The sequence below is a fragment of the Delphinus delphis genome, chromosome 7 (assembly GCF_949987515.2).
Source record: "Delphinus delphis chromosome 7, mDelDel1.2, whole genome shotgun sequence".
In the NCBI taxonomy this organism is placed as follows: Eukaryota; Metazoa; Chordata; class Mammalia; order Artiodactyla; family Delphinidae; genus Delphinus; species Delphinus delphis.
Genome location: NC_082689.1, coordinates 6,605,934 through 6,666,458, shown reverse-complemented (window position 1 = coordinate 6,666,458; position 60,525 = coordinate 6,605,934). Strand labels below are relative to the sequence as shown.

The following is a 60,525-nucleotide window of genomic DNA, read 5'->3' as shown; positions in this document are numbered from 1 at the left end:
GTTTTTTTTTTTTTTTTGCGGTACGCGGGCCTCTCACTGCTGTGGCTTCTGCCGTTGCGGAGCACAGGCTCCAGACGCGCAGGCTCAGTGGCCATGGCTCACGGGCCCAGCCGCTCTACGGATGTGGGATCTTCCCAGACCTGGGCATGAACCCACGTCCACTGCATTGGCAGGCGGACTCTCAACCACTGCGCCACCAGGGAAGCCCCATGTTCCGAGTTTTTAGACCCTCTTGTTTACAAGTAAGAGAACCCAACTTGGGATATCTTAAGCAAAAAAAGAGGTCATTTTGTAAGGAGACGTGCTTCCTAAGGGTGAGAGGCTCACGGCCAAGCCTCCAGAGGAGCTGAGCTGAGCGGAGCCTCTCTGGCCCCCTCCCGTCCCTGCATGCTCTGGGCGCCGGCTTTAGGGCTCCCACTCCTCTCGGCCTTCCCTGCTCCTCATTCCCGGGAACCGACATCCCCAAGACCCCACAGGGGACTGACGGCATTCTCTCTTGCCCAGAGTTCCGAATTCCTGTTAGAAAGAACCTGATTGGCCCAGCTGGATCACGTGTCCACTCAGGACTTGTCCAATCAGGAGTGGCGGGGGAGGGATTATAGACGGAAAACCGCGGCCGCCAGGACCCCGTAACTGTGACTCTGTGGGTCAGGGAAGCGGGAGCCTTGAGAGCCGGTAAGGTGCCCCCAAATGTGTTCACTGTATACATACTCTATTTCCATTTTTTCCACTTTCTTACAGGGCCTTCCATGCACTTAAGCTCACAGGTTTCTACGAATACCGTGTTTTCTTTTTTTCAGTTTGGTTCCCATAGAAGCAGACGTGGGAAGCTCAGTTGAGTGACAGCACTAAGAGGGGCTGAGTTTATGAGTGCATTGTATGTGAGTCCTATATTACTGTCATACTCAGAAAAAAACTATTTTCATTTGGAAAACCAAGCAGAACCCACTTCATTCTCCTGGATCTCATCCTCTTAGCATCCTCTCTAGATAACGTGTTTGGGGCACCTCACTTCTGGCCACGGCTTACACTCACCATATATGTAATAATAATACAAAAGGACCCCTTCCTCCACCCCTTCTGATAGCCATGTTCTTCACAACGTCACATTGCAGCTCTTCCTATCAAGAGGGAAATCTATATCCCCACCCCTTAAGGCCTGACTGGCCTGTGACCTCCCTTGGCTGTTAGAAGGTGGCAGAGGTGAAAGGTACAGTTCAAGTCTAGGCCCTGAGATGCCTTGGTGTGTCTGCCCGTTCTCCTGGAAACCTGCCCAGATGCTCTGAGAACAACCTGGGCCAGCCCTGTTGCATGATGGGAGCCATGGTTCCTGATCACCCTAGTCACTTCAGCCAATAGGAAGCCAACCGCTAGGCATGTGTGTGAGGCCATCTTAGACTAGCCAACCCTCATCTAACCCACTGGCTACCACAGAGGCATGAGTGACTCCAGTTATGCTTGACTGGACACAGCCCAGATCAACGGAACCACCTGGCTGACCCATAGACTTGTGAACAATAATAAACTGTTGTTTTCGGTCATTCAATTTTGAGGTAGTTTGTTACACAGCAACGGCTAACTGATACATTCACTTCTGGCTCTGAGTCCACAATCTTTCATGTGTTGTGTCTTCAGACTCTCAGAGGGCAATGATGTGTCCTACCCACCTCTGTATCCACCACAACAAGGAGAGCCAAGCTTAGCTGCATGGTTCAGGCACACAGTCAGAGCCTGTGGGATGGAATTGCAGCCATTTCACTGAGTAATCTTTGAAGCAGAAAAGAAGGCCCAGAAGGGAGTGGGAGGTAGGGCCAACGGGACTGTGAAAGAAGGGGCATGTTATAACTGCCTTCTGGCGTCTGTTCCATCATGGTTTACATGTCTCCAAAGGGCCGACTGAGGAAAAATGCGTGAATTTTGCGAGGATGAGTGTTTGGCAGTACATAGAGGAAGTTCGTTTTCTAACCACCGGGATTCAGTGAAGTAGAAATGGGCTACTGAGGGTCATGAGCTCTGGGGTATGAGAGGTGACAAACAGAGGCTGAGGAGCTCCCTCTTGGCAGTGTGGGCAATGGGAAATTAAGTGGGAATTTTAATTAAGCAGTCTTAGACCTAGGTGGCTCTGGGTCTTGATCTGTTGTCCTGTAATGCCTAGAAATTCATTGTTTTGTTGCTCAGACTGTTGATCGGGACTGTCTTTCACAGCTACAACTGACAGAAAAATCCTTTGAGCCCCACTTTTGGTTCAGGGAAACAGTGTCACTGCCCTGTCTTTCTTTGAAATTCTTTATCTTCAGGAGGAAAAAGGATCTGGGAGCTTTTATCCCTCAGTGTTGACATCTGTGTTGATGTTTGTCAGCCCTTAAGAAGTTGCTGATGTCGAGAGAGCCCCTTGAGAGGAGCGATGAGACCTGCCGAGGGGGATCTCTCATAAATCATTAGTTTTCAGTGTCCAGAAGAGAGGGAGAAAAGGCCCTTCCTAACCAAGTGTAGCTATCGATCACTGTGTGGCAAATTACCTAAATGTAGTGGCTGTCAGTAGGGCCACACTGCCCCATCCCGCAAGCTGTCCAGTCCTTGGGGAAGAGAAATCCTCTTCTCAGGACCTCTCTGTCACCCCCATCTCCTCCAGCTGCCCAGTTCACACCTCCCTACCCTGGGCTCCTATCACTACATCCCCAGGGGACTTGGCTGTGAATCCCCCCCTCTATTTCCTTTCCCCAAACAGGCCACCGTACCTCACCCCACATATGGGTGACAGAAATGTTGATTAACAAAATAATGTGGGTTTTTTAAATCCCAGGGCTCTGTGCACTCCTCAAAGCCCTGGGTTCAGAGCTCAGGGAGACAGTTGGATCTGAGAGTTCCAAGGGTCTGGGACCCAACGGTGATGATTCTAGTGAAACCCTCCCACCCTGTCAGGGGACCTGTTCCCTGTCTGAGTTACGACTGAGGAGCCCGAAGGTCTCACTCCTTTGTCAACCCAACCTGCCATTGTCCATGTTACCATTGATGTGTATCAGGCAGAGAATGGAGCTTTTTGTTGTGGTGTATTTTTGTTCCATCCAGGAGAGAACTCTGAGAAAAGGTCAGTGTTTAGGTCCCAGACTTGTTCCTTAAAGGATTCCCAGGAGGAAGGGAACACAGGATGGTGAAGGGCCCTGGGATGGAGTTTGAGGAACTTGGGACAGGAGGAAAAAGGATCTGGGAGCTTTTATCCCTCAGTGTTGATGTCTGTGTTGGTGTTTGTCAGCCCTTGAGAAGCTGCCGATGTGGAGAGAGCCCCTTGAGAGGAGCGATGAGACCTGCCGAGGGGCATTTCTCATTAATCATTAGTTTTCAGTGTCCAGAAAAGAGGGAGGAAAGGCCCTTCCTAACCAAGTGTAGCTACCGATCACTGTGTGACTAATTACCTAAAGGTAGTTGCTTAAAATAGCACCTGTTTATTATGCCACAGTTTGCGTGGTCAGGAGTCTAGGCTTAGCTTAGCGGGGTCATTTATTTAGGGTTTCACAGGCTGCACTCAAGATGTTGTCTGAGCTGCGTCCTTTCTGGAGCTTGGTCCTCTTCCAAGCTCATGTGGCTGTTGGCAGAATCCAGTTCCTTGTAGTTGTAGGACTGAGGCCCTCAGTTCCTTGTGACATGGCCCCCTCCATAGGCAGTTTATATCACCACTGTTTACTTTTCAAGGCCAGCATGAGAATCTCTCTCCAGTCTGCTAAGATGTAGTCTTATATGACATAATGTAATCATGGCGGTGATCGCATCATGGGAGGTTCCCATTGCTTTTGCCATATTCTATTGGCTAGAATATGGGTCTAACCAAGTCATGGGTTCCTCCCACACTCTAGGGAAGGGGGTTATGCAGGGTGTGACTCATGGGGGGTCGTCTTATGGTGGGATGACACACCAAGCATTTTACAAATCTTATTATCTCAAAAGAGCTTGGGGAAGAGACTGGCAGAAGCATCAACAGAGTCAAATGAGGACGTGTCAGAGGAGGCAGAGGACCTGGAACCTCTGGAACCAGACGACAGTGGTAAGAAAGTCAGCCCCTCCCTGCACTCCTGCCTCATTTCGGCCACTAACTCCTGGAGGGCAAGTCTTGGTCAAGATCTCAGGTTCTCCATCTGTACAGTGGATAGGAAGGTCCCTGCCCAATCATGCCCCAGGCAGAGCTAGAGCTGTGCAGGTGTCAGGGAGACCAGATCACAAGGAACAAGCCCTGTAATGGTCATCTCGGCATCACACCTGTGCCACCTTTGTCTCAGGTACCTTCCAACAAGTCACAAACCTCCTCAACATCATGGACAGCGAGTCAACCAAAACGGACGCTGCTGGGGCAGGTCCTGACATGCGGAAGATGCTGGCCTCAGTGATCATCAGGGAGAGGGCCGCCACTGAGCCCTCTGTGGTGATGGGCGCTCTCACCCGCTGCCTGCAGGTACCAGAGGTAGGACCTCCTGTCCCTCAGCCGTTCCCCTGAGCCTGGCCACCTGTTTGCGTGTCCGTCCGCTGCTCAGCACACATTTACTGATTGTTGTGGATGTAGGCTAGGTTCTGGGGTACAGACAATGACCAGACTATGAGGGTCTCAGCCCTTGAGGCCCAAGTGGGGCCTGGGCCACTCACAGGTGTTCAAAGCTCCTCAGTATTCTGACACAGTGGGTTTGGGAGTCACCGTTCTAGAGCAGGTGACCTGAGTTGCAAAGATGTTGAGCAGGGGTGAAGCAGGTAGATGTGGGGGAACAGAGACACACCAGATGCAGGGTGCAGGGGTGCTTGGCCAGTGGGCAGGCTGTTTACTGGGGCAGAGGCTGGGGTAGAGGATGCTGATGGGGGTGATGGAAAATGTAACCGAGATCATGGTGGGCTTTGTATGACAGGGTAGAGTTTGGACCAGAGCATCGGTATCCCCTGAGGACTTGTTAAAACTTCAGATTTCTGGGGCCCATCGTGAGAGTTTCTGATTCAGTAGGTACGGGGTGAAGCCCAAGAATCAGCATGTCTAGCAAGGTCCCAGGTGACACTGTTGCTGGTCTGGGGACCACACTTGGAGAGCTGTTGAATTTTAGACTATTCTTGAGCATTTGAGAGTGGGTAGCAGAGCAGGTCCTTATAGGAATTCTTAATAGCAAGTTTTATTTTATAGAAAGAAGATACGTAGCAGCCTTGAGGGAGGTCGGGGTCCAGGAGCATAGGCAAAGAATTTGCAAAAGTCTTTTTAAACATAGGTTTTATTATTATTCAGGTATAGTGAGACCAACAGCTCAGGAGATGATTGCCCTTGAAAAGATGGTCTGTTACTCACAGATCCCAAGAGGCAGGGGCACGCCATGCCATGCAGGCCCACAAGGAAGAACCAGAGTCAGGCAGGAGGCAGAGGGAGCAAGGGGGAAATGTATGCAGGAGCATTTATTGTGGCTTCTGTAGGGGAAGATCCGGCGAGGCAGGATGAGCAGACGTCGGATTGGCTAGTGTGGATAATTTCAGTGAGGTCTGGGGTGTAGGGGCCGCCCTGAGTCGTCTGGTGCCTGGCCCTGGGGTGATTAGAGCAGGTGTATAGTGGTCCAGAGCGTGAGAGCCTGATAGGAGAGGTGGCCGGTACGTGGAGCCTGGATGGCTTGCTTGTATTTGACAAGCTTGCTCGTGAGTGGGTGAGCTGTTTGCCATCTCTAGCAGTTGACTAACCCTGGGCAGTCTCTCCAGGGCCCACAAGGCCCCAAGAAGTCAAAGCATCAGGAAATATAGAAAATTTTAAAAACCATGGTTAATACCCAGGCCATGATAAATGATCAGTGGCAATAAACAGATGATAAACAAGTAGGCATATTTTGTAACTTGACCTGTGTTCGAGATTTTAGTTATTCTTTAATTAGTGAAGGAACCAGTAAGATGTTAAAATCTGTTAAAATGACAATTTTACTTATAGAGATTTACATTCTTTACCAGACAAAATTCCTTTGCGTTGTCACGAACAGGAATCATTTTCAGCGTCAGTTTCCTAAAACTTACCTTCTATCTCCGTGGAGACGTAGCATAGCCTAGACTATCACAGGCGATCAAAGGCACACACTCCCACAGGCCGGATGATCCTGCAGGGGCAGCCAGACAGCACCAAGCCCGCCTCTGGGAAGCCACCCATGCCTGTTTTATGCCACTTTCCAAGTCTTTGACAATTTTTCTCTTGCGCCCGTAAATATTCTCCAAAGATTAATTTCGATCGCAGAAATTAGGCTGGGCGTATTATAATTTGCCTGGCTGCTTACATATCTGCAGCAACAGTGTTAACTACACATCTAGGCTTCCTTGAGTTTGCCTTGAAAATCTAGAGCGTGAATTCTCAACAGGGTGATACTGCTCCAAAGCAGGTAAAATTGGTTCTTGCGGCAGTGGGGGCGGGGGTTGGCGTGTGCGAAGGGTATTTTAGTTTTTGATGTACAAAGCACAGATATGTATACTCAGCTATATTATATCTTTGTGGTATTACATTTTCATGGTGGGGGGCAATTAGGAAAAAACGCTTAAGAAGGCTCCTTAGGGGACAATGAAAAAGAAAAAAAATGAAGAGGTTGAGAAAACAAGGGCCATCGGACTAGGCAGCGAAGGCCACACGGTTCTCTTCGGTCCAGGAGTTTTCATGAGGAATCTCTCACTGGAGTTTACAAGCCCCTATTACTTGCTATATCGAGACTGGGAAAGAAAGGCCAAGACTCTCTGTACTGGATGTCATTCATAGAACATATAAATTTCATCGACTTCCTCTTCTCTTGAGGTCCCCAAATTTGCTAAGGTCTTGACTGTTGGTAAGTGACCTCCTTACCAGCCAGGGTAGGGGGCCATCTTCCCAGAGCGTTTTGCAGGTAACAGTCCCCGTGGTGAGGAGTCCGCCCTTGTGACAAGAGCTATCTAAGAAGCAAAACGGATGATGTCCTCTTGGACTTGCAAGAGGGTCAGTGCCAAATCTGTGGAGGACCCTGTGTGCTGACCATTTGACACCTGCCTAGCTGAGTATGCTGGGCTGAAAACAGTGGAGAGAGGACAGGTTTGCAGGCCACACTGACAGGGCCAGTTGCATGAGCCTGATGGGAGGAAGGGAGCGGGTGGCGTGAGAGGTGGCGGAATCGGGGTCAGAGTCTTAGGCAGTTTCAGGATGGTGGGGTCATTGACCAGATGAGGCAATGATAATTCTGCATCCAAATTCAATGTGTGGGTGTTCCCCCCGCCACCAAATAATTCTCTGACACCAGCTAGGTGCGCTACAATTTAACTCAATTCTGACACTGTCTACCTGGAGATAGTGTCAGATCCCAGAGGTTAAGGGCTCAGTCCCATAAGACGACCCCACCCCCGCCCCTGCTTCAGATGCCAATTGTAAGTTTGGCCAACTGGCTATGGTTTGGAGGTTCCCATGACCTCCTCCTTGGGTTCAATTAATTTATGAGAGTGGCTCACAGAACTCAGAGAAACATTTTACCTACTAGATACTAGTTTATTTTAACAGGATATAACTCAGGACCAACCAGATGGAAGAGACATAGAGGGTGAGGGTTTGGGAAAGGGCGCGAAGTTTCCAGGGCCTCTCTGGGCATGCCACTCCCGCCAAATCTCTGTTTGTTCACCAGTCTAGAATCTCTCCGAACCTTGCCCTTTTGGGTTTTTATGGAGGCTTCATTATCTAGGCATGGTTGATGAAATCACTGGCCATTGGCGATCGATTCCACTTCCAAAGCCTCTCTCTTCTCCCCGGAGGTCAAGTGGGTGGGAATGAAAGTTCCAATCCTCTAATCAGATGATTGGTTCTCCTGCCAACCAGTCCCCATCCTTAGGTGTGGACCAAAAATCATCTCAATATAACAAAAGACACCTTTGTCACTCTCATCACTTAGGAAATTCCAAAGATTTTAGGGGCTCTGTGCCAGAAACTGGATGAAGACCAAACATAAATTTCTTATTATAAATCATAATCTCGCACTGTTTGGGAGGGGGACCCATAGGAGGGAGGACGTGTGACTTTGTGTGCTCTGGCAGGGCCAGGTCCCTCGCAGCCTCTACTGCCCCGTCCAGGACCTTCCCACCCTCCATACCTGTTCCCCAGATTTCCACTCAGGGCAAAGTCAACATCTACAGCGTCCTGCAGGAGGTTCTCCAGCAGCAGGGGGAGCTGGAGGAGTGCTGCGTCCAGAGGCTGGCCACCATCGCCTCCAAGGAGATGAGGGAGTTGCTGCAGGTAGTAGAGCCCTGCCTCCCACCGACCCAGGGGCTGGGCCTTGGTAGGTGCGGCCTGGGATGCCCGAGGCCCTTGTCCGGTTACCTCTTGGGGCAGGAGTACGCTGAGCAAGCCCAAGGGAGCCCAGCAGGGCTGGAGCAGGTGGTGACGCCACACATCCCTCTCCCGTCCCCTGGAGGTGGAGGGCTATGTGAGGGCAGAGGTGGCCAGCGACACCTTGGTGGCCCTGTCCCGAAACCACTTCAGCTTGGTTGTTTATGAACTACAGCACTGCCTCAGGCCCCTCAACCTCGCCGAAGAATTTGTCATCGTCACCCTGGCGAAGCTGGCCAATGGCAATGGTAGGGCCCGTGGGGCCTCAGCCCCAGTATCTGACCCCTTTAAGACCATCCCGTGTTCCTGCCGGGCCTCTGCCCTTGTCTCTGCCCCCACCCCCTTGCATTTCTTATTACCTTTCTCTGGCATTCCTCCTTTTCATCTCTGTGTGTCTCTCTGTCCCTCTCAGCCGCCAAGATTCTCTCTCTGGGTTTCCGCCTCTCATTTCTGTGTTTTTATTCCTGTCATCCCTTCTCTTCGAAATCTCTCTCTCCTCTCTCCCTCTCTGGCCCCGTTCTCTCACTTTCTGCTTCCCTCCCTCCCTTTCCATTCCACGAACATGTGCTGAGTGCTTCTCCATCCAGGCCTTGGGGTGGGTGCTGGGCCACAGGTAAGACACCGTGAACCGGTAAACAAGAAAACAGATAATCATAGTATGAGATGGCAGTTATGAAGACGACAGCCAGAGGGCTTTTTGAGATCAGGATGAGGGCAAGAGGACCTCATCTCTGTGAGGCCCTCATGAAGGTGGTGATGCTTCAACTGTGACCGGAAGACTCAGATGATGATTATCTGTGTGAAGAAGTAGATGAGGGAGCCATCCTGCACTGAATGTGCAAAGGCCCTGTGGTAGGAGAAAGCTTGGTTTCTCTGAAGAACTGAGAGGTCACTATGCCCGGAGCTAGAGAGAGGGGGGTGACGGGTGCAAAATGAGCTTGGAGAGTTAGGCAGGGCCTAGTGGGCGTGGCGAAGAGTCTGGACTCTATAAAGGCACTAGGAAGCTATTGAGGGATTTTAAGCTGCAGAGTTGCCTGATGAAACTTCCAGGAAGCGCATTCTTTTTTTTTTTCTGGTACACGGGACTGTCATTGCTATGGCCTCTCCCGTTGCGGAGCACAGGCTCCGGACGCGCAGGCTCAGCGGCCATGGCTCACGGGCCCAGCCACTCCGCGGCATGTGGGATCTTCCCGGATCAGGGCATGAACCCGCGTCCCCTGCATCGGCAGGCAGACTCTCAACCACTGCGCCCCCTGGGAAGCCCCCCCGGAAGCCCATTCTTGCTGTGGTGTGGACGCAGAGGGGGTGGAAGGTGTGTAACTGTGAGGTGTCTGTCGCTCAGGCTGGAACTCATTCGGCTAGTGGAGGACAGACGTGAGTAGTGGATGGGGTTCTGGTCAGCTGACTTGCCGATGGAGTGCGTGTGAGAGACAAAGGAACAGGAGGACCCAAGAATGACACTCAGGATGTCAAGAATGACATCCTGACCCAAGAATGACCCAAGAATGACCCAAGAATGACACACACTCCCCCTTTTCCTCCCCCTCCTCTCCCTCCTCCCCCTCCTTCCCCTCTTCCTCTCCCTCCTCCTCCCCCTCCTCCTCTCCCTCCTCCCCCTCCTCCTCCCCCTCCTCTCCCTCCTCCTCCTCCTCCTCTTCCTCTTCCTCCACCTCTCTCCCCTCCTCCTCTCTTTCCCACTTCCTTCCCCCTTCACCGGCTTCCATCTCTTCTTACCTCCCCTGCCTCCCACTCTCCCCTGTGGCCCAGCCTGCACAAAGCGGCCCCCTGGCTCTGCGCCGGGGCTGGAGGTGCAGCTGGCGGGGCTGTCTTCTCTGCTGACTCTCCTGCCCTGACTCCTCGTGACCTCTGCTCATGCCCCACAGTGTTTGAGTTCATGCCATACTTGGGCATCACCCTGGCTACCATATTCACCATGCTGAGGCTCGCCAAGGAAGTCAAGATATGCCAGGTGATCTGCAGTGGTACGTATCCCACCTGGGCCCGCAGGTCCGGCCCAGTCGGGGTGCTGGGGGCTGGGGAGGTGGAGTAAACAGGTAGAGATGGAAGGGTGATGGGATTCACAGGAGGGGGCGACCGGGGACGTGTTTCCAGGTTCGGCTTGACTTGGGCAGGTCTTTGATGCCATTTGTATCTGATCACATTGCCCCAGGTTTTGATAACTTAATGTTTCTGTGGACCCAAATCCCCAATACCTGAGAAAATTAGGGCAAAATGTGTTTGCCACCCTCTGCAGTGGAATCCCCAGGATGTGAGTAAAAAGAGGTTTATTCCAGGCCCCGGCCTTGACCTCGGCACATGGGCATCAAGGGCCGGTGCCGAGTCACACCTGCGCGCTCTACCCCCTCCGGGAAGTCTTTCACACACAGACATGCAGGGTAAACATTAGGGGGCTCTGAGGGAGTTGGAAGGGCAGAGAGGGAGGGACGCAGAAGAAGATTTTTCTAGCAGCGTCTGGCCATCTCAGTGACCTGCTAGTTATGGAAGTACATGAGGGCTCCCTCCTGAGAAGGTGGCCTGGGGAGACTTTGTCCTTCTTCCTGCCCCTCTGGGCTCGCTGCACATCCCCACGGACAGCCATGGAGACCTTCTGCGAGACCATGCAGTTTCACCTGAGGCACCTAGAGGACAGCGTGTACCCCGTGATGACTGAGGAGCAGTTTGCTGTGTATCGCTATTTTGTGACCGTGTGGCTTAGGGACAACAACCCCGAGGTGAGACTGCCCTGCTCGGGGGTGGGGGGCCCGCATGGTCCCTGGGTCACGGCTCCCCAGCCTGCGGTGCTGGTGGGGCTGAGATACCGCGTGGTCCAGAGAGATGGGGAGCTGATTAATGGTGGAGCCACTTGGGCCTGGAGCCTCAGAAGGCGGCTTGATAAAGGTCCCTGGAGGTGCTGGATGAGGGTCCCTTTCGCATGCCTGCCAGGCGCTCTCTGAGTGGTTTACCTATGGGAGCGATTTCCGTGCCAACTCTGTGCCATGGGATTGCTTTACAGCTGAGGAAAGTGAGGCATAGAGAGGTCAAGTGTCTGCCCAGTTACCTAAGTGACAGAGCCAGGACTTGGGGGAAAGTCTGGGTTCACTGCCCACCTCTGGGGCCCGGGGGAGGCCTGGACTCTACTTCCAAGGTCCCCTCTATCTTGTGGATGGGGCTGACATCTCTGGGCCTTGCTGAGTCCTGGGCCCAGGGGTCTGGAGACGCCGCTTCTGTGGTAGGTGAAGCTGGGGCTCACCAAGTCCCTGAAGCCTATGCTGAAGCTCATCCTGCCCAGCGACAACGTGCGTGAGCAGGTGTACGACTACATCGCCCTGTTGCTGGCAGAGTACCAGGCCCACCTGGAGGCACTCTTCATTACACAGGTGAGGGGCCGAGTGGGCAGCGGCCTAGGCTGGAGGCTTGAGTGTCCCGGGTGTCCCAAGAGTACCGGGTGGGGAGTGTCATCTGGGTGGGAGATAGAGCCATGGGGCCTGGCACCTGTAGGATTTCCAAGAAATGAACGCTGCCATTCCAGGTGGAAAGGATGAGATCCCAAAGGGTTTTGGAGGCCACAGTAAGGTCATGGCCTTTGTGTCAGTTTCTTAGGGCTGCTGTAACAAAGAACCGTGAGGTGGGTGGATTAAAACAACAGAAATTGATTCTCTCATTGTTCTGGAGGCCAGAAGTCCGAAATCAAGGTGTTGGCAGGCTGTGCTCCTTCTGAAGGCTCTAGGGGAGAATCTTGCACCTTCCAGCTTCTGGTGGCCCCAGGCACTGCATCACGGCAACCTCCTCCTCCATCTTCACATGGCCATCTTCTCTGTGTCTCTCTGTGTCCTCTCCACTCCTCGTAAGGACACCAGTCATTGGATTTAAGGCCCACCCGAAATTCAGGATGATCTCATCTCGAGATCCTTAACTAATTACAAGTACCCTATTTCCAAGGGAGGCCACATTCTGAGGTTCTGGGTGGACACAAATTCTGGCGGGAACACCATTCGACCCCTGCCAGCCTTGAACTCCTGTGAGATGGAGGCTTTGCAAGGTTCTGAGTGGAGGCGCGACCTGGGCTGATGTATATTGTGCAAGGTGTCACTCAGCTACAGACGAGGCGAGGCTCTGGGCTGTGAGAGCTGGAGCGGAAATGAATGGCATGGGTTTGGGGAGCCATGTGTAGATCATTCGGTCTAGAGATGGGCTTCACCTCCCAGTGACTAGGAGAGAAAGGGGAAGAAGGCCTTGAATGTCACGCTTGGTGGCCCTAGTGCAGCCCTGCCCAAGCTTTACCGTGCACGGGAATCACCGGGGGCTGGTTGAAACAGAGTTGGATTCAGAGGTCTGGGCAGGGCCTGAGACGTGGCATTTCTAACTAGCTCCCAGAGGAAGCTGATACATCCGGTTGACAGAAAACACAGAGTAGCAAAGGTCTGGAGTTTGACCCTGAGTCGGTAGAAGGTCACGTGCCACCACTTCCCACCTTTTGCAGGTCTTGAGGCAGATCCTGGAAATGTCAGTGACCACTAACACCCCTGTCCCCCAAATGCAGCTGCACACCATCTTCACGGAACTGCATGTCCAGGTGAGGCTGGCAGGCTGTGCTGGGCGTGGCCTTCTCAGGGTGGGCCCATGGGAACGGGGCCGCGGCAGGTGGCGTGGCCCACCAGGGCGAAGGGTGAGATGGTGGTGGGGCCCCCGTCCTGCTCACGTGTCTCCTACATCCCTCTGGGGGCGAGGCCGTGGTGCTCCTGCAGACTGCGTCCCTTGTCCGGCTGAGATCTCACCCACCCTCCCCGCGTGACCCCGCCCTAGGTGTGCTCCAAGGCCCCTGCCCAGCGGCAGTGCAGCAGCCAGAGCCTGACAGAGGTGGTGCACTGCTTCATAGCCCTTGGTGAGGCTCCCCCAGCTCCGCTGTGAGCCCACGGGAGTCCCGGCCCCTCTGAGCACTGGGCCTGGGGCTGCCTCGTCCCGCTGCTCTGGCTCAGGGGGCATGACTAAAGCGGTCCTTCCCCCTGCAGCCCGCTCCTACCCCAAGGAGCTGATGAAGTTCTTCCTCAGCCAGATGGAGGTGAGCAAGGAGGCCATCTGAGTGGGGACCCTGACCCTGATTAGGGCAGCGGTGAGCACACATGGTGAGCGAGGGCAGGAAGTGGGACAGGGGTTAGGGGCGATGGGTCTCAGCCACATCTGCACCTCCTTCATTTCCTCTTTTATAGACACTACTGGGTGGGCCAAGAAATCACAGCTCCGGGTTGCTTCACGTTTTCTATACTTGAACATAGCCCACTCTCCACACCCTCACCCCTTTCCTTAAATCCCGAATCCCAGCTTCCACCTGAGTCTGAATTTCAGGCTGTTTACCTGAATCCCCCAAAGCTAAGTCAAAGGCTGAATATAAAGCCTAGTTACACCATATAGACGTAGCCCTAAAGCTCTGTTGACCCAGTGCCGAACCTTAGTCTGAACCCCTGATTCTAAATCCCTAAGCCCAAATCCTAAACGTGGCCTTGATAAAGGGAAATACTGTCCCCAACAGCACCAGCTCAGAGAGCACCTTTGCATGAATTTGAACAAGGTGCCCCCTACTGGCAGCATGTGGTCTTGCATGACTCGAGAAGAGCATGGGTGGCTTCAGTTCAGTCCTTCAGCTGGGTGCTCTTGCACAGTGCGCAAACTGGGCAACTGTACGTGAACCACCTTCTGCTGCCAGTAAGCCCCTTTCTTAAAGAAATGCAAATTTAAGCAACAGTGAGACCCTTTTTACCCATCTGATGGGCAGAGATGATAAAGATAGTGACTAGTGTTGGCCTAGCCATTTTTCTGTAAAAGCCCAGATAACAAAAACATTTTCAGCTTTGCAGGCCACATGGTCTGTGACAATTATGCAACTGCATTGTACAGCAAAAGCATGGTCTGTATAGACTGCAGAGAGTGGTGGTGTTCCAATAAAACTTTATCCACAAAAACAGGCTTTGGGCTGGATTTAGCCTTAGGGCTGTACTTTGCTAATCCCTGGTCTAGAATACAAGAAACAAGGCTTCTATACTTCATTGATGGGGGTGTAGATTGATTAAACCTTTCTGGGTTCTCAATTGGATAGGGCCCAAAACTTGGGCTCAAAAATCTAACATTTTGTCAATTGTCTGAAGGAAATAATTGCCCAAAAGCAACTGGATAAAGATGTTCATTATAACATTGGGCATAAAAGCCAAACATTAAAAACAACCTACATGTTCTTCTATAAGGAATTTGTGGAATTAATGATAGTATAGCAACATGTGGAATATTATACAATCCACACTTTTTCATGGAAACGCTGCCCTTTATATATTAAGTATAATGATACAGTATGAGACAGTATATATAGCGTGACCTCGGTTATGTGAAAGAAGTCTAGGTGTTTATGCATAAATGAGTTTAGAAGGATACACCTAAACTGTTAAGGGCGGTTATCTTTTATTTTGATTTTACAATGAACAAATACTATTTTTTTTTTTTTTTTTTTTTTGCGGTACGTGGGCCTCTCACTGCTGTGGTCTCTCCCGTTGCGGAGCACAGGCTCCGGACGCGCAGGCTCAGCGGCCATGGCTCACGGGCCCAGCCGCTCCATGGCATGTGGGATCTTCCCGGACCAGGGCACGAACCCATGTCCCCTGCCTCGGCAGGCAGACTCTCAACCAGTGTGCCACCAGGGAAGCCCAACAAATACTATTTTTATAATCAGAAAAAAAGTTTTCCATTTTGGAGATAAAAACTTTAAATTGTAACATTCTCCCTTTCTTTTTTTCTTTTTTATAATTTTTATCGGGATGTAGTTGATTTGCAATGTTGTGTTAATTTCAGGTGTACAGCAAAATGAATCTGTTGTACGTATACATGTATCCACTCTTTTTTAGATTCTTTGGTGCCTGAACACCTGCCACCTTCTACCCCAACCTTATTTCCGTCTGGACCCTCGGCGGACATGGTGTGTGCACGTGTACACGGGTGTGTGTACATGTGTGCATGCATGTGTGTTTACCTGTGTGTGTGTGTGTGTGTATATGGGGGGTCCTCCCCGGCCCCCTGGCCCACCACCCTACCCTGCCTGGCCGGGTCTCCCTGCAGGGTGTGATTCTGTGCTTTGGCCTGTGTGTCCGGGGCCAGGTGAAGACGGTGCTGAACGTGCTCCACGACTTTGAGGAGAGGATCCAGGAGTCAGAGCAGTCCTGGCAGATCGGCGCTTGGCGGGTGAGGCACCCTTGCTCCATGGTCAGGTCTCCGGAGGCCTCTTGGAACAGTGTTCTCAGCCCCCAACCAAGGCTCTTACTAGATCTCAGTAAGAAATTGCCCTCTGTGTCTCCTTCACCAAAGTGAAGTGGGGAGTTGGGCCCAGGCAGCCAGTGGCCAGCCTCTGGAGGCTGCCCCTCCCAGCCACGGGGCACAGTGCCCTGGGCTGGCTGAGCCCCCAGTGGGCAACCACCTGGAGTCACCGATGCCTCCAAGGTTTTGGCCTTGACCTCGGACCCTTGCCCTGGGGGTCTGGTAGTTTGGAAGGAGAGAATCGGGAGTGTCCAGGCCTTTCTTCGGCTTCTCCACAGAGTGGGACCTGAGGCCTGGATTTCTTCCACTCAAGGCCTGGAGAGCATGGGCAACCCTGCCCCTCCTTCCACGGTGGGTTGGGCGGCCTCTAGCACCTCCTCCCAGGAGAGCACGGCTGAGGCTTTCTGTTCCCACTGGATCCCCAGCGACACAGGAACCCCTGGCCCAGAGTAGACGCTTGTCAGGTGAAGGTGTGAAGGAGGACACAACAGCCTCTGTTTAGGGGTTCCACACAAACCCCCTGCTAACGGGGGGTCATGGCCCTGGTCTGACTTGCTCATTACTGTACAGCCAGGACATAGCATATAGTAGGTGCTCAATAAAGATGTGTTGAATGAATGAATAAATGAGTGAGCATTTCAGGCACCCAGGAAAAAGATGAAGGAACAGACCCTCCCCCCCACCCCCGCCAACACTTGTTCTTCCCCTTCTCATTGGCCTCACAGAAGGACCATCCCTGGAGGCGGGAGACAGTGAAGGGTGCCCTCATGGTGATGTACAGCTGCGTGGCCTCGTACTGCCACCCGCAGATGCTTCTAACCCACGTGGACAACCCCATCACTGCTAAGATCATTCACCACGACTCCAGCAGCTGCCAGGTATAACCCCGGGACGCCATGGACCCACAGTGCCCAGGGGATGCTCCCTTTGAGCCAGGCTGGTGGAGAGGCACTCTGCATCGTTATCTGGGCACTGCCAGCCCCACCCAGGAGACAGCCAGGAGTCCTACCGGACACCCAGCATTTGGGAAGCCCATCGCCCCAATCTGTGCTGTTCTCTGCTGCAGTGGGAGGGGGGAGCAGCCCTCCCGCGAGCGCTGGGTGGGATGCTTGTGGGTCCCTGAAGACAAGCCCCCCACTCTTCCCAGCCCCTCGCACTCGCTCCCTCACCTCTGCCCTCCACCCTGACACCTGACCCAAGCCCTTTCATAAGGGACAAGAATGGGCTTGTCTTCAGAGATGCAAAGGGACTGGCTACTTTCTTGGAAAGGCAAGGAGGAGAAAACACAGAGAATAAAGGAGAAATGACTTTATTATTATTGTTTTGAAAACTGTGGTAAAGTACACATCACGTGAAATTTGCCATCATAACCATTTGTAAGCATGCAGTCGACTGGCGTTAGGCACGTTCAAACTGTTGTGCAACTATCGCCACCATTCATCTCCAGCACCCCTCGTCTTCCTGAACTGAGACTCTGTCCCGCTAACACCAGCTCCCCATTCCGCCTCCCCAGCCCCCGCCCCCGCCCTTCTGCTTCCTGTCTCTATAAATTTGACACCCCAGGTATCTGGTATAACTGGAATCACACAGTGTTCATCCTTTTGTGACTGGCTAATTTCACTGAACATAATGTCCTCAGGGTTCATTCCTGCCTTAAAAGCAAAAACGATTTGATGTCCATAACTTATTCTGCCTCTGTGGTGACGCACAGGGCTCAGAGCCCCTGGTCAGTGAAGGTGTCCCCTGACCGGCCTTGCTGTCCTCGGGCACAGCGTGGAGGGGTTCGGGGAGGCAGCACCTGCTGGGGGGCACTGGAGGGCTGTGCCCTGTCCAGCACCTGGCCCACGTCTCCGCCAGGTGGCTGAAAGGCAGAATGGGGCTAGCCATCTCTCAGAGCGCTCCTGGCACTGCCTCTTCTTTGGCATGGGGAAGGAGCATCCTATGCGGCTGCAGGGTCTGGGGCGCAGGCTGGGGCTTGGGGTCTTCGGGGCTCCCTCACAGCCTGTCCCTCGTCATGGTCTGGGCACAGGACATCCGCCTCAAAACGGCCTTCATGAAGAGTGTGGTGCAGGTCACCGACGCCGTCAAGACCATCAAGGACCTGGAGGACTTCCAATTTGCCCCAAAGGCGACCCTTACTGCATTATCATGGTAAGCTGGGTTGGGGGGCTTCCTCCATCCTGGGCGGTTTGGGGGTTCTCACTCTGCTGACCGGCTTCCCCCTGGTCAGAGGTCCTGAGAGCATCTGAGGCACAAGGCGGCAGGCAGGGGTCTCTGAAGCCCCCCCGTCTCAGTTCTGCTTTGATCCAACTGAAGGAGTTCTGGGTATGACATGCGTATGTCCGATAAAGGGTTTCACGGCCAGGAAACATTCCGGAAGCCAGAGCTGAAGACCCTTCCCCTCTTGGGCCCTGATTTGCCACCGAGGTGGCTGGTTCAGGGCTGGGAGACAGAGGCCCACGGGCTCAGCCCTGAGGTTTCTCCATAGGCGGGACCAGGGGACAGGGCTCTGCTGTAAGCAGGACAAAGCTATTTTTGCACAGAACTTTGTTAAGATCTAGAAAGTGTCAACTGTCCAAAGGCAAGAGGCGGTGGCAGGGGCCGATGAGACTGTGGGGTGACCACTGTCCCTCGTCCCCAGGCCTCCCCACTCCCTTGCAATGTCTTGGTCCCTGGAAATCGCTCCAGCTGCATTGGAAGCAGCGGGAACGGAAGAGAGATGCGGGTAGAACAGGAGGCGCTGAGAAGGAAACAAACATTCCTGCTCGGGGCTGAGCGCTACACGCACGTGTAATTTCACGCCAGCCTGGCCCAGCCCTGTGAACCAGGCCCCCAAGTCCTCATTTTACACGTCAGGGCTCAGGCGGGGGACGTGACCTGCCCAAGGGCACACGGCCAGTAAATGCCAGACCTGAGTGAGAAGCGGCGGCCCATCTTCGCCCCACTCCTTCCACGAGACTTTGCTGCCTCCGCTAAAATGTCAAAGACCAACTGATGGTAAAAAGAATGGAGGCGATATGGGGTGTTAGAGCCCGTCATACAATGTCAGGTTCTCCTGGCTCTAACCCTGGGAGTGCGGCTGCCATCGTGGTCACTGTTGGCCCAAGCCCCTCTCTTGCCCATCCCGGGACTCTGGATGGCTTGACGGCTCACTGCCCTGCTGTCTGGGCAGGTGATCATCAAGGCAGAACCAACTGGCAGACTGGTTTCTCCAGTGCGGACCATGGCCATGGATGCCCTCTCGTACTTGAGGTGAGCTGAGCCCCTAACGAGGCCCCAAGTGCCTCTCTGGGGTGGAGGTAAAGTCTGAGACAACCCCTCAGTGCTTTTATGGGGAGGTTGCACCTCCTTTGCCCTCCCTTTTTGCCTTTGTAGCTGGAGTCTTGGGTGGCAGCTCCTGGGGCAGAGTGGGTCTTCCTAGGAGATGGGGGTCTGCTTCCACCTGCTCTTTTTTTTTTTTATAATTCTCAGCCGTATTTCAAGTCGGGCCCTTCTCCTTGGATTGGGAGGTGAATGGCAGGTGGGTGGGTTGTCCTTTGGTCCATCAGGGGATGTTTTGAGCTAGAAATCACACAGTGACACAGACTAGCACAGCCAGGAGATGGCATCCTTCAGGCCGGGGTGGGCTCAGTCAGGAAGTCTGTTTGTTGATACGGTATTGATACAGTTAATACAAAGTAATAGGATGCCTGATGGTTGTCTTCCTGGAATTGTCCATCCATTGGTGGGGCAGGGGGAGTGGGAAGAAGTTAGGCGTTTGTAAAATGAGTACTTGAGGTGGCTGGGTCATTGCTAGGAATTCTTCTATTGGGGCAGATTCGTATTCATATTCGGCCCATAGCAGAACTATGTGTCGCTTTAAAAGGGTGTACATAGGCAGATTTTATTTTATTTATTTATTTTTGGCTGTGTTGGGTCTTCGTTGCTGTGCGCGGGCTTCCTCTAGTTGCGGTGAGCGGGGGCTTCTCTTGTTGCAGAGCATGAGCTCTAGGTGTGCGGGCTTCAGTACTTGTGGCACGTGGGCTCAGTAGTTGTGGCTTGTGGGTTCTAGAGCGCAGGCTCAGTAGTTGTGGTGCACGGGCTTAGTTGCTCCGTGGCATGTGGGATCTTCCCGGACCAGAGCTCGCACCCCTGTCCCCTGCATTGGCAGGCAGATTCTTAACCACTGCACCACCAGGGAAGCCCTAGGCAGATTTTAAATAAAATTCACATACATCCGTTTAGGGACTTGGAGATAAGAAATGCATACACAAGGAATTATAGGTCAGAGCTGAGTATTTGTAGGTGAACCACAAAGGAAAAAATCTAAGACCAAAAAGGGGGCTACTAACAAGATGTGATTCAGCTGATGGGCTGTCAAGGGGCTGAGCATGAGAGTTGGCTTTTGACTTTTGACCTGGGCTTACAAGAGATGACTGGATTTGGGAAGGAGCTGGAGGTCCCAGCAGGGTGAAATATAGGAGGCACAACAGAGCCAATGGGGAACCTGTGACAGTTCCGATACCCTGCCCCACTGCAGACCTTTAAATGATTCCTGGAGCCAGGCACGGCCCCTGGGCCCCTTAAAAAGCCCTCCTAGGAGTCTAACGTGCACGTAGGCTTGAGACCTATCTATGAAGGGGACAGAAAGCGAGAATGAGCTCGTGTGCATCAAGCAGCTAGCTACCGCCCCCGAAGGTTTATGAAGACACACGTGGCTGGGCTCCACGCCTGAGTTTTTGATTCAGTAGCTCTGAGGTGCAGCCGTAGAATTTGCGTTTCTAATAAAAGCTCCAAGGGGCTGCTGCTGGTGGTCCAGGAATTACAGTTGAAAACTCCCGGGCTGGGACCAGCCTGGCAGGCAGAGCCTATGGTTGTGGTTCAGTGAGGACCAATGGAATGGTTCTGAATAGGAGAGGCGGAGGCTCACAGCAGGCAACAAGGAGAGAGGTGGCCTTGGACCCCTGAGTCTCCCGCTCAGTCACAGACAGTCCCTGGCCACCGGTGGGTGGAGCCGGGGCCCTTGGGGAGAGACGGTTGCCTGAACCCCCAACCAGAGGAGCTGGCCTCTCCCTCATTCTGTGACATGCCTCTACACCCCAGACTGGGCAGCGGGTGGCAGGGTCTCACCTCTCCACCGACCACTCCTCTTGTCACCACTTTCCCTAGCAAACTGAAGCCTTTCTACTCCACAGAGGAAAACAGTGAGCTGGTGGAGATTAGTATACACGCTGTCATTTCTCTCCAGCCCCCAGGAGAGAACGATGAGTCCATTAAGGTGGGTCCCTCTGGGCCACCTCATCTGCTGGGTCAGGACTTAGAAGTTTACGTTAACAGGAGCAGTGCCGAGAGCCTACCATCCTGAACCTGTGAGTGGCCAGAGGCAGCGAAGTGCAGCAGGCTCTATCAGTAAGTGTAAGGTGATGCTAGCTGCTGTAACAGATAAACTCCGAAATCTTCATGGTTTTACGAGATGAAAGTGTATTTGTCACTCACGTGAAGTCCAGTTGGCAGCAGCAGTGGCGAGGGGGCTGCTTCGTGCAGTTCTTCAGGGACCTGGGCTGACAGAGGCCTCACCGTGTCTAGTGCGTGGCTCCAAAGGTCCCTGTGGGTAGGGATAGCCAGCTTGAGAGAGAGGGCCTGGAGGATTTATGAGCTGTGTTGCCTGCCTTCCATTGGCCAGAACTCAGTCACATAGCTCCACCTAGATGCAAGGGGTCCTGGGAAATGTAGTCCCTGACTGCATGGCTGCTTCCCAATAAGGCTGTGGAAAAGCAGGACAATCTTTTGTGGACAGGGAGCCATCTGTGTCTCAAGGTCCTGGCCCTGGATGAGGGGTCAGGAGAACTGGGCTCTAGGAATTCGGTTTCCTCCTTTGCAAAATAGGCTCCTCTTGAGGTTGTCTTATACGTCACATGAGAAGCTACGTATAAAGAACTCGATCTGAGCAGAAATCAAAGGGCGGTTATCAGGCCATCTCACACTCCCTGGTGTGGACCGGCACAGAGTCCTGGTGTGTGGCTGTGTGAGCCCCCATTGCCGCCCAGTTCTCCCCTCTCTTGGCCACAGACCCTGTATGTGAATGCCCTGTGTGCCCTGGAGCAGCTGATGGAGGGCCTTGTGCAGAGGCAGCTGGACCCCAAGGGGCTGCAGGAGATGGTGCACGTGAGTTGCCTGGCAGAGGGCGAGGAGCCAGGGATGGCCACCCCTCCCAGAACACTGGCCTGAGGGCCAGACTCTCAGTGGGAAACAGGGGTATGCATTAAAAATTGATTTGGTAATTTTATTTAGATAAAACTTCAAATTGGCTGAAAAGTTTTGAGAATACTACAAAGAACTCCTGTATACCTTTCACCCAGATCCACGATTCTTAAATATTTTTAATATTTATTTGTTTATTTATCTATCTGTTTGGCTGTGTTGGGTCTTAGTTGTGGCATGTGGGATCTTCACTGCCACATGTGGGATCTTCCTTGCGGCATGTGGGATCTTTAGTTGCGGCATGTGAACTCTTAGTTGCGACATGTGGGATCTAGTTCCCTGATCAGCGATCGGACTGGGCCCCCTGCACTGGGACCTTGGAGTCTTAGCCACTGGACCACTGGGGAAGTCCCCAGATCCATGATTCTTAATATTTTGTGACATTTTCTTTTTCTCTCTCTCTTTTTTTTCTCATTACACACACACACACACACACACACACACACACACACACCATTTTGAATCATGGAGAGTTAGCTGTAGACATCAACAACAAGAATGTTCTCATATAACAACACAATATTCAAAATCATGAACTTTAACCGTGATGCCATGCTATACTCTAATCTACGTTCTATATTCATATTTCACTAACTGTCCCAATTATGTCCTTTACAGTTATTTCCTCCCAGACCCAGGACCCTCTCTGGATTATGAACCACATTTCACCGTCATGTGTCTTTAGTCTTTCTCCGTCAGTCTGGAACAATTTCTCAGTCTTTGTCTTCATAATCTCGGTATGTTTGACGTGTGCTGGGTGGGTTTTTTTTTTTAAATTAGACTGTTTGCTTTCTTATTATCGATTTTTCAGAGGTTGTACCTATTCTGGAAACAAGCCCTTTATCATCTATATGATTTGCGGATATTTTCTCCTGGTCTGTGACGTGCCTTTTCATTAATTTCACAGTGTCTTTTGAAAAGCAGAAGTTTCTAATTTTGATGAAGTCGAATTTATCATTTTTTTCTTTTATGGATCATGCTTTTGGTGTCATGTCTAAGAAATCTTTGCCTAACCCAAGATTTTCTCCTAGTTTTCTCCTAGAACTTGGTATTTTCAGGTTTTACAATTACGTCTGTGATATATTTTGAGTTGGTTTTAAATATGGATCAAAGTTTATTTTACTTTAATTTTTTTTTTGCATATGGATAACCAGTTGTTTCAGCACCATTTGTTGGAAAGACTGTCTTTTCTCCATTGCAACCTTTGCATCTTTGTCAAAAATCAGTTGACCCTATATGTATGGGTCTATTTCTGGACACCTATTCTGCGCTACTGATGTTTTTGTCTGTCTTTATACCAATGTCATCCTGTCTTGATTACTACAATATTATATAATAAGTCTTGGAATCAAGAGCAGAGAGTATAAGCTCACCGACTTTGTTCTTTGCTGCTATACCCCACAAATATTGATATGTTGTGTTCTAATTTTATTTTAGTTCAAAATGCATGTCAATTTCTTTCACTTCTCCTTTGACTCATGGATTATCTAGAAATTTCTAAATATTGGAGAGTTTTCCAGAGATCTTTTTGGTTTTAATTCCTGATTTAACTCCATTGCAGTCTGAGGACATACTTTGTATAATTCGAATTCTTTTAAATCGACTAAGACTTATTTTGTTGCCCGGGTACGGCCTATTGGTGAATGTTCTGTGTGTACTTGGAAAGTATTCTGCTGCATTGGGTGGTGTGTTCCTAAATATCGGTTAGGCCAAGTTGGCTGGCAGTGTTGTCCAAGTTTTCTATATCCTTTCTGATTTTGTCTTCTTTTTTTAAAAAAATAAATTCATTTAATTAATTAATTTATTATTTTTGGCTGCGTTGGGTCTTCATTGCTGCACGCGGGCTTTCTCTAGTTGCGGCGAGCAGGGGCTACTCTTCGTTGTGGTGCGCGGGCTTCTCATTGCGGTGTCTTCTCTTGTTGCGGAGCACAGGCTCTAGGCGCGCGGGCTTCAGTAGTTGTGGCACGCGGGCTCAGTAGTTGTGGCTTGCGGGCTCTAGAGCGCAGGCTCAGTAGTTGTGGCGCATGGGCTTAGTTGACCCGCGGCATGTGGGATCTTCCCGGACCAGGACTCGAACCGGTGTCCCCTGCAGGTACTGCAGTCTCTATCATTGTGGATTTGTTTATTTCTCCTTTCGGTTCTATCAGTTTTTGCTTTGTGTTTTGTTAAGCTGTGCTATTAGGTGCATGAACATGTAGGCCCTGGGGTGCAGGGTGGGCTGTGCTCCTGGCCTTTTTACCTCCAGACAAACATTTGGAACAAAGCCAAACACATCAGCCAAGCAGCTTCTTGGTGAGGATGCTGGGGCTGCTCTCTCTTTGCTCACAGCCTCAGCTCCCTAGTGGGGCGGGGAGGTGGGGGTGGGCTGCGAAGAAATCAGAAGTATCTGGAACCTCCCAGAGCTTTGAAAGTCACACTCTGAGTGGGAAAGACAAGGAGAGCAGTGATGGCCAGGAAAGGGCTGGCCTCAGGATTTTAACGTCCCCTTCTGTGTTCCGGGCTCTCCCCATAGCTCCTGGAAAAGTTTATCTTGTCGGAGAAAGAATGGGAGCGGGAGAAGGCGGTCAACCTCCACCTCCATCTCGTGCACATCTACGTCCAAAGCGTCGGTGTCTGCGTGAGTCCAGGAGCCCCCGACCCCCCAGCCTGCCGCCCTGACACCCACAGGGAAATGCCTGTCTGTATCCCAGAAGAGGAAACACTTCGGAAATCAAGTTCTGCCCCCCGGAGAGTCCCTTGGGAAGAGGCTGCCTCACTTGGCAATGGCGAAAGAGACCCTGGGAGATGCTGGCCCTGGGGCTCGGGGGTGCTGAGGAAGAGGGTGGGCCGGGTTTGGTGTGGCTCCGGGTTCTGTGGGGCCTGAGGTTCACACGGGGTGAGGACTCTGTAAGGAAAAGGGGCACACAACTATGAATACCATACTGCTTAGGAAAGTGAGTATTTACTTAGAATGAGAAAATAAATCACTACAAAATCTCAAATTTCACAAAGCTTGACAAGTACCACTAACATCATGAAATCTAGACAAGCAACAAGGGTTTTGCTGATCGAGCACGTGGCGCAGCTCCACGAGACCTCTCTTCCTACATTTGCTGGCCTCGTACTCTGACCGTCTGGTCATCAGGGATGGCGTTGGCAGGAGGACGATGGTGTCCTGGAGCCGGGGTGTGGGGACAGGACTCGCATCTCGGGGCTGGTGAAGAGTGAGAGCAAGGTGGGCAGGCCTCCAGTCCTGGAGCACCATTGAGTGGGGACCCAGGCCCAGTAAAGCGAAGCTGGGGCCAAGACTAGCGCTAAGTGACATTTGAGGCCAGGTCCCGTGCTGAGTGCACCACCTGGATTCTCTGTCGCAATTCTCAGGGCATTCCCTGAAGGAAGGGGCACCGTCATCATCTCTGAAGATAAGGAACAAGAGGACCCGAGGCTAAGAACCTACCCACGTCACACAGCTAGTGAGCGGGGAAGTCCAGATTTGAAGCCAGGGCTCACTTATAGGAGCGAGGCAGGTGCCCAGACATAGCACCTGGCCCCAGCCTGACAGGGTGTGTCCTGGGCAGACGCCTCAGATCTTGGCTGCTCGGCCTCCCGGGGCCCAGCCGTGGGACCTGGGGATGGAAGCTCGGGCTTCCCAGACGGGTGCTTTCAGAGCAGGGTTCACCCTCTCTGGCCACTGGTCGCACTGCCCTTGGTGTGCTCGGCTGGACAGAGCGTGTGAGCCTTGAGGTCTCCCGTGCCTCAGATCCCTCTGCTGCTGGGGCAGTTTGGCACTCTGGTCGGACTCATCGCCCCAGGCACCTGTGACTCGCACAGAACCCGCCTGGCCTCCGTGGAAGCCCTTTCCAGCCTCCTGGATCTTCATGGTACGGAGAGGGCACCGACAGCAGGGGTGTCGGCTATGGGGCTGTCCTGGAGGGGAGTGTGGTCCCTCTGCATAGACAAACAAGTGTGACCAGCAGGGATGGCGGAGGGGGTTCACAGCTCACTGGGAAGCCATGGAAGCTTCTGGACGGAGAGCCTCCTTGGGTCACCTCGACTCACTGAGGGCATGTGCTGGGCACTGAGGGGCCCCAGTGGGACAGGGTCAGCTCACAGATACCAAGGATGCGGCAGAACTGGCCAGCGATGAGCTCAGAGGGGGATGCGGTGGGGAGACCTTCAGGCGGGGAGCGTTGACCTCTGCGGTGGCCGCTGGAAGTTGGCAGAGCACCCACCTGAGCTGTGCACAGAGGGGTGAGGCAATGCGTTAGGTTGCCCAGATGCTGGAGGGTAGTCCAGGCCTGTGGAACCAGGGCGCCCCGAGGGCTGGGGCAGGAGGCCCCCACGATGGGGACCCTTTGTCCTGACCGATGGTGTCTGAAATTGTATTCCCACCAGCAAGCCAGACCTGCCCCTCCTGGGGTGCTTCCAAGGAGTTGGAGCTTGTGAAATATAAGGCGGAGCTGCAGGGCTCGGACGTGGAGAAGGTTTTCAGCGCGTCTTCCAGAATCGCCAAGGTGACGAGGGGAAGGTTGTGTGGGCCGTAGTCTCTGGGGGCCTGGGCCACCTCTGGGGGCTGGGACCTTGCTCAGCCTGGCTGCTCAGCCCCCATCCTCTTCTGGGGGTCATGGCTTCCACGGCCCTTGGTCCACCTCACGCCATATGTATTTAAATGGCCTGTGATGTGTTAAGATCCCTACTGTGGCGCGTGGCATATGGTAGGTGCTTAAAGGACCCCAGCTGTGTTCTCGTTGTCCCTAGCATGTGCTACACTGAGGGGGCTCCAGAAAGGATTGAACACGAGACCCTGCCCGCAGGTGTCAGCACACGGGCAGGCTGCTGGCACACTGGTGACTGAAAGTGTCCAGAGCCATCCAAACTCTCAGGGTTGCAGAGCGATGAGGTCTCTTCTGCCTCAGGGGCCAGAGGGGGCTCTGTGCAGTGGGAGGCTTGTGCGTCGGCAGCGAGGCGCAGGGCACACCCCGAGGGAAGGCAGCGAGGATCTGGGGAGGAGCTTCCTGCGTGGAGTTCAGTGGGGTGGGGGCAGGGGACGAGGAAAGGGAGGCGTTGGCGTGCATCCCTGTGGCCTTGACGCTGAGTGACATCCAAGCAGGCCTGTGACTGAGACGCGAGAGGCTGGGGGGCTGGGCGGCGGGGAGGAGGCTGGAGCAGCGCTTTGAGAGAGGATGCGGCTGGGCTGGGGCTGTGACATGGAGCGGAAGAGCGGAGACTGGCGGGCAGGGGAGTCCTTGGGCTTGGTTGTCGGACCCCGGGAACAGCCTGCTCTGGTTGTAGGTGGCGTGCTTGCAGTTTAGCTGCGATGAGGTGGCCCCGCTCGTCCAGAAGCTCTGTGAGAACATCGGGGCCATGAACCTCCAGCATGACAAGGCCTCTGTCACCTGGATAGGCACCTTCCTCCAGATGCGGGCCAAGGAGCTGGAGGACACGGTGACAGGGCTGTGGCCGGGTCACCTGGGGCCTGCGGCTGCCTGGTGCACCCAACCTAGAGGGCCGGGCAGGGGCCCGGCCTCGTGTGCTGAGGATTCTCCAGCCCCGCCCCCAAGTCCATGGTTGTAAAGAGGAGGAGGAAGTAGGGTTCTAGAACAAGAAAGAATATGGTGAAGGTGACTCGGTCAGTAAGTGGACGACGGGCTGGAGGCCCGAGACTCGCTCTCCTGGAGCACAGCCCCTCCTGAAAATTGGATAAAATCCTGGAAGGGACCAGAGGATGCATTGGAAGGGATGCTGAAGGTTTAACCTACCCAGCGTCCGCTTGGGCAAGAGTAGGGGTGTGCGGTGGGGTGAGGGCAGGAGGTCCATGAGGGCCGGGCTGCCCGGTGATGCCCCACCCCTTCCCAGGTGGCGGAGATCCTGGGCGCCATCCTGGTCCACCTGCTGGTAGTGGATCACCCGGACGTGCGACACCCCCTCATCGAGGGCATCCTTCTGCTGGCGCACTACCACCAGGAGACCGTCCTCACGTCCCTCCTGCCGCAGCCCCTGCCCACGGAGAGGTGGGTGCCCTGGGTGTGGGGTCACCCAGACTGTGCCCGACTCGCCGCCGCCGGCGTGTCCCAGAAGACCGGGGCCCGTCCGACCCTGGGGTGGGTCAAACCCTCTCCTTGCTTCTCCGTGGGAGGTGCAGCCTCTGGGAACCTCGGACCCGGAGCCTCAGCATTACAGCTGCATCCTATCAAGCTGGAGTTCGGATCCCACAGTGTCTTACGTGTCCTGGCCACTGGCTCTGGGCTCTCCCTTCTGCAGCCCTTTCCTCCCTGAGGGGGACAGAGCTCCGGGCCGGATAGACCACAGGACATGGGCCCCAAGGCCCGAGCAGACCACTGGAGAAGCTCTGCTCTGTCTTTCCTCCTTTCCAAATGGGGCCCTGAGAGGGAAGTGACTAGTCCAGGTGCCCAAGGGATGAAATGACAGAGCCTCAGGCCCCTCAGGTGGCCTCACAGTAAAGCAGTGCAAACCCTCCTTCTTGCGTCATTTTGATGAACAGTGCCCAGTCCCTGTGTCTCTGTCACAGCACCGCACAGGCAGCTGGTAGGATCTCACCAGTCTAGGGAGTGAGTGTGCTGGGATGGAACTGGAATTCCTTGAGGAGGGCCCAGAAAGGGGTGGACAGGCGTCCCCAGAGCAGCAGAGACCAGGGAGCAAAGGGCAGCCTTGAGACTTGGTGGAGAGAGACGTGGCAGATGGCACAGAAGATGCTGTGAGCAGAGAAAAAAGTTTCGAGCACAGGTGTCAGATCCAGAATCTCCCGGGCTGCCCTGTGTGAAATGCAGGCCTGGCTCTGCCGTGGAGCTGCTTCTCATAAGGTCAGCCCTGCCCCGGGTCCGGGTAGGATGGCAGTGCAGCAGGTGGCTTGATGTAAGGAGAGTTAGCCCCTCTCAGCAGTGCTGAGTGGGGCCTCTGGCTGGCTGGCTTTCACTGTATTGGTTAGCTATCACTGTGTAACAAATTGCCACCAACTTGGGAGCTTGAAACTGTTAACTGGGGTGTTAACTGAAGAAATAAATGACGGATGAGTGTATTAATATAGGTCACACTCACCTAGGATTTCCCACGTATTTCCTCATCGGATCCTCACAGCGGCCCTATGAGGCAGGTACTGGTGTCGCCCTCTTTTTACAGATGGGGAAACTGAGGCTCAGAGGGGTTGAGGCACTTGCCAGGGCCCCACAGCTGGCAGGCGGAGGAGCCCAGAGCTGGTCCTGGGAGTTGGGGCTCAGAATCCTCTCCTGTTCACAGAGAGACAATTCCGCACACTGAATGTCATTACACGTCCTGTTTCGTGGCTGAGAAATGGGCCTCTCTGAGGGGTAATTGTAAGAAGTTCTCCTTTCCAGTTCATGAATGTCCCGATCCTGTACCAGGAGAAGCTGCTGAAGCCGGCAGTGCTGATGCTGGAGAAGGGCGTGGACCAGGACGAGGCCCTGCGGGTGCTTTCCCCGCGCGCCCTCGGCAACGTGGCCCTCCGTGCCCCCAAGAAGGTCTGAGGGGCCGATGCCGGTGTGTCCCGGGGAATCAGGCTCGGGCTGATGGCTCCCGTGCCCCCCAGGTGAGGCAGTACCAGAAGCTTTTACTGGAGAAGTGCCTGTGCCCCCTGAGGGGGCCTGTGAGCACCACCGCAACCTCCGAGGGCATGGAGACCCTGGCCAAGGTCCTGGCTGAGCTGCGGGAAGGGGACGTGGGGTCCGACTTCCATGCCGTCTCTGAACGGTGCAGAGCCTTCTTTGACCACATGAGTCCGCACTGGAGCCTTGCTCAGCCCTGGCCCTCATGGGGGCCCCTCAGAAATGGCTGCTGAGTGGACGAGTGGCCACTTCTAATCCCCTAAAGAAGAGACGCACCCTGGAACAAAAAGGGGTACAAGGTCTGACGTGTTGCTGATGTTTCGATTGGCTGATCATGGCATCCGATAAAAAATAAAATCTCTTGTTCTAGAGCCCATGGGATCCTTCTCCCCGATTTTAATTCCTCGCAGCCACAAATGCTCTTTGGACAGCTGTGGCATGCGAGATGGGGACTCCGCTAGGCGGCGGTGAGCAATCAGATGCAGCGCGGCCCTCATCTAGGGAAGAGAAGATCACAAACACCAGAATAACGCCCAGTCCCGAGAGCCCTGCAAGCGAAACTCCATCCTGATGGAATGACCCAGAAGGCTTCGCAGGGCCCGAGGCATTTAAGAGGGACCACCTCTTAATGGCTGTGGTTTTGTTGGGCTTCCTGCTTCCCAAGTTTCAGAAATTGTTTGTCCACCTCCGCTGCAGGAGAGCGAGCTACTGCGTTTAAAAGCCTTCGTCCTCTTCGGGAAGCTGGCAAAGGTGGTCAGGATTTCCAAGAAGCATTTCTTCAAAGAGGAAGTGAAGAAAGCCTGGGTCCCCCTCATGCTGCAGGATCCCTGCTCCAGTGCAGCCCAGGTGAGACACACCTGGGCTTTGTGTATAAAGTCCAGGGCCCGCTGTCCCCAAAAGGAACACACGCTTTGGGGCTGCCAGCCCGGCTAGCTGGGGTGTCCCCTTCCTCGCTCAGTCTTCCCGAGACCCCAAAGGCCATGATCTGCTGGTTCCTCGCACCAGGCTGGGAAAGGCACCAGTCGAGATGACCCACACACCGGCTTATTGAGGAATCTGGGCTCTGGGGCGGGGGGAAGAATGGTGGAGTTTCCTTCTTCTCCAGGGGCCTTCACCAGCCGCCCTTTCTTTTACCAGATTCTATAAGTTGCTTTCCCTTTTGGGAATTATGACTCGGTCAGGTTTAACACTCCCCTTAAATCTGTCCTCTCTGGCTCCCTGTGGGGCAGGCTCGTGCTGAGGTTGCCGGGAGGACTGGAGGGTGCCTAGCTTTCCCACCCCTTTTCTCCCCCTTCTCCGAGGCCTCGCTGCTCTGTTGCTTTGGGGTCGGGGGAGGCCCACACCCCCTCGCTTAGCTCCCGCCTCTCAGGCTAACACGGCTGCCTGGGGACACACGTGTACGGAGCCCCTCGCCCCCTGTGCCACCCATGACCCTGACCTCTGTCTTCCCTGCTCCCTGTCTCCATGTGTGGACTGGGGAGGGGATGGTGGCTGAGATGAGGGGTGGTCCTGCCGCCCCTCAGGAGCCGTGGGGATGCGGCTGGCCCCAAACGAGGCGTCCTCAACAGAGCGTGTTCAACTACCGTCTTAACCCCGCTTCTGGGGCCACAAGCTTAGTCCCCTCAATCTTGCTGCTGAGAGCTGAGGCTTCCACGTAGGGGTGGGGATCGAGGTAGGAAGTGACAGCACACCCAGAAAGGTGACCGAGAGGGTTTCATGAAGGGGCCACAGAGAGGAGAGACCAACATGGCTTGGGGCCCCAGCGGGTGCTGCCCGTCCTACTCCCGGGGGAATAGAAACCCCAGCCTCCCTCCCGGCCCTCCAATCAGCATCTTCCTGTGCCTAACCCCACCGGAGGCCGGAGACTGGGGGGCCTAATTGCTGCAGGGCACAGGCACAGGCAGAACCGGTGGAGGGGATCCGGGGGGATGAGAGAGCTCACTCCCATCGTGGCAATCGCAGCCAGGCCCCTGACCCCCAGTCTCCTGGAGGGGCAGGTCCCCGGCGGGGCTGCCGAGGGCACCAAGGTGCTGGCCAGTGGCTGAGGGGGCGAGTGTGGCTGCACCTGCTCCCAAGGGGTTTTAGTAACTGTGCACACAGGCGTGACATGGGCTGGGGGGCCTGGGTCCCAGGCATCCTCCCAGGGCCCACCAGCCCGCCCTTCTTTGGCTCTCTGAGGCTTTTGGGGGCCGCCCTCGAGTTTACTGACGGAACGCCAGTCCTGGCAGCCCCACCCCTTGTGTGAACGCCCTGGGTCTGCCTGGCACCTCCCCTGCTGTCCTGTCCTGTGTCCCTCTAGGCCTGTGTGGCTACCATGTTTCCGTGTGTGCACTTCTGGGGCTGGAAGGCCCTGGAGAGCTCCTCGGACCAAAGTGATGCCATTGCCCCCAAGGACATGACCAGTTTCCAGATAATCCTGTGCTCTGTCTTGGTGAGGAAGCTGAGGGGGGATGGCCCCATGGGAGGCGGCCCCCGGGGGCTTGGGGCTTCATCCTGTGACCTTGCGTTCACCTTCTGGACGTGCGGTGTTGAGACCAGCTCTGTCCAGCAGAAAGAGAATGCAAACCACATACATACCCATTTTTAAGATTTCTGTTAATGTGAAAAGAGGTGAAACCAAATTTAATAGATTTTATTTAACCCAGTAGATCCAAATCATCATCATTTCAACATGCAATCAATATAAAATTATAAATGTCATCGTTTACCTTCTTGGGGTAGTGTCTTCAACATCCGGGAGGCACTTTACACTTAATTCAGACTAGCCACATGTCAGGTGCTCAAGGACCAGGTGTGGTCAGTGGCTACCATATTGGACAGTGCAGGTTGTGGGCAAGTGTAATCTCTCTGGGTCAGAGAAGAATAACTGAAGACTGAAGGTCCTTAAGTTGCTCAGCTACAAATCTGCTGTGTGACTTTGATATGTGCACTTGCCCTCTCTGGGCAGACCCTTCAGCCTCAGACAGATGGGACTGTTCTTTGTGAGCAGCTGGTCTCCAGGACCTCATCCTCCATGGCTCTGGGTGCCACTTGTTTTTTGCAGACTCAGAGAAAGCCTCCCGTTCTCTACAGCTTCTTGCTAGAAACAATGACGTATGTTAAAAGTAACTTGTCAAGGATCAGAATCGCTGCATGTAACCTGGCAGGTGAGCAGGCAAGTGTTTCCTGATGCAGGAGGGAGCTTGAAGGCCATCAGGTCAGACCCAGACCTGGAGCAGGGGGACAGGCGTTGGGACCTGGGTTCAGGTGGAAGTCCCTGTCTGTGTGTCCCAAGGAGCTTCCTACATGCCCTATTCTCAACTAAGCATCCTCAACTAAACCCTCAACAGGGACCCTCCTAAGGTGAACCCAGATCTCTCACTGACCTAATATTCGTGTGATGAACATTTCCTGGCTATCATTTCAGGAATCATTATGAAGCAGATGTCTGCACGTTACCTTAAAAATCTGGACTTTCCTACATTACGGAATTGTAAGTAATGGAGACTCAAGTATGAGTCAAAAATGAGTCCACTAAGCTCATTTGGGAGCTTAGGGAAACTGCCTGAGGGGAGAGGCAGCTGACCCTGGTTGTCTTTGGGGGTAGGGGTGTAACCAGGGCACAGAGAGGTGGATGAGCGGGACGTGTGATGGGCTTTCCAGCAAGACAGCTCTGAGGGCTCCCTGTGCTCTCTGCCCGCTCCCTGCCACACGCTTTGATGAAATAACTCGCCCTGATTCATATGGCTGGTCCACACAGCAGTTGGGTCCTGTGGGTGGTCTTTCTGTCCCTATTGACGTAACGGAAGCCCCCAGAGATGGGAGTTGTGTGTGGAGACGTGGCTGCACCTGCCACCTTCTGAATTCACACACAGTGGGGTGAAGTCCACAGCCCCTGTGAGCCCCTCGCCCCACAGTCAGCTCCCCGGGCAGGGCTTTCATCAGCACCCACTGCCCAGGGCAGGCGGAGGGCGCGGGCCTGGCCTCGAGGGTCCCCATCCTCTCCTGATTAAGCTCGCTCTCAGCTCTCCAGGAGCTACAGCTGGACTCAGATCCTGGGGTCCGGAGGGCATCCCTGGAGACTCTCACAATCTTGGATACCTGTAGTCATCACTGGCTTTTGGCTTCACCCTAAGGAATTTCCTAGGTGGTCTGAATACAGAATGTACCTGCCTCTCCCCAGCGTGCCAACCCCACCACGGCGATGCAAACCACTTTTAATTTAGTTTGTAAGAAAAGCATTGTTCTTAAATAATCAGTGTCCCTTTCTTTCCTCCCATTGAAATAAACCTCCCTTGCCATTTGGAGAGCAGATTCCTGACTGTAAGGTGATGTCGCCCCAGAGCCAAGACAGTGGGACAAAGGGCAACTTCACTCCCGCTTCCCCCGAGTGTGTGTAGGTCCGGCAGCTCCTCTCAGCCCAGAGGATCTGGAGACCCCCTTGTGTCTTCACCGCATTTCAGCTCCACAGTTCCACCCATGTGGATGGTGTGTCCATTGCCAGGCACTGTGCTGGGGTAACCAGAGGAGCCCAGCTGCTGTCTGGACTCTGCTTCCAGGGACCCCGCTCTTAAAGGGACAGGAGGCATCTACCAGTGACCATGATACGCATCATGGTGAGGGAGGGTGGCCGCCAGTGGGGGCAGTGCTGGTGCCCGTGCAGCGCACAGGGAGTGTTCACAGCCAGGAGGTAATCCGGGGGGGTTCAGAGAGGAAGTGACACCACACCCTCTACCCTCACCCTTTCCACATCAGGGCCTGCTGGACCAGGATGGGGAGGGACCCAGCAAGGCCTGGCGCAGAGCCCAGCAGAGGGTCAAGAAGGAGGAATTATCTCCAAGCCCAAGAAACAAGCAGGCACCACCCTGGGCACCATGGGCGGAGGTGCTGAGCACCCAGAAATCAACCTGCACCAGAGGCTTCTGGGAAGCGTGCTCTCACACTGTTTGGCGGCTCCCGTGGAATAGACAGTGAAGTTATTTCCCGCCAAGTGATGAAGATCGTTGCTGCCGGAAGACTTGAGTCCCACTGACACAGTTGAAAGGGATGTGCCCTTCGGTACAGGTCCTGGGGGAAGCCATAGAATTGTAAAATCAGGTCTCTGATCAATTCCCTTAATGCCCCTGCGAAACATTTCCAGATGATTTATAGACCCAAACTCAGAAAGCAAAAATTTAAGACAACATAGTATTGTCTTAAACCTACCCTAGGTTTTCCTTTAAAAGTAATAGAAGCCAGCAAAAATAAAGCATCAACTTTTCTATGTTAAAATATATCTTCTGTACGATAAAATATCATAAAGTTAAGTCGCAGATGGAAGAAGTTACTTGCAATTTATATAAAACTAGATTGATTCATACAATTGGATTGGCATACAGCATATGCCCACATCAGTAACACAGCAAATTAAAAAGCAGTGTCATGAGAGTGCTTGAAAGGCCAGGCCCCCCAGGAAGGCATGCGAACTGCAATGCTGTGCATTTCACACCCACAACAGTGGCGCTGGCTAGTGGCAGCGGCGTGGGGAAATGGGACCTTTCATTATTGCTGGATGGAGTGCAAATGGGATTAGGCATTTGGGAGAGGACTTTGGCAATAATTATGGAAGTTGAAGACATGACCAAGTCACCTCTGGGTGGGGCTGCAGGTCGATCTGCACATGTGCACAAGGATGGTGGCTGAAGAGTATTCTTAGCAGCAAACACCCAGTGGGACAGTGGGACACACCAGCTACCTAAGGAACTCTACAATGAGACCCATGTTCATCAGTCAGCTCCTGTCAAATGCAAGCACCTCTTGGTGAGACAAAGTTGCTCAGTGCATACAGCCCCGAGTTATTTATGTGAGTTAAAAACATATACCATTCTGTATAGTTAATGGGGTCCTTTATTGGCAGATCCTATAAATTGGCTGAGAGGATCTAGCCAACTTCCTCTAGGCCCTTCTGCCACACCTTCCTCCCCTAGGCGATACAGCATCACAAACTCAGTTTTCCAGCCTCTGGCAGCTAGGCCTGGCCAGTGAGACTTCGCACGACTGCTAGGTATGGAGGGCGGGGGAGGGAGGCCAGGCACAAGCAGTTTTGGGCAAGGATGATAGCTTTCCTGTTGAAGGAGAAATGGGGGTTGTGCTCTCAGGAAGCCGCAGGCACGCGGGAAAGGTCTAGAATTGCAGGGCCATACCCATCCGGTCTGAGCCAGCAGTCCCCTGCCAGCCTGTACTGAGGGAAAATGAACATCCTGCAAGGTGTAAGGCTCTTGGCCAGGCTCTCGGCTCCAGGCAGTGCAGGCCCTCCCAGTTCACAGGGCTCTGGGCTGAACGTGGCCCCCCAGATTCACAAGTGGAAGCCCTAACCCCCAGTGTGATGGTAGCTGAGACAGGGCCTTTGGGAGGTAATTGGGTTTGGATGAGGTCACAAGGGTGGGGCCCCCATGACGGGATCAGTGCCCTCCTAAGAGACACCAGAGCTCCTCCTCTGTCCACATGACATGGCAAGAAGGTGGCTGTCTTCGGGCCGGGGGTCCTCCCAGAGCCCGACTGTGCTGGCTCCCTGATCTCAGTCTTCCAGCCTCCAGAAACAAACTTCTTTTGTTTAAGTACCCAGTCTTTGGTATTTTGTTACGGCAGCCAGAGCTGAGTAAAACACGCAGGTAATGTCCTAGTGAAACAAGATGTGGGTGGAAAGCGTACATCAATACAGGGAGAATGGTCACCTAGGGACGGAGGGTGGGAAGGAAAGGTGTGCAACTCAATCTCATCTCTAAACTTTTACTTAAAAAATCCATTACACACAGCAATATATTAACCATTTACTCAGGATGTTGGTACATGGGTTTTGTCACTGTGTTCTGAGTACCTGAAATATTTTATCTAAAAAAGTCACTGTCCAAGGCCAAGTTATAAGGGGGGAATTTATACTCGGAGATCATTGAAATCCCACCAGAGAGAGATGCGAGAACCAGTGAATTGCCAGAGCTCCCTGCGTTCCCGGCGTCTACCTTGGCCCATTCCAGTACAAGCCAATAAGCCCTCTGTACCTTATGGTGGCCCAGATGAGAAACTGTCTCTACAACTGAAAAAACAAAAACAAGAATTAAAAAATTTAAATGTTATGTGTATCAAAAATATAGACAAAATTAAAGGGCATAGAAATTAAAACAATCAATCAAAAAACCAAAAAAAAAAAAAAAAAGAAAGTCACTGTGATATCCTATTATAAACAGCTCCAATAAAAATCATGAGGTGTCATGGGTGCTGTGTCATGGGTGCTGAGTGACTACAAGTGTGTTTTGGGACCATCACAGGACTGTTTATGTTTTCATCTAAAAATACTAGGAATTACTTTCATGGGTTAAGTTGTACGATGGTTCAATTTGTTACCTCCTATTATGGAAGATACCAAGTCCCATGGGTCTGAATTTAAAAGACTAAGCAGCTGTATTTTCCTTCCAGGATCACTGTATCCAGGGCTGAAACTTAGGTTTCATAGCAAACGATTTCTCTAAGGAAATAGGAAATGTAAGGGAGGATTCTCTGGTCACATCTAAATGTAACAAAGAAAACATGAGAAAAATCAGCCTATAAAGAATAACATTAAAATTTTTAATTGGTCAACTTTATTCAAATAATTTCCAAGAACCCAGAGAGTCATCTCAACGGAACCAATTTCATAGAAATTTGCTTTGAAGGGCAGATAAGCAAAGCAAGTTGTCACATATTCTTGAGAATTTAAAAAAATACATAAAAATCAGAGAGGAAAGAGGGAATACTTCAGAATAACTTGGCAATAGATTTTCAGCTTTGAGGTTTTCTAACACGAAATCACTTTTCTCTTCCATCCTGAAAGATGTGTTGTTCTTTCCTCTAAAAAAAAAAAATGGATTTCAGTAGAATTCTATTTTAATTCCCATTGCCTGCCCTCAAAAGCTTAACTGTTGTATTCAACTCCATCGAATATATATAAATATTTGAGTCATTATAGAGAATGCTATGATGCTTAATAAATACCCAATGGAACGTAAAGGAAAAAAAGTAACGGTAACCCCTCAGGCAGGCAGTGCAAACTGGTGGTTAAGGCCACGGGCTTTCGAATCCTGGCCCAGCCACGCACTGCCTGTGTGGATTCATTTCCTTATTTATAAGAAGAAGAGCTAGCACTGCCTATTGGACAGAACCTATCTAATCAAAGTGTTCACATGGGGATTAAGGAAGGAAGGTGTGAAAAAGGGTTAACACGGCCTGGAGCACAGAGGTTAGCCCTTAAAATTCCTTGCGTTCACAGCTCATGCAGATTCGGTCCCTTTCCTCAAGAAATTTATAATGTTAAGTAGAGAAAGAAAAGAAAATACAGAAAAATGGTTAAGTATGTTTATATTGTAGTTCCAGAAGGAGCCGGCCAAACCAAACTCAGTCAGATCCCATCAGCCAGTGGACAAGTGACATGGACTCGGGATACATCGCCCAAATCCCTGCGTGCGACACGCTGAAATGCATGCTGGGAAAGCTGGCACCCACGTGAGAAAATTTAACCCCTCAGGGCGCCTTCCCTCTGGAGAAGATACAATGGTGCCTGCAGGGTAACGCTTCAGCTTAAGGCACCTGCACAAGCTAAACCGTGGCCAAGGCTGGGGAGCAGATGGGCTTCAGTGGGGAGGACAGGAGACCGTGGGCCGAGCAGCAGCGTGTGGTCCGGCCCCACACGTGTGTGGGATGCTGCTGGGCGTTCTCCAAGGGCTGACTCCTGCTCTGTCCCCAGGAGGGATCCAGAAGGGGTCAGAGTTGTCAATTCTAGATCAGTTTTGCCTGCAACAGCTACGTTCTGAGTGTGAGGTGAAGAGGCTGGAAGTGACAGTTTGACAAGGATGGCATAGTGTCTTAAGGGAAGCTTTTTAGAAACATCCCCTAAATGCATTCCAATAGAAAATGTGTAAAAATGCTGATTTTAGAGGAAGGGAAAGAATTTGGGAGAAAGTTCGGAAAATGAACACCTAAGGATCCTGTTGCAAAACACCCACATTCGACAAACAGAAACGTACCTTCTTCTCTTCCCAGGTGGCCTATACAGAGCCAGCCTCTTCCCCAGGCCTCGGGATGGCTCTGCCCACAGGTGAGAAATCCCAGGGTCCAGTCCACCGTCTGCACACCTGAGGGTCTGATAATCGGCGTCGCTTTGCGGGGACTTGGTGGCCCCAGCTGGCATCGAGAGCAAAACCTGTAGATGGAGGGGCCCGAATTGTGTTTGAGCCGAGGGGACTTTTAATGCTCTGCTGGGGTGATGATGACAAGCTTGGGGGGCCCTGGGAGCCAGAGTCTGGACGGAATTTTCCTGAGAAGTCTTCTTTTGGATACCGAACTCCCACACTTGCTTTATCTGGAGATGCTCTGGTACCTGAAGGCACCTGCGTCTGCTGAAGCGATTTTTGGCAATACTTTTGATGAAGCTTGTCAAATTTTTCTTTAATGTCATCGTAACGATCCCTGGCACAGCCTGGAGGCTGTACCCTGGGTACTGAAATGGCTTTGTTGAGTGATACCGACTTCCTAAATCCTCCCAGATCATTTCCTTGACAAGCAAGGTCAGAGGTCTGCTCCGAGCGGCCCGGGCTACATGTGGAGTTGGTCTTTGAAAGGGAAGGGAAGGAGTCACTCTTTGGTGGGCAGCTACCCTCTCTGATAGATCCTTTGCCCAGGCTTTCAAAAGCCTCACTCAACCTCTTAGCTTTTGCTCTGCGGAGAGGGCTACTCGGCCTGTGGGCTTCTATGCCCTGGGGGCTCCCAGGGCCTGCTGGACCACCTCTGTACACATCCACAGCCGAGGAGCTGGGAAGGTAAGTCAGGCAGGGCTGCTTCCTAAGATTCGAGCAATATTCCTGATGAAGCTTGTCAAATCTGATTTCGATCTCCCTATAACGATTCCCTCCCTCGCCCGGCGGTACTCTGGGTCTAGAACCTATTTTTACAGGAGAAATCAACCAGTTTAATGTCATGAATCTATTTTCCTGATCAAGATGATACACTGCATTGGAGTCTAAGTAAGTCAATGAAGAATGATGCTTCTGAGGCGTTCTCGGAAGCTCCTTCCAATGTGAAGCGAATGCGTGGATCTGGGGTTGGTTTACTTCAAGAAAAGCCCTTCCCAGTTTTAAACCCGTCTTATGGCCAGAAACATCGAGTACGTTCTCGCGATCTCTTAACACTGCCACGTCCTTCGCAGGTTCGGAGCCGGGCGGACGTCTCTCCCGGGGGCTCCTCCGAGAGCGCCCGCCTCCTCTGCAGCTCGTTCTGTCCATTCTGCTCTTACACCTGTGCCTCCGCTTGGAGCTCCAGTGCTGGCGGATGAACGTCTTGGTGGAGATGACGCAGGAGGGCCTCACACCCAGCAGGCAGCTCATGGAGTGCAGCATGCCCGCGTACAGATCGCTGAGCGTCGCGTTGCAGATGTCCTCAGCCTCAGAGCATGGGCCGCTCGAGAAGCTGCTGCCACCGGTCCCTCCCTGTAAGGAGATGCCATCACCCCTCGGCACCAGGGCCAGGTCTGCTGAGCTAGAGTGCAAAGCATCACCCTCTCTGGGCAATGAAGTTGGCTGAAATGGGCCACCGGGACTCTCTTCAGAGTTGCCACCGTAGTATCCTGGAGAAACACACACACAAGGCAAAGGCACGTTAACCATTTAAAACCGACCACATGCAGAGATCAGGGAACCGAAGGCTGGATGGGGACCAGGGTTTTTACTTTTTTTAAATTATTATTTTTAATTGAGATATAACATTATGTTAGTTTCAGGAGTATAACATAACATTGTGAGTTCTTTTTTTTTTTTTTTTTTTTTTTGTGGTACGTGGGCCTCTCACTGTTGTGGCCTCTCCCGTTGCAGAGCACAGGCTCCGGACGCGCAGGCTCAGCGGCCATGGCTCACGGGCCTAGCTGCTCCGCGGCATGTGGGATCTTCCCGGCCCGGGGCACGAACCTGCGTCCCCTGCATCGGCAGGCGGACTCTCAACCACCACGCCACCAGGGAAGCCCTGTGAGTTCTTTTTAAGCAATATGAAAAACAAAAGCAAAAGAAAAATTCAGAAATATTTGGGAATAGACTCTTCTCAGAGATTTCTTTCTAGCTACCAAAACAATTTACTCTCCACTGACCTTCCTAAAAGGAGTCTTCCTTCCCTGTGTGATGGTTTGGAAATCGGTTGCCTTGTCAAAGATTAATTAGAAACCAGAAAATAATGACCCTGTTTGCCTACAGGGCTGGGTGGGGAAGGGAGAAGCCTCCTGAACACACCTCTTCACACGGCTTTGACTTTTGCATCATGTTAAATGTTTTACATATTAGAAAAATAAAATTAAACCAACAAAGATGGGGATAACTCTAAAACTGAATACAGACAGGGAACATGACCGTGACTGTACGTCAGACTGACAACAACCGAAAGAGAAAACAGAATCCAAATAACTCTGAACGTGCTCCCTCAGTGGGATGTTATCTGAGGATGACAGTGCTGCTTGGAGATCTGGAACCTTCTTCAGCACATTGTTGAGCAGAGTGGTACCAGGTGCTGTGATTCTGAGGCCACTTTGTGCTGCACGACTGGCCAAATGAGCCTCGTTGTTAAGGAGGAGCCAGCGGGGGCTGGGGGAAAACGCTGGAATCAGGGTGGGGGAGGAAGAGCTCAAAACCCCACGGGGACAGGTCGGAGGACGCAGAAGCCAGCACGGAAGGGGCTCCTCCAGGCTTAACGGGTGATGAAAACTGACAACAGATTCTTATGTGAATTAAAAAAAAAAAAAGAGTCCATGAGTTCTTACTGATTCTGGAAAAGTTAAATAAAGAAAAAGCATGTTGGGGAGGATAAAGGAAGGGAAAAAAAGAAATGGAAGGGAGACAGCTCAGACTTCTTTATACAAGAATGCCAACGAATGCAGGCAGGGGGAAGGGCAGAACCAGAAAAGGCCTGTGTTCGGCCCCAGCTCAGGCAACGGTCATGGCGAGATGCTAAAAACCATGGGGTGCAAGGGTTCTGGGGAAAAGGCTACGAGGCAACTTCAAGGGGTCATCCACAGATGATTCCAAGGATAAGAGGCACTTCTGCAGTGAGAAAACTGGTGGGGCCTCCGCCTCAACTGTGCAACCAGACTCAAGTCACCAACAATGGGACAGGCTGACAGGACGTCCCGAGAGGACAAAAACGCCACCTGTGTAGTATTTTTGCGAAAAATGTTTAACATAAACTTAACCACATATAAGTCCAAATTGAAGGACATTCTGCAAATCTACTAGAGGCCAGGATTATTCAAGAAAGTCAGTGATGGCAAAGATGACGATGGCGACAACAGCAAGGCCGAGGGGCCCTTCTGGACTGAAGGAGACAGTCAGCACGACAGGTGGTGCCCCAGTGGGTCCTGAGCTGGCTCAACAAACAAAAAAGGCTGCTAATGACAACGATGGCACGACTGGGTGAAACCGTATCGTGTCACTGTGACATTTCAACGTGTGCCAAGTTTAATGTGGTTCTGAGGGGACTCAGCCTGTTCTTCGGAGACACTGGAGCATTTAGGGATGGTATATACACGAACGCAAATACATACGCACACATGTACGTGCGTGTATGTCGGGAGTGATGGAGCAAACGTGACACAATGTGAATTGCTAAATGTAGGGAAAGGATGTTTATTGTATGAGTCCTACATTTCTGGAGATTCAAAAATTTTCAAAATGCTAAGTTGGGATAAAGAGCTAATTAGCAATTAGCATGCGAGTCCCAGAAGGAAGGAGCACTTTGTTTCTTAACACGTAATAATTTACCTATGACGTGCACGTGTCTCTCACAGTTCGTGGTGATGAAACATGCCCAGCGCAGGGCGCCGTGGCTCTACCACAAGTGAATGGTCCGTGCAAAGTTTCTACATCACACTCACCTCGGGCAGGCCTGGCGGGCGAGGCCAATGAAGGGACCAGGGTCGTACGGGTGTCCTTTCCCTCTCCATAACTGGCACCCTGAAATCAAAGCAGATGACTTTAACAAAGGAGTTGTCAGGTGTCGGCTCGGGCTTCCTGCCCCAACTGCTCTCCCAACCACTGACGGCGCATCCGTTTGCGGCTGCAGTGGTGACACGTGCGACCATGATGACAGACAGCGGCCGGCTGGGCCTCCAGCAGTGGTGGGAAGAGCTGTCTTAGCAAGATCCAGGAGCTCTGCCCCCATGGCCTCCAGGTATCGCCCCCTGCCGCCCAAGGGCCACCACTGCCCCACGTCTGCCAGAATCTCTCTCGGGAGGTCTGGCGGCATTTCCTCCTCCACCGTTATCCTCTGACAGCAAGGACGGCCGGTCCAGGTGGATGGAGGGAAGGAGAACCTGTTGCTGGGACAACGGAGCTGGTCCCGGCCCTGGCCTCCTTCCCCGACTGGCAGGGCGACCAAAAGGCCACGCTTGCCGCTTCCAGACAAAGGAAAAAGGCGTTTCCCGGACATCCGCTCGTTCAGATACAGGCTTCTCACCGTCAGCAGCAGCGTAAGAAAACATCCATGCTCCTGTTAAGTTGGCTGCCTCTGAGATGAATTATTTATTCCAGAACACATACTTCCTAGTTATTTGGTATTAAAATGTCCTTTGGGGGCTTCCCTGGTGGCACAGTGGTTGAGAGTCTGCCTGCCAATGCAGAGGACACGGGTTCGAGCCCTGGTCTGGGAGGATCCCACATGCCACGGGGCAACTGGGCCCGTGAGCCACAACTACTGAGCCTGCGCGTCTGGAGCCTGTGCTCTGCAACAAGAGAGGCCGCGATAGTGAGAGGCCCGCGCACCGCCATGAAGCGTGGCCCCCGCTTGCCACAACTAGAGAAAGCCCTCGCACAGACACGAAGACCCATCACAGCCAAAACACAAATAAATTAATTTAAAAAAATGTCCTTTGTTTTAGGAGATGAGACTGACAGGACTTGGAAAACTAAAGAGTTGGCATCCTTGTGTGAACTCCATATTTAGCCTTCTGCTCTCCTTCAGGCAAAGCTCTAGGAAACTGTCTGCCAGGCCTGGGAGAGGGGCTGATGAGCTGCCCACCTCCCACGGGGTCCACCGCAGCCCCCGATCTCGCCAACATCACCGCCGAAGCAGGCAGAACAGGTGCCCTGTGGCCCGTGGCAGCCCCGGTCATGGCAGGGAAGGAGGGAGGTGGGCGCTACAGCTTCCCTAATTCTGCGGCTTAAAAGCCCTCTGCCTGAGGGTGGGGGCCCTACTAGAGCCTGTGAGCTGCCCAGAGCATAGCGGGCAGCCGATCCTGTTGCCCGAGGGTCCCAGAGTGTCTACTCAGGAAGAGCGGCAACTGGGGAGCCTGTGAGCGAAACGGTTTGGAAGCAGCCGTTGAAATGCTCTCTGCAGGCTCTGTAGCAAGTGAACAAGACGAGATGACACCTCAGTGTGTCTCTAGTTCATGGTTTACTTATATGAAAACACGCCCTAGGAAACATTACCTCCAAACACCCTTCATCCTGCAGCAGGATATCCACTTGTGTCAAGTACTTCCTCCTTAGCTCATTTTTCAATGGGCTCCAGGGCACTGCAGGCTGACACCAAAGAGAAGTCAGTATTCGTAAGAGCTGCTGGGTACGGCCGAGCTCTGGGATCCTGGGACACACTGGCAAGCCCGTTAGTGTACATGTCTTTAAATGAAGTTCCTTGAAGTCACTTCTTTACCTCCTACTGTTAGCAGCACAAAGTGGTCCAGCACCCTCTGAAAATCTACCTGACCCTGGAATCCGACTTTAGGGAACTGACCCAATGGTAACAATCCGAAAGAAAATAGAAAGACAAAACATACCAGTTTGGAGAGGTTTATGACAATATTACTAGAACAAGAGAAAAAAAGAAACAATATTCTTCGGCGAGTTTAGGACACAACTACTGGAATTGACCCCAGTTGGTATGTTTCTAAGAAAAGAAGTTCAGTGGCCAACTCAGGGGACAGGAACCCTTGCCTCTCCTATCCCTCACCTGCCATACACTGGAAATGGGGGGCCTCAGCCTCCACTGTGCACCCCGGTGGGGCTTAGTCAGGGCCTGGGGCTGCAGACTGGGGGGACACAGGAACACACCGGGGAATGGCCGACAACTTGGCCCTTTACTGTCAGGGCCGCCTGCTCCCCTTCACTGCCACCCCGACACAACACCTCACAACACACCCCTTTCCTCCCCCAGGGCCACCACCTAATTCTAGGTAGACACTACAAGTCACACACGGGTGTGTGGGCAAACCTCTGTACAAAAGTAGTGCTTTTAGAGGAAAACCACATGCCAGCTGTTCTGGCATCTGACCCAGGGGTGAGGTCAGAGGCTCGGGTGGATTCCGTCCTGTGTGTTCCCGTCCATCCCGAGTGCTGACCTGGAAACGCTCCCCAGAGCACCTCCCTTATGACACCGTCTCTATGGGGAAAGACCGACTCAGAACCCAACTTTCTACACCGTGAGGTCGGTCAAGGCCCAGGGCACACCGGGATTGTTCTATTTGCAGAGGGAACGTCACCCAACATTTACGTAAGTTCAGTAAATCAGGCTTGAACTGGGGCAGTACGTGCTGAACCGAGAAGGGGTGACTTGCTACCTTAGGGGATCTGAACGTGGGGACAGAGACTTGAGGGGTGATGTCAGCAAAGAGTGAGTCTCAGAAGGGCACTTACAGGAAGATGCAGGTCATGAGAATGTGTACTTGGTCCCCAAGCCTCAACTCTGTCCCTTCATTACAAAAGACAGGTCTTACCATCAAGTTACCAGCAACCACATCTTCTTGGAATAAAGTTGTATCAGTGTCACTGCTTACTGAATCTAAAAGCAAAGGAAATTTCCATCAGAATTTTTAAAGAAAGCTTGCATTTTTCTCTCGAGGATAGTTTTTGCACTGCTTGAGTACACCTTACAGTGAAAACTCCTATTGCTTCAAGTGGCCCCCTTTAATAGGACGTGGCCATCTGTCGCCATGCAGAGAAACCATCAGAACAGGAACACGCCCAGAGTCGGGGAGACGCGGGAAAGCAACTTCTGTATCACCTCTGGCTCTTTCCATGGCCTCCGATCCTGGAAGCTGAGTCCCTCTAGGCCAGCACTGTCCAGTAGAACCTTCTGTGATGGCGGAAGGTCCCCCAGCTGCTGTCCAGGATGTTAGCCACTAGCCACACGTGTCTGTTGAACACGTGGAATGCAGGTAGGGAGGCTAGGGAACTGAATTTTAAACTTCACTTAATTTTCAGTGAATCTGAATAGTCACAGGTGGCTAGTGGTTACCACACTGGACAGTTCAGCTCAAGAACTATTTCTACTGATTTCAAGCAGTGCAGGAAATTCACGGACCCAAGGCTTTATGGAGTTAAAATTCAGATTGATACAAATAACACCCATGAGTAAACATCTCCATCAAGTTCTTTCTAGTTCTGATCCGAAAGACCACCGGTTTCCCCTTTAGGACTCCACCCATATTTCTGACTGCCCAGTGCGGGCAAGGGCCTGGGCAGGGTGGCCAAAGGCTGCAGAAAGGCCAGTCCCACAGGACATGGGTGTTCAAGAACAATTACAGAGTCTGTAATTACTCAGCTGGTTAGCTGCCACAAGGGGAAGAGCCAGGTGTGGAGCACACAGGTAAAAGTGGGAGTCTGCTCCGATCTGGGTACCAGGGGGCTTCCAGGGGGCAGCGAAAAGACAGTGGGCAGGTCAGGCATGGTCTGAACTCTTTTCACTTTCAGAGGAATAGGCAGCCATTGCAGTGCTTTGAACAGAGAAGTCACGTGACCAGACTCGCACGTTTAAAAGTGTCAGCGGGGTGGAGGCCAGGTGGAGACAGGAGCTGGCACCGTGGGGGCATGGGGCAGAGCGGCAAGAGAGACGGTGGTGGCAAAGGCACGGGACAGCGCTGTCTCAGGTATGAGGAAGAGGGAGGGGCTGAGGCCAAGAGGATGCTGGGTTTCTGGCTCATTCTACAGGGAAGACGGTGGTGGCCTTGTCCTGAGGACAGGTCTGTTGGGTTGGCTTTTTGAGCTGAGATATGCAGAGTGCAGACAAGAGTTCAAGGAGAGAGGCCGCTGGCAATAAACACACCCAGAGGGGGTCTGGGCACGGGATTCCACTGGAGTGAGGGAAAAAGATGCCAACTCTCGGGAAAGGGCACCAGCGAAGGTGGGAGGTGGGACGATAGAGGGGCTGACAGGAGGGAGAAAGCCCGGGGAGCTCAGGGGCACTGAGGTCACAGCCAGACTTTCCAGAAGCTTTGAATGCTACTGAGAGGACAACAGGATAAAAATCAAAGAATGCCAACCGGATTCAGCCACGGGGCCGCCGGGAGCCTCACCACAAGGTGTGCTTTTGAACCGGAGCCAGAAGCCAGAAGGGGACCAGCTGAGGCGTGCACGGGGGCAAGAACACCAGAGGCGGTGAAACGGGCCACTGGTACAGACTGGGTTGTGAAGGGAAGGTGAACACAGGGAGGCAGCTAGAAAGGGGCCTGAGACGGGAGATACGAATTCTGTTCTGTGTGTTCAAGGTGAGAGCTGATGGGATGTACCCAGGGTAGAGGGAGAGGCTGGGACAGAAAGAAAGATGATGGGTGGATTTCTGAGAAAACAGACTGGGCCAGGGGCTCAGCAGCACGGCTAGCCTGAGGAAGGGAAAGGAGGCCCCACGGAAACAGGAAGCGGGAGAAAGGATGCCTGCAGGGCGCGTAGGAGTTAGTGGTCCATGACACCAGCCCGCAAGGGCACATCAAAGTCTTACTGTTAATAAATTCTTGAGATTAATCTTTTTTTTTTTTTTTTTTTTGGCAAAAGGTCAAAACAAAACAAAATGGGTGGGTGGGGGTGAGGGCTTTATTATTCTAGAATATTCGAGTACCGTTTATGTGTCAAGTACCACAATGTAACCGTGAGCGAGACAGCTCCTTAGAAGAGCTTAGAAAGAAGTAACAGGGTACTTTCAAATGTTTTAGTTTTTAAAATACACCTTGGAGAAAGTCAGAGTGAGGGATCTAGACTTGAAACGTTCTGACAAAAAAACCCATGTCCCTCCGGACCTGGCTTTCTAGTGCCAGGACACTCACCCTCAACTTGTGTGCAGGGCAAGGGAAGCTCATGACCTCCAGCTGGGACTCGCGTGGATCCATCTGTCCTGTCGTCCGTCTTCACCGGGGAGCCCTTGAAGTCGATAAGATACGCTTGATTCGGTCATAACACATTTCAAAGCCACTGTCAAGTAACACACCGACAATCCTTCCTCTTCCTTTAGCGTATGAGAGAACAGGAAGTTTCCTGGGGCTTCTCTTCTAGAATATTATGGTACAAAAGGCCTCAAAACTCCTAGCAGATAGAGAAGCTTTCCCTTGGAAAAAGAACAGAGCTTTCTTCCTCTGGCCGTGCCAAGAGCTGCTGCCTCAGAAACCACTTGGATGGTAAGTGATGGAGCAGGGAAAGTGGGGAAACAGGGGCACGGAGTGGACAGGCCCAGGACGCCCTGGTCTGGAGGCGAGCACAGGGCCAAGGCCAAAACGAAACAGAACACAACTGTCACCATATCCTCAGGTAGAATCCGGAAATTCCAGAGGCCCCTGGGGGACTTTCTGTGACTCTTTTATCTTAACAGTGAATTTATCTCCATGTCACGAGACCCACAATTCCTTTAAAAGCCTCAGCATGTGGTGGGACCCCGGCTTGGGGAGCCACTTTCAACCTGAGCTCTGGCCACGGGGCGGTCAGCTGTCCTGACCAGGGCTCAGCCCACAGGGCAGTCAGTGGGCCGCCCCCGAGGAGGCCGTGCTTCCCTCTCTAGAGCCTCAACTGCACAACTGGCCTCTCTAACAACCATAACGAATGCCATAGATGGGCTCTCATTAGGGAAACTGGAGAATTCAAGATGCCAGATTGGCTAAAATATTTTTAGGACCACCCCAGGCTTGCAAGAACAGGAGTGAGAACGTGGTGAGGCCTGTCCCTTTCGGGGCAGTGCCCAGGCATCATCTCCTAGGTGTCTGTGAATCCTGCCTGGGGGATGTCACCACCTTTGCCTGGGGGAGCTGGGATGGGGCAGAGTGTCCGGAGCTGTTTTGTGTCTGGAGGCATCACAGAACTTGGCCTGAGAATCACGGGGAAGCAGCCAATCGGCACCAGTGTCTAACTACAGGCAGCTCTGGGGTCGGAAAGAGAACCCAGGCCATGTGATAGGACAAACCCTTGAGTCAATGCACAGCCCACGGGGCCTACTGCCTCCACAGCCCCAGGGCAGGCAGCAGGTGGTGACCTGAGTGAGGCTGTACATCTGAGTTGTCATCACAGACCACGCCCAGTTTTCTAATCCCAGGAAAGGGGCTTAAAATTCCGTAGATTCCAGGGAGGGCTCCTCCTAATTTTAAGTAAAAACATTAAATAAATGTCCAGATGAGAACTCTTTGCCACCAAGACCATTCAAGCACTGGCTGATCAGTGGGTACCATTATTATGTATAATTTAAAGAATGCATATCCTTTGACATAATGATCCCACTTCTTGGCATTTACTGAACAGGGGTGACAGCACTGGGAAGAGATAAGAACGGTTCTCTGTCTCTGTATATAATAGGGGTCTAAATAAAGTTTTATTGGAACATAGCTGTACCTGTCTGTTCACCTATTGTCCTTGGCTGCTTTCCCCTTACGATGCAGAGCTGAGTGGCTGCAGCAGAGACCCCATGGGCAGCAAAGCCTAAAATATTTATCATGTAGACCGGCGGTCCCCGACCTTTTTGGCACCAGGGACCGGTTTCATGGAAGACAATTTTTCCATGGACTGGGGCAGGAGGGGTGGGGGGTGGGGGTGGGGGTATGGTTTGGGGATGATTCAAGTGTATTACATTTATCGTGCACTTTATTTCTATTATTACATTGCAATATACAATGAAATAATTATACAACTCACCATAATGCAGAATCAGTGGGAGCCCTGAGCTTGTTTTCCTGCAACTAGATGGTCCCATCTGGGGGTGATGGGAGACAGTGACACTTGAAGTGTGTTGCTTATGTCCAGTCTAGTCCATAAGATGCAGCTTAATTGTCACTTGTCACTCACTGATAGGGTTTTGATATGAGTCTGCAAGCAACTGATTTATTATGGTCTCTGTGCCGTCAAACCTCTCTGCTAATGAAAATTTGGATTTGCAGCCGCTCCCCAGCGCTAGCATGACCGCCTCAGCTCCACCTCAGATCATCAGGCATTAGATTCTCATGAGGAGCGTGCAACCTAGATCCTCACATGTGCAGTTCACAGTAGGGTGTGCGCTCCTATGAGAATCTAATGCCGCCGTTGATCTGACAGGAGGCAGAGCTCAGGCAGTAATGTGAGCAATGGGGAGCGGCTGTAAATACAGGTGAAGCTTCGCTGGCTGGCCTGCCGCTCACCTCCTGCTGTGCGGCTGGTAGGGTCCATGGCCCAGGGGTTGGGGACCCCTGATCTAGACTTTTGCAGGAAAAGAGTGCTGATCCTGACTTATAATAAAGGAAAGTGAAAATAGCTAAATGACTAGCAATGAGAGAGCAGGTTTACTTTTAAAAAGGAGATTGAATTATACAACAGATGACAAAGAGGAGTTTTCACAAGATGTATCAAGTGGAAAAAAGAGGGTAAAAAAAAGTGTATTTAAAAGAAAAAAGGGGATAAAGAAATGTGTATTTATAAATACATATACAGGTGTCACAGTATACTAAAATATTATTATTATTAGTGACTATCTCTTATCTCTGCATATACAAGTCAGGTTAATTTTCAGTAGTTATATGTATTTCTAACATTTCTATGACTAAATGTATTATGTGTTAAAATAACCAATCAGGAGGAAATTTGATTTCAGATTTGCTGTTAATTGTTATGTAACCCTAATGCTGATGTTTTCATTCTTGGGCACCGGCTCCCCACCTGGCCACGAGGAAGCACCACATGGTGAGAAGTGGTGATTAAGAAGATACCAGACATCCTTACAAAAGTCACTGCCACAAAAAATCAAGACGCCCTGGGTCTCACAGTAGGAAGGCCCCTCCCATGAAGGTAACAGATCACATAGCTGCTGTGTCCATGGATAAACTCGGGAAAAACACACCTGGGTTTTAAAAGGTAGTGAACGGCACAGGGCACCCTCTCCCTAATCTCTTGCTCCTTTCAGAAGAGGGAAAGATGCCTTTTTGCTTCCCGGAAGGACCTGGATTTGGTCTTTCCTGTACGGACCCGGCAAAGCAAGCTGGTAGCTGTGGCTGCAGCTGGGGTGGGGGAGGTCTTATCCAGCTGGCTCCACCTTACAGGTGGGTTCCAGTTGTCAGAGCCCCTTGGTCCATGGCAGGGGAAACACAGGGGGATGCAAGGGGCAAGAGCATCACAAGCTCCTACCTGCATTTGACAAGCAACAGAAGACATGCGTCTCAGTAAATCCTTACACACAAGAAAACAGGGCAGTTAGGGTGAGAAAACTGTGGAACGACACCCTGCAGTGGCCCCTGCGCGCAGTTCCAGCTCATCTCCACCTTTATGCACATCAACCTTCCTCCACGGCAAGGCATGGTGGCAATAAAATTTGACATTGAATACCTGGATTTGTCCCGTATTTCTTTCCTTTATTAATCTTCCTCCCCAAATTCGCAATCCTTAAGAAAAGAAATAAAAATGACTACTTAAGTAATCATGAACACTGAGTTTCTGTTCAATCTGAATTCAAAGAAAACCAAAGTGACAGGCAACAGCAAGATCTAATATAACCAAGACATAACCCAGCCACATTCCTGATATTCTGCTGTTTCTCGTCTTTGTGAGGTTGAAGGTTTTTGAAAAATCAACACTAGACAAAAATCTGTCATTAATGAAAATCTCTCCTACCTAGTAGGTAGCAAGCAGCTCATTGAACCCAGCATTAAAGCCACAAGTTAAATGGAAACAACGAACGTATGTATGCCAAGTACTGTCCTCAAAATACATACACTGAGAGTAATCCATACACTACAGAGAGAGAGATCACTTTTCGAGGGCAACCTCTCTACCCCACGTACCATGCAAGCGCTTTCTCAGGACAATGTACACGTTACAGAGCAAGCCCTCGGCACAGGGGGTAAACACTGAGCTTTGGAGTCCTGCGCTTACTAGCTAGCAGGATCTGGGCAAGATACTCAATCTCTCCCTAAACCTCCGTTGGCTCCCAGGTAAATTCAATCATTGGGTTGCGAGGCTTGAGATGGTGGTTGATGATGGTAACAGCAGCAATAATTACACGGTGCTTACTCTTCCAGGCTCCAGTCTATCCCTTTCCAAGTACACCTCATTTACAACTCACTGACATATAACTCGTATGGTACTCTTAATTCCTTTTGGATAGATACTCACCAAGTTCACTGTACAGATGGGGACAGCGGCAAGGAGAAGGTGAAATAACCAGCCCAGGTCATTTGCCCATGTGGTGAGGCCAGGCTGTAAACCCAGGGGAGTGACTCTCTGGGGTCCTGACCACTGAGCTGTGTGGCCTTTCCAGAACAGAGCGACGCTTGAACAGAGGCGCTTGGAGTCAAACCAAAGCTTTGCCACTTTGGCTAAGTGCCACAGGCAAGTTCCTTAACTTCTCTCTGCTGTATCCTCTGCTATGAAACACTGATGATTCTAACAGTGCCCACCTCGCAGGGTGTTGAGAAACCTGAGACTCTTAGAAGCACAGGTATATGCTTAGCTGTCAACATGTGAATGACTCTTACTCACCTGCTGTCTTCACCATAATCAGTGTGGTTGTTAGCTCCAATCTACCCCCTATGGTTTTGCCTTAAATTGCAGGAATTCACCCTGTAAGAGTGGCCAGCTAGCATTTAATCAAAAAGTCCACTTCCTAACTGAGTGCCTCTCCAGGGGAAGCTACAGGTCTAGGGAGCTGCACTCCCATCAGCTAGAAATTTGTTAGCACACAGACCCACCGAATCCACATCCAGCATTGCTGTCAGTGGCTCCAGGAATCTGTTTCCACAAGCTCTTCAGCAGGTCTTCCACATGCTAAAGTGTTTGATGCTTGACTACTGTTCTCATCAAACTGGAGTCTGAAATGAGTTTTCACTGGTGAAATTAGTGGTGTTCAAGATATGTGAACTGACCAAAACATTCCAGACACTGCCCATCCTTGCATGAAGAGGCCATGAGAACACTGTGAAGCCCGTTGACAGCACCCTTAGGAATGATTCCTACACACTCCTGAGTCCTGCATCCCGGTTAGACTTGTCACCACCTGACAGAGGCCAGAGTAACAGAAACCTACTACTGGAATACCTTAGCTTCTGCCTGAATAAATTTTTCACCCAGGGCATGGCTAGGCCAGCTGGAAAAGCAGAGATAGGATTTCATTTAATTACAAACTGTTTTGTGTCTGTCTGTCTGGTGCACAGCAGAACCGGGTCTGAGACTCACTTTCCTTAGTAGGTAATACTGAGTTGGAATGAGGCTGAATGGCAGGCACTGACCTCACCCAGTGCAAACTTTCTCCAGCTATTTACCAAAGAGAATCCATGAGATTTAAGTCAGTTTGCAGCATCAACCATTCAACAGAATGGGTCCTTCTCCTTAGATTCTGGTCAAATTCCAAAGTACTCAGAACGTCAAGTAACAGTCAATACGAGTGTTTACTAGTGCCAGGCACTGTTCCGAGAGCTTCGTCTTCTGTAACTGTCACAATCTCCACGCCAAGTAAATATTATTGTCATCATCTTTCCATTTTACAGGTGAAGAAACTGAGTCACAGCCTGGCTAAAGCAATGGGCCCAAGCTGACATGGCTATTAGACAGCCAGCGGGGATGCCAACCCAGGCGGGGACATTTTTAATGAGGATGCATCTATGTGTCATCAGAATTCTGTTTTAATAAGTAATTCTGTTGGAAATAAGTAATTTAAGTAATTTATACGTTCAGGGGAACTAGTGACGGTTTAGTACCTACTAGGTGAACAAGGTTTATTTTCAAGAGAGCAGGGACAGCATTTCAAACTCTAGTAGGACACTATTCTAGTTACACTTTTAACCGTAAATATTCAGAAAGGGGGGCTGACTCGTACCCTGGGGCGTCTCGTAGGTCAGCGTGGACATCTGCACCACCGGGGCGTCCTCGAAGGGCTGGTTGTACTGCGGGAGAGGAAGGGGCATCCCGTCAGATCGGAGGGCCGAGGGGAACCCCTGACCCGCGCTGAGAAGGCGCCAGCGCGAGGCTGCAAGTCTCGGGGGTCCCGAACCCCCGTCTCTGCCCCCCAGTCCCCAACCCTGCCCTCCCGCCCCTACTCCTTCCCCTTCCGTCCCGCTCCCCCTCCCCTCCAGCGGGGGGAGCCGCACCTTCGCTATCAGCTGCTGCATGCGCCTCTGGAAGCGGCGGCGGCTGTCCCTGAGCTTCTGCAGCAGCGCGTCCTCTCCCAGAACCTCGCCCTCCATGGCTCGCAGACAGCCAAATGCCTACTTCGACGGGAAGCCGAACAGGGGACTGCTCTCCGCGCCGCGGTTCAAATAGCGACTCCCGCCCTTCCGGCCCGCCCCTCCGGTTTCCCATTGGCTGTCTCGGAAAGGCCGGGTGCCGATTGGGCCTTTCAAACAGGTTGTCGCAGCTTTCTCCCAGCCAATCCTTTTCCGAGGTTCCGACCCCGCCCTGCCCGGGGCGCGCGCACTGAGCGGAAGGGGGAGGCGGGGATCCGCCGCCTAACGCTGGGAGGTCGTTGGCGTGACCTTGCCTGCGCACGTCCAGTGCTTGTTAATCAACAGGACCACACGAGTATGATTTCCCCTGTCGTGCACCGGAGATGTCCAGGTGACTTGCGCTGGGACTCGCCGCCGGTGGGGGGCAGCCCCTAACCTGAATGTCGCCCTGAGGCCTGCCCCGGGCCGGCTTTCTCGCCCAGGCCGCCTCTGGTCTCCGCGCAGTTACGAGAGCGGAGAGCCGAGAAAGACATCACGGAATAACGAATACGAAAGGAGGCAGGAAAGTGAACATGCATTTAGAAAGGAGCAATACGATAAACGTCACTGAATCCAGGAAAATATAATACTGTATTTTTTTTTTTTTTTGCGGTACGCGGGCCTCTCACTGTTGTAGCCTCTCCCGTGGCGGAGCACAGGCTCCGGACGCGCAGGCTCAGCGGCCATGGCTCACGGGCCCAGCCGTTCGGACTCTCAACCACTGCGCCACCAGGGAAGCCCATAATACGGTATTTTTATTAACCTCCTGGCACACCTTTTTCGTACCTAATTTTTATTGCATACTCGGCTCCATTGGTATTAATTTTGTAATATTTTCTCTAGAGAATGGATGATTCAGCATCATCACTGAGCCGTATTTATGTGCTTGTGCGGTTACCACAATGTGTGATAAAAAATGAGTATAACTTTGAGCATGATTAGGACCCTTAGATGGGGCTCTTCACCTCCTCTCAGCCCGCACCCCAATCCTATCATGCGATCCAGCAGAAATTAGGGGAGAAGGGGGGTGTTAGAACATCAGGGCTCATGTAGGAAATTTATTGTGATGGACACAGAGATACTGCCTAATTCCCAGGCCACCCTCAGGCCGCAGCTGCCGGGAGGGCTTCTCCCCCTGCGCCTTCTGCTGTCGGCCTCTTCAAGGAGTGCCTCGGTTGTAGAGAGCTCCTCACCCACGATCCTGCAACCCCAGGGTGGCCCAAATCCAACGACAGATCCAGGTGGGAACCTGAAGCCCTGGCCGTTTCAGCCAGTGAAGGACAATCTAATGGGCACCCAGTCTTTCCCTTCCTTTCACAGCCGCCAATCTGAAGGGCATTCCCTAATAATAAACATCCTGCATGGTAACTCCGTCCCCCTGTCTGCTCCCTGGAGAATCCCACCTGTAACAAAGGACCTTGCTGCAAGTGGCCGCTGAATCCACACATCCCATTTGTAACTTTCCCAGTTGTCACAAGTAGGCTCAGTTTTCTGTCTCCTCCTCCCTTGGGGGCGCTCATAAATTTAGCGTGCTGTTCCCTAGACTCTGTTTCCATATACGTTAGTTTCAAACACTTAACTCATCTCATTTAGAGACTTGGGACATCCAAATTGACCTCTCCTAGGGCTTGGTCCCCACTCCTAGGACACCACTCCCAGGTTTCAGGGCATCCTTCCCTCACTTCACTGACTCTCCGAGGGTCTGCTCTACCCCAGGGGCTCATGGATAGGTTCATGGAAACGATTTCTCAAGTTCACGTCTTTAACTGAAGGTCCAGAAACATACCCACTTTTTTTTTTAATTTTATTTTATTTATGTTTTTATACAGCAGATTCTTATTAGTTATCTATTTTATACATATTAGCGTGTACATGTCAATCCCAATCTCCCAATTCATCCCCCCATCTCCCGGGCACTTCCCCCCCCTGTGGTGTCCATACGTTTGTTCTCTAATTCTGTGTCTCTATTTCTGCCCTGCAAACCAGTTCATCTGTACCATTTTTCTAGGTTCCACATATATGCGTTAATATACGATATTCGTTTCTCTCCTTCTGACCCACTTCACTCTGTATGACGGTCTCTAGATCCATCCATGTCTCTACAAATGACTCAATTTAATACCTTTTTATGGCTGAGTAATATTCCATTGTATATATGTACCACATCTTCCCTATCCATTCAGCTGCTGATGGGCATTTAGGTTGCTTCCATGTCCTGGCCATTGTAAATAGTGCTGCAATGAACATTGGGGTGCATGTGTCTTTTTGAATTAACATACCCACTTTGGCCACTCCCCTCTGAAACAGCTAAAGCCCGTGCATTGGCCCGCTGGTCTCCCAGTCCTTTCTGACCAGCTTTCCCCATGCCATGGTCCAAAGTAGTGGCCCAGCTCAGGAAGAAGGAGCCGAGAATGATGCTCCTAGTTTGACACCATTCCTACGGAACACCACTTCCACCCCGCACCCCACCCTAGTAACTTAAACCTGTGGCCTCTGGAACCAGACCAGCTATGCAGACTCCTCCCCCACCACCCCCATCGCCCAGTAACGGGGAAGGATCACAAATCAGCTCCTTCCCGGGCAGCGGAAGCAGCTGGGTGCCGCACCTCTGAGTCTCTCGGGGTTTTGGTTGGCGGCAAGGAAGAGGGTGACGCTCAGCTGGGCAGCAGCATCTCCGCCTCTGGCTGCACTCGCACAGCGCCCCGTGCTGGCCCAGCCAGAATTCTCACCCCTCAAAGCGCTGTTCAGATTATAGATATACATAGGAAATAATTCTCGTTTGAATGATTTTATGTCAGCTCTGGTAAAATGTGCCTCAATTTCATATAATAATTGGAGATTTATTCTGCACAGAGTTGCTGTGTGCATAATTTCGTGTTGGAAAGGTGTGGAAATGTCACCACCAGTGATATTTCTGTGGTTGGAGAAGCACAGCTTTTGGCTGGTCCCTTTGTTGACACAGAAACTGCTGTGTAACAGTGAAACGTCGTTCCGGATGAATTATCAACCACAACCATCAGGGCGATACGTTTGGCTGCCAAGAAAAGGGTTCACTTTCTTCTGTTGTTTCAGGGCTGATGGAAGTGCAGAGGGTGTAAATAGCCAACAACAAATTGACTTTCCAAAAGATGTCAGTCAAAACTCACAAAATGTGTTTATTCTTTGATTTAATGAGCCTTCTTTTTGAGATCTATCCTAAGTAGTTAAGGTTGTTGGCAAGGATTTAGCTGTAGGATCTTTAGTGAAGCACTGTTTATACATACGGTAAGTTTCCTCCATAACGAACTTCAAGTTTCGAACTTTCAAAGATGCGAAAGTAAGTTCACATGTTCCATCACGTAACTTAGTTCACGTGTCTGGCGTACATTGTTACGAGCGTGCATCCTCCACACGTGGTTGTGCTTTTGTGTACTTTACTGTACAGTACTGTTGCTGTGCAACACGAGGAGCTTACTAATGAAGACCTGAAGGAATTGGAGGCCCAGAGAAAGGATAGAGACAAGAGGAAGAAGAAGTAACTGAAGAACAAAAGAGATTCACGGTGCAGGAAATAGCAAGGGGATTTTCTGTATTTGAGGAGGCACCGTGAGTTTTTGAGGCACAGGACCTGAACGCAGAACAGTACACGAAGGTTGCAGCAGCCGTTCAGAATATAATCCAGTGCTACCGTGTCATCTATGACGAGAAAAAAGCTACTACCCAGACGTCACTGGATCATTTTTTCAAGAGGGTAGATAGAATTGAATCCAGCAAGGAACCAGAACCTGTGCCATCCACGTCAGGTGTGAGTGAAAGTGCATCTGGCCCTCCGTCTCCTATTGCTGACGACCCTTCAGCTCTACCATCTCCCACCTCCTCTCCCTCCTCCAGTCAGTAACTCTTCTTGCCTGTTCATTCGATGCCAGCCCCTGGATGCCAGCTGTTGTACTACTGTACTTTTCAAGATAATGTACGGTAAGATTAAATATGTTTTCTTTATTTTTTGTGTTTGTTTTTTATGTATTATTTGTGTGAAAAGTATTATAAACCTATTATGGTACAGTACTATATAGCTGATTGTGTTAGTTGGGTACCTAGGCTAACTTCGTTGGACTTACGAACAGGGTCTCGGCGCGGAACTCGTTTGTACGTAGGGGACTTACTGTAAAGCCCAATACCAGAAGGATGGTTGAGTGATGGTGATAGATATGTATCTGCTCCATTTAACAATTTTGAAGAACTGTATTTATTGGCACCTACAATGTTACCTTTTAGAGGTTGCATTACATACCTGCATTAAAAAAATATACATTAGGGGTTTGGGATTAACATATACACACTACTATATATACAATAGATAACCAACAAGGACCTACTGTATAGCATGGGGAACTATACTCAATATTTTGTAATAACCTATAACAGAAAAGAATCTGAAATAAATAATAATAAAAAATAAATGTGAACACTGAAAGTTCAAAATGTTTTTTAAAAAGATAATTTTGTACTTCAAAAAAATATATATACATTATATGTTTTAAAAATTTGAGCACGTATATATCAAAATGTTTCTTATGTTACCTCTGGATGATGGTATTACGAATTATTTTTAATACTAGTTTTCCTTAGCTGCATTTTCTAGATTGAACATTGTTCCTGCAATTGGAGCGTGCATTACTCACGTGATAAAAAAACACAGCAGAACCAATCTTACAATTTTACCTTGACTCTACAAAATTATTTATCCAAGTAAGACACATTGGGCTACAAACATTCTAAAACTGCTCTCGTACAGCTGATACAATACAGGGCTGATAGCAACACACTCAACTTGGTTCAGCTATTGAGGTGGTCTCATTCTGTGACAGCTCTGGAGTTTCTTCTGAGGCGATTTCAAGGGCCCCTACTTGGAAGCATTCTAGGGCATCCTCAGACCAAACAGGGGCACTCACTGGGTCCCTTGTTCCCAAACTCCATTTGTCTTTCTTCTCTGCTACCAGGTAGGTCTGCCTCAGCGGTGATCTGAGTTCTAACTAGTCTCACTGAGCTCTCATTCCTGAATTTATTTTGTTATCCTAGGGTCTGTAACCAATAGGTCTTTGTTTAAAGTAACTAAATCTAGGTCTTTGTATAAGATGCTTAGACCTTTCGGTTTGGAGATGAAACATTGGAAAATATGTGCTTATTCTCCAGCTGCTTGCTTTGCTCTGTGTGTGTGTTTATGCGTGTGTGTATTCATAAGTATGAAGTCTTATTTCAGTTGTCTTTTTTTTGTCCTGGATTATCTTGTGTTCCACAAGAAACATATGGTTGTATAAGCTGATTATTCTCTGCTCCAATCCAATCCAGCCTTGAAGACAAGTGATTGGCGGTCCATTAGACCAGTGAACAATTTGTGAAAAGGCAATTAGTCACATCTAGACTTGGGTGCCTACAAAACCTTCATGATGTCACTCATCATCTTGCCAACTTATGAAAGAAGGTCCTTTTGCTCAGTCTATATTTTAGGGCAAACAATTATTGGGTCGTTGATCATACAGCCCCCTTCTTAACCTGCTTGGCCAGGGAACCCAAGACACCATTCATGAGCCCATACTGTGGACCACCTGTACTGACCCATCTTCTTTGTGTGTATTTGGCTAAATCGAAGTCTCAAACTCTGCAAGAAATTTTTATTCCTATATTAAAGTCTCATTATGATCTTAACTCTTGCACGTTTTGGGGGTAAATGGCAAAAAATGGCAAAAAGAATGGCCATTTTAGAGAATGTTTGCTGTGTTACAATCAATAAATTCCAAGAATGACACAAAGGCAAAAGATATAAAGAAAAATATATTTTGAAAGAATGTTAACACATAGAAATGAAAATTTTCTTCATGAAAAAATACCTAAGAAAAATTTAATAGCCGAACAACAAAATGGGAAAAGTAGCTCTATGATATATTACAAAGTGTTAATGATATTAAAATATAAAGAGGAACATGAAAACCCTGAAAGAGAAAAGGACAAAGTTCATAAATGGCAATCAACAAAAGATGGAGGCTGAAAGGCCCATAAACATATAAAACGTCCTGCCTCTAAAACCAAATTTAAAGCTTTGAATCACTATTTTAAACTGTCAAATTAGTAAAGATAAAGAACAATAAAAAAAAATTGGTAGAAAAAAATATTGGTGAGAATATGAAGTGAATATTTTCTCATATTTTGAGAGAACGTTAATTTGTACAATTTCTCCTAAAGTCAATTTGGTAGCATGTTAGTTAGCTGCAGAATCTTTAGTGAAGCATTTTTTATAAAGTCCAATACTAGAAGGATAGTTTTTTTTTTTTTTTTTGGCGATACGCGGGCCTCTCACTGTTGTGGCCCCTCCCGCTGCGGAGCACAGGCTCCGGACGCGCAGGCTCAGTGGCCATGGCCCACGGGCCCAGCCACTCCGCGGCATGAGGGATCCTCCCAGACCGGGGCACGAACCCGTGTCCCCCGCATCAGGCAGGCGGACTCTCAACCACTGCGCCACCAGGGAAGCCCTAGAAGGATAGTTTTGAGTAAACGGTGATACACACACACACACACACACACACACACACACACACACATTTATTGTCATCTAAAATGTATATGATCTTTTAGTACAAAAGTTTACAAACATGTATTATATACCTGCATTTCAAATATATACATTGTATACTTTAAAAATTTGAGTGTGT

The 60,525-nt window shown here is 51.2% G+C and overlaps 2 protein-coding genes across 3 annotated transcripts; one reads left to right on the top strand and one right to left on the bottom strand.

Moving 5' to 3' along the window:
* The first annotated feature begins 3,751 nt into the window (after positions 1-3,751).
* Positions 3,752-33,673, top strand: MROH2A (maestro heat like repeat family member 2A). Its single transcript, XM_060017066.1, is given in 31 exon segments — positions 3,752-3,757; positions 3,943-4,039; positions 4,272-4,453; positions 8,099-8,230; positions 8,409-8,571; positions 10,207-10,305; positions 10,919-11,055; positions 11,557-11,700; positions 12,804-12,896; positions 13,127-13,205; positions 13,333-13,446; positions 15,211-15,281; positions 15,422-15,544; positions 16,342-16,494; positions 17,646-17,767; positions 17,911-17,941; positions 18,789-18,868; positions 20,765-20,873; positions 21,665-21,760; positions 24,369-24,473; positions 25,596-25,716; positions 26,231-26,349; positions 27,128-27,280; positions 27,692-27,859; positions 29,188-29,331; positions 29,400-29,582; positions 30,112-30,261; positions 31,715-31,846; positions 32,459-32,561; positions 32,822-32,887; positions 33,420-33,673. Coding segments are annotated over 31 exon segments (3,597 nt in total). The 3' UTR covers positions 33,542-33,673.
* Positions 33,674-37,134: 3,461 nt separating this feature from the next.
* Positions 37,135-53,847, bottom strand: HJURP (Holliday junction recognition protein). Of its 2 annotated transcripts, XM_060015890.2 has the most exons (10): positions 53,726-53,847; positions 53,455-53,521; positions 50,970-51,025; positions 47,468-47,561; positions 45,146-45,210; positions 43,863-43,955; positions 42,311-42,389; positions 39,578-40,024; positions 38,430-38,605; positions 37,135-37,257 (listed from the first exon to the last, which is right to left on the bottom strand). In XM_060015890.2, the coding sequence occupies exons 1-9, from the start codon at positions 53,819-53,821 to the stop codon at positions 38,451-38,453; spliced, it is 1,152 nt and encodes a 383-aa protein (XP_059871873.1). In that variant the 5' UTR covers positions 53,822-53,847; the 3' UTR covers positions 37,135-37,257; positions 38,430-38,450. The 2 variants fall into 2 exon arrangements, with proteins under 2 accessions (XP_059871873.1, XP_059871872.1); XM_060015889.2 differs by having other exon boundaries at positions 38,430-40,024.
* Positions 53,848-60,525: the final 6,678 nt, after the last annotated feature.

Coding starts and splice junctions, on each gene's coding strand:
- HJURP (XM_060015889.2), bottom strand. CDS start 53,821: ATGGAGGGCGAGGTTCTGGGAGAGGACGCGCTGCTGCAGAAGCTCAGG. Junction 51,026..53,454: donor GACCTACGAGACGCCCCAGG/GTACGAGTCAGC, acceptor TCTTTTCTTAAG/GATTGCGAATTTGGGGAGGA. Junction 40,025..42,310: donor GCCCGCCAGGCCTGCCCGAG/GTGAGTGTGATG, acceptor GTGTTTCTCCAG/GATACTACGGTGGCAACTCT.